The sequence below is a fragment of the Cajanus cajan genome, chromosome 4 (assembly GCF_000230855.2).
Source record: "Cajanus cajan strain Asha chromosome 4, NIPB_CcT2T_4, whole genome shotgun sequence".
Taxonomy (NCBI): domain Eukaryota; kingdom Viridiplantae; phylum Streptophyta; class Magnoliopsida; order Fabales; family Fabaceae; genus Cajanus; species Cajanus cajan.
This window is the reverse complement of record NC_138520.1, coordinates 62,449,149-62,521,237: the sequence shown is the minus strand read 5'-3', so window position 1 is coordinate 62,521,237 and position 72,089 is coordinate 62,449,149. Positions and strand designations below refer to the sequence as shown.

The 72,089-nt window shown below is 31.1% G+C and overlaps 1 protein-coding gene and 3 pseudogenes across 1 annotated transcript; 1 reads left to right on the top strand and 3 right to left on the bottom strand.

The window, feature by feature from the left end:
• Nucleotides 1-1,755: 1,755 nt before the first annotated feature.
• Nucleotides 1,756-5,147, bottom strand: LOC145957434 (uncharacterized; annotated as a pseudogene).
• Nucleotides 5,148-21,464: 16,317 nt separating this feature from the next.
• Nucleotides 21,465-23,123, top strand: LOC145957433 (uncharacterized; annotated as a pseudogene).
• A 3,293-nt stretch (nt 23,124-26,416) lies between these two features.
• On the bottom strand, nt 26,417-36,357 carry LOC109791473 (uncharacterized). Its single transcript, XM_020350771.3, has 4 exons — nt 36,020-36,357; nt 35,493-35,840; nt 27,503-27,832; nt 26,417-26,977 (listed from the first exon to the last, which is right to left on the bottom strand). The coding sequence occupies exons 1-4, from the start codon at nt 36,338-36,340 to the stop codon at nt 26,621-26,623; spliced, it is 1,356 nt and encodes a 451-aa protein (XP_020206360.2). The 5' UTR covers nt 36,341-36,357; the 3' UTR covers nt 26,417-26,620.
• Nucleotides 36,358-57,174: 20,817 nt separating this feature from the next.
• LOC109791470 (putative glutathione S-transferase) lies at nt 57,175-64,611 on the bottom strand (annotated as a pseudogene).
• Between the last annotated feature and the right edge of the window lie 7,478 nt (nt 64,612-72,089).

Sequence of the window (72,089 nt, the reverse complement as noted above, 5' to 3'; positions counted from 1 at the left end):
TAAAAAGTATGGGTAAGCTATAGTGACACGCAAAATATGTTGTTAAATTTTAATCAAAATCAATACTAAAATTGTATGTAGATATATGTCAAATAAATATATAACTACGTATATTATATTTATAGTGACACTTTTTAAATGTTACTATATGTAATATTTATTGTAATAAAATAAAAATTATCAATGTAATTTTTTTTTTAATTTCAACTAAATTGATTTCCAAATACACTAAAACGTTAGTTCCAAGGAATGATGGAAGCATTGATTTGCAATGGAATACGACTATGCATGTATGGCAAAAGGCTGGATTGCCTTAAACCGAAATACCAATTGCAATAGGCATACAAAATGGCATTTTGATTGTAATAGTAAAATAAGAGTTTAGACTTTAGAGTGTGATTATTTATGTATTTTCTTATTACTACATCACACGGTTTGTGGTGCAGTTTTGATTCGATTTTTAATTTAAAATTCATTTAACTTAAATAAAAAAAGATTAAGTACAATTTAGTTTAATTTATTTTATGAAATACATACTAAATTAAATTAATCTTGTATAATTTAATTTGATTTAGGAAATATTTTAGACTAGTTTAAAAAAATTGGACTTCAAGTTAAACCATGTTGGACGATGGACACTCTCATGGACAAAATTTTTAATCTTAAATGTAACATTGTCTTTTTTATTAATAATGGTTAATTTTATTAATTTATTTATTATTATAAATTATTATTTAATTGTTGAGAAGGAATTAAGGAATTATTGTGAACTTTAGTTATTTAGAAGTTGCTTTGAGTAGAGGTTAATTAAAATTGACTTGTTAAGAAAAAATATATAAAAGTCTTTTTTAAGAAGTGAACCTCACAAGTTCATTTTCTGAAGAAAGTTAGAAAGAATAGTTCTAGAGTCTAGATTCTTCCCTCTTCTTTTAAGCTTTCTGGAGAGTGACCTAGAGCCTTTCCAGAGTGAGGTTGTGTAGCTAGAATTGAGATTCGAAACTTTAGAGTCGTGAATCAGAATGGTAGTGGCGGTTCCATGCAGAGTTCTCAAGACAACCTATCTTTCTTCTTCTTCCTCTTTCTTAATGATTTAGAGGTAAGGGAAGTTAGGACATGCTACTACAGGATGCATATTCTACATCGGTTCTGCGAGGTCATCTACATCAGTTCTAAAATCGATGTAGAATAGAGCGACTTAAAAAATCTATACCCTTTTACATCGATTTTAGAACCGATGTAGATTATGCCTAAATCTACCTTAGTTTTCAAGAGAACCGATGTAGATTTATACATAAATTCACAAAAATTGATGTAAATTTACGCATAAATTTACATATGTTCTTTAGAAAATCGATGTAGATTTCATTTTTTTATAAAAAAAATATGCTTATTTTTAGATTATTTTTGATTACCTGTAATGAACATATATATAAATATTTCAAACAGATTTTTCAAATATAAATATAATGGATAAATATTGTGCATCAAGATTAACTTGCCTACCAAATTATAATAGCAAAAATCACACAAACAAATTATAATATACATGCTTATATAAATAGAAAACCATAAAAAATTATTAAGCAAAAATAATGTCAATAGTTGATTACAACATTAAGAGATAAGGAGAAATTATTTAGAACTATTGTCTAAGATAACAATGAAATACAAAAAATCACTTCTTTCTCTTTTCTTTTTTCAATAAAATATGATGGGTTAGAGTTGGTTGCCTCTTCTTTTTCTAACTTTTGGTGACTAATTGCCGGAATTGAGGCTCCTTCTGTTCAATTCAATTACAACATCTGATGCAGTAGAACACCTAATACCAAATAAAGGCAATAAAAACTATTAACAAAAAAAATGAACAAATAAATTTAATGTTAACCTCTTATATATGTTTTTTCTTTGGATAGAAATAAAAATATTAACATAACTTGAATTATAACATTTATATTTAAATTTGGTTACAATAATGTTTTTTTTTTTTTTTGCAAAATCATTGAAGATTGGTAATAACATTATAAGGGTAGAAAACCCAATTTAAATATCAACAATATTAAGAAAGATAATAAATTGATAAAATGTAAACTCATGATTCTTCTATTTTTCTCTCACCTAAAACTGTTAGATTTTTCTATTCTTCAACAAAATTAGTCAAGAACAAAAATCAACTAAACCACCCAAAATCTGCTAAAAATAATAGCTCATAAAAGCTGCAACAACTAAAAATCTACTAAAATTGCCAAACCAAGATCAACTAGGGTCCAAAGCAGAACAACCAAATATGTTTCTATTTCATTAATCCAATTAAAATGAGAGAGAAATTAAATTAAGAATTTTGTTAAGAACTTTAATATTGGAGTAAAATATGTTTTGATTTTTTAAAATCTATAGTGACATAATGGAGTTCACAAAAATGAGTTAAAAATCCATTTAAGAACTCAATGATTAGAGATGCTCTAATGCTATAAATTATAATCCTTGACAATTTAAAATCACTTATAGAAGTAGCGATACTTATGAGCTTCTGGTTTCACTGAGATTATGTAACTTATTGTGTAGACCAATTACTTGTGCTGAGAGAAATTCACTGTCATAGGGTCCAGATTCTCTATATATCTGCCTATTTTGCGTCTATGTAGCCCCAAAGTTAACTTAATGAGGTTGATATTTCTTATATAATAAAATAAGTACATAATTGTTATCTATAATTGAGAAAAAATATTATTATAAAAAAGAAAATTAGAACAATATTAACATATAGATAGATACTTCTATTTAAAATTGTTGTAATATAACTGTGAATAATCAATCGAAACTCTTATTTGTCCTCAAACATAAATAAAGAACCAAAACACATGTTTACTCCAAATGATTGGTGCCTGCATGAAATATGAGCATATATGTATAATAGTCCATTCAGATAATGTGATAGAACCAAAACACTAACCTTGGTAATTGGACAAATTAAAAACTACTAGGTCATGTGAAAGGTTCTTGCTGAGGCTTTCTTTCCCTTCAGTTGTGATCAAATAACAGTTGGCCAATATTATGATCTAACTTGTGATTTTTGCACTCATAATTAAAGTCTGGGTTACATACCTTTACTCATAATTACGCCACAAACAAGAAATACTAGAGTTTGGGTTAACTTCTTCAATATCAATGTGTTGAAAAAATCATACACTTTAATTTTACAAATCAGATTCTGACTAAATTTGTCTCCCTTGCCAGGATCAATCTCTTATCTATGTTACACCATTACCTACCTAACTTTTTGGGCCCCTTCTATTAAAAAAATTATTAACATCCACATAAATTATTTTTACAATTAGCAGCATGAATGATGAATAAATCAACCACATAAAATAATAATACTAACAGAAACAACAATATCTCTTAATAGAGTAAAATATACTTACAAACATCTTCAGGCCAATTGAGGTTATTTTAAGTTGCTGCCCAACTTTGAAGTTCAACTCAAGAACATCCTTAACTGACTTGGAGATATAATAAATTCTTTTCACATGATTTACATCACTATTTCTTGTAACAAGATAACCATTGAATGGAAAATACTCATTGATCCCATAAAAATCCCTTATATTATTAATAATTGCTTCATCTTTGAAAAAGACAGTAGGGTCAACACCCCTCCATTTGCCTTGAATTTGTAGCTTTCTTTTGCTTGGAACCCTCTTTGCCAAGTTTTGTACATTGTTGGGCTCTTGAGTTTCCTTGGAATTCTGCTCGTCACATGTAACAGGACTAACTTCCAAATCTTCGGTATTACATTTTCTTCTAAAACGGATTTTAAGACTTCTTCATGTGTGCTTTTTTTTCAGGTGAATTAATCTCCAGTACTTGTGCATTGTTAAGACTATGGTTTGTTGGTTCTACACATTTCTCATCGATTTCTATTTTAGTTTTTATTTTTCTGAAATTGTTGCAAGTAAACAATTACAAACCTATTATACCAAACAAAGGTTTGTGACAATGAACATAAACAAGGCATAAATGGTAACTTGGAATTATTTTCTTCGTTCAATAGAATTTCCTGACTATCATTTAATAAAATCATCAAGAGAAACGAATGTACTCATGAAAAACTACCTGGTAGAGGAGAAACTTTTTGCAGTACAACAATGAAGAAGGCTCTAGTGTTCTGATCATGAGGCACTATCCTCATGCACTGCTCTAGAGGGAAATCTGAAACTTCCACAGAAGACTCAAACATAGCAAGATTCTCTATGGCTAGAATACCCTCACCAGCATTTCCATTAACATTAGTAATGTCATCTACATCAACATTACAACTACTACCAACAAGATCCTAATGGCCTCTGCCAGAAGGAAACATACTTGGAAGAATTACACTTCTACGTAACTTAGAAACATCTTTGTAAGAGCATCTCTAATGCCCCTTATGCCACATCACTGCCACATCAACTCTAGCTCACTTTATGGGTTGCTTAAATTTTAGCAGAGTTGCTTGTAGAAGCAACTCTGCTAAAATTTAAGCAACCCATAGTGATGTGGCATATAAGTAACCCCTATTGGAGATGCTCTAAGAGACTAACCAAGTGCCCTTGTCATACACCTGTATCTCCAAAATTAAACACCTTTAAAAAAAATATTGAAGGCAAGCAACTACAAAACAAAATCCCTCCCACATTTGAAACCGCAAATGGAATCACATGTAGAACCAACAGCTTCTACTAGAATACATGCTCAAATTAAATAAACTTTCCTAGTTGGAAAGTTTAAAACTTATTTTATACTATCGACATAAATGTGAGTATATATTGATGGACATCCAACTAATCAGATAGCATAAATATGATTAGAAAGTATACACTCGCTACTAGTTACATTCCAAACAAAAACCAATTAGAAAAACAGTATTCCAAGTCCATCAAAAGTCAAATACCAGGGAATAAAATCTATAGGGCATAAATCTATAGCAATTAAAACTTGTAGGTTGGAAAGACCTTGTCCCATCCCTGTGTTCCTGCAAAAGGGTAAAATAAGTCTTAAAATATAATCTGGTGAATGAAAATTTTTTTTAAGTTTTAAAACCCTAAACTACCATTTCCTCCACATATCAAGTGCCTTAGGAAGGGTACCATCACCACTGCATGGGACATCACAAAGAAGACGATCAAATAACAATTGGCCAATATTGTGATCTAACTCCGTCCTTTAATAATTCCTGTCTAACCGGTTGCCTGTACACATTCTTTTTGTTTGGTGGATGAGAAGATTACATCTTTGGACATCAACATCATTTGCAATAACCTAATAAAAAAATTAATGAGGAATGTTGTATATGTAGCTTGCCCAATCATTACATGCCTAATTTAGATAGCTCTTCAATCCAGAAAATCAAAATGCACCTAGCTACCAATACAAGGTAAGAGCAACAAATACAGGGCAAAGATGTGACACCCTCTACCCCAAAATATATAATAATAATAATAATAATAATAATAATAATAAAAAGAAATATCTTATTGGATAAAAAAAAATAATTAAAAATGAAATGACAATTCCAATAATCATGTGAGTAGAGAATTCACATTCATGTACTTAATCCAAATAGCAAATAAAATTACAAAGAATAAAAATTTAATTTTTCAAAATATATACTTTAATAAAATATAAACAACATCATATTCTAATTCTATCTATGTCCCGATGTCACATGTCCTATTAGAGCAAAACCCAACATAGAAGCCTAAGCTCCATCGTCCACATCCTTAGCCTCATGTTGCTGATGGTCTCCTGTATATCAAACAAGGGAAACAACACAAAAGAAAGGAGTGAGAAACATCTCACTCTGGCTTAAGGTGTAGGAACGCACACCGGATAGCCAAACACAAACAATACAGTTACCTCATAGATCAATCAAAAACAATAGCTTATCCAAGTCATACAAATAGTAATTTATCATCATTTAATAATAAGAATGCACATGCATGGACACAGACTTCATTTTATCATGCATGTGGTGCCAGTAAAACATCACATGGCATATTGCCGCTAGCAATACATCAAGAGTAGTCTAGAAGTACATGCCGGGTCACATCCTCTGCGCACTCTCACTAGAAGGATATACTTCCAGAGTCTCGTCGGGATAGCTAAGCTGCGCAAGATACATCCCATGCACACAATGGGAGAGACTGGGACTTCCAAACCAAGTTATCCCCAAGGACTGATCCCCAAATCTTTTACATTAGGGGCCTTCTCTGGCGGTGTATTCCATATCGTACCCTTAAAACATTTATGCAAATGATGCATGTCCATCAAGACTCTATGCATTCTCATATCACATTATCATTTCCCATGGTCATATCGCATCATCATATTTCGTCATCACATTTCATCATCACATATCATTATCACATTTCATTCACAATCTTCACAGAGCACTTTATTTTGTATTAAAACTCATTTATTTGCATAATTAAATATACATTTATACATCTTATACAGCAAGGAGTACAACAGAACAATCAGAAGGTAAATAGAAATTATTGAAAATATGTCTATTTCTCATAGGGTTCTCTCAAGAACCCACAGAGCACTCTAATTCATATCAAAACTTGTTTATTTTCAAAATTAAACACATATTCACACATCTCTTTTAATAGGGAATATAACGGAATAGACAGAAGGCAAAACAAAAATATTCTTATTTTTCCTATTGCTCATAGGGTTCTCTCAAGAACCCATAGAGTGTTCCAATTTATGCAATAACATTTAAAATAAGACAATTCATGTATATAATTATTATCACAATTAATTTACTCATACAAATACCAATGCACTCCCTTAGGGTTTCCCGTAGGAACCCATAAAAGCACCAAATTCCACAATCATAGCCTAAACAAAGTCTCTATTCATACACGCATATTAATTAAGTAATTGGAACATACAAGAAAAATATGACATACAACAAACACAGGATTGGGGGCCAATCTCACTACCCAGCATACAATCTCACACCCAGAGCGAGATTTCTCACTCCCCCTTACCTCGATAAGCAGGAGCCGAATCTTATTGGTCGCCCCGTCTAGGTTCCCTTTCGTCTTTAGAGAGGAAGGAGGAAAAAGATTAGAAAATGAAAAAACTGAGTTTTAGAGAGTGCAAAACGCTCTATTTATAGGCATCAGGCCGAGGCCAGAACGACTTGTTCTGAATCTGGAACAGCTCATTCTGGGCACATAGAATATGTACAAAAGCCTCTCTTAGAACGGACCATTCCAAAAATAGAACGGCCTGTTCTGAGTCAATACCTTGTTCTTAAAAACCACATTCGGAACGGCCCGTTCCCAAAATGGAACAGCCCGTTCTGGGTTGAAATTTTACCCGTGCATGCTTGAGTTGGAACGGCCCGTTCCCAAAGTAGAATGGCCCATTCCGGGGCTATGAAAATCCAAAATTGCTAATTAATAAATAATTAGATAATATATATATATCAAATTAAAATAAAATATCAATACAATTTAAAACATGATTTTCTTCAAATAATAATTATAATAAAATATCATAATTAATAATATTATACAAAATAATTTTCATAAATGATTATTGTTAAAAATATTTAAAAATTCAATCAAACTCATTTAATTAATCAAAATAATTATAAGAAAATAATCTTCATAAATACAAAAATAAATAATAATTATTTATAGTATTAGTAGAAAAATTCGGGGTGTTACAATTCTCCCCTCCTTTTAAAAAATTTCGTCCTCGAAATTACCTGAAGCAAATAAAAAATGAATATGTCTCCTGCATTTGACTTTCTAATGTTCCACCTTAGACTTCTGGAATACTACACACGAGTCCACAACTTCCTCTACTCCTCTCTTCACCTTAGACCACCACGCTTCCGCTACGCCACTCTCATACATCCTCCTAAGGTTTTAATCCATCTTAATAGCTCCTAAGTGAATACTAAGAGTACTCTTATTGCCTTCTTCTAAGATCATCTTCCTTAATTCGGGATTATTAGGCGCATAGATTCTATCCAGAAACCACAAAACACAATCAACTTCCACTCGAAAAGGGCTATCTATACCCTTACCAATCCTCTCCACTTGGTTCACTAAGAAAGGATCTAACTCTTAGACTCCTCTAATCTCATCCATTAATTCACTAGTCACCTTTGACATACTCAATTCAATGCTTCTAAAGGTAAGCTCACAAATCAAGCTTAAATCTCTAAACTCTTCAATCAAATTTAACCTTTAAATCATCGATAGGTGAAAGATCATCCTACTCAAGGCATCTGTCACCACATTGCCTTTACCTAAATAGCAACTGAGATTAAAATCCTAGCCCTTAAGAAACTTCAACTATCTCTTTTAGTCAAAAGATATTTAAGACTCTAACAATCACTAAATACCTCAAGCTTAGAATCATATAGGTAGTGTCTCCAAATCTTAATGTAATATCATAACCACTAACTCATAGATAAGGTAGTTCCTCTCATGAATTTTCAATTGCCTAGAAACATAAGCTACTACCTTTCCTTCTTGCATCAACAATGCATCCAAATTCATCTTATAAGTACTACTATATACCACAAAAGGCTTACTAAAATCCAATAATATTAACACTAGTCAATCTTGCCTTAAGAGTTGGAACTACTCTCATACTTACTATCCCACATAAAGACAATACTCCTCCTAGTGAATGTAGTTAAGGGCAATGCTATGTTAGAAATTCCTTCAATAAATCTCTAATAATAATAAGCTAACCTCATAAAACTCTTATCCTCACTAACTGGCTTAGATATCTCCCCACTTAAACACAACTTCTACCTAAGACTGATCCATGTTTACCTCAACTGGAATTTATAGGAACTAGAAAACTTACCACATACAATCAAAAAAATAAATAAATAAAATAAGATAAAATAAAATAGTAATACTTAGATAACTTAACATACAACCGTCTTGGATATATCTCCTCCCTCAACTACAATATGATCATATCACACCCTAAGATCAATCTCACTAACCACACAACATTCACCAATTGATCCCTAAGGTCATCTATCCACATATCAACATACATACATATTAAATAATATTAGAATACCTACTTTAAACCTTCATATATGCCATCCATAAGCATGTACATGAACAACCTTTACCACATAACATCATACAACCTTAAACAACCTCTCAATCCACATGAAAACACCCCCAAACATCTTAACAAAATAAATTCTTATCCTTGCATTGCCTAATGATTCAAAAATGTCATGACACCATACATATCCCTTCAACAATGATCAAAGAAAATGATACCTAGAGATTTATACTCATCCAAATGATCTCAAACCTATCTCAAAAGAAAGCTAAAAGAATAAGTTACAACTCCTACGAAGACATAAGATTCTAAAAAGATCATCTTCTTAGCTAAAAATTTCAAAAATCGCAGCAGGTATATTTAACGCTTACAACTAGACCTTTGATCACCAAAGTAACTATAACTGGAGTGCAAACATCCCCTACACAATAACACAGCAACATCTAGGCCACAAAATACCTCAATCCTGCCAAACTTACTCCTTTCCACCTCAAATTCATATCAAATTTTTCCACTACAAATCTAAACCAATCAACTCACATATTTAGTACAAAAGGCTTAGAAAATAAAATTCACATGCTACTTAAAGCATAAAAGGTCAACATTCAACCATCAAACTCTAGAAATCATCAACACTTCAATCTCTCCCTAAGAATACCAAAACTCCAATTCTCAACATACATCATCCTTGGATTCAATCGCTACAACTAGAGCTTTCAAAAATTCCACCAATCGTAAACTCTTAATACACTAAAAAAAAAATCAATGTCTTACCCAAATCTAAGGCCTCAATAGTTCCTACAATATTAGCACAATATCTCGTCTACCACTACTCACACATATGCTTGCAACACAAGCGATATCACTGAACCACTACTTCTTACGTAAGCAAGAAGTATCAAACAAATAAGCAATCATAAGAATGAAGAAGAGCGGTCATAATGGTATTAGCTAACACTATCATGACTATCATTCCTCTAATTACAAAAAAATTAACAATATCAAACTCAACAATATCAACACAAGAAGAACATCATCATCATCAAAGCAAAACATCATCAAAGTACACATTAAACAAGACACAGCTAGAGTACACAACAGAGTGGTGATAAGTACATAACTCACGGCCGATTGGATCAACCTGCTCTGGTACCACTTAATGTGACACCCTCTACCCCAACACACACACACACACACACATATATATATATATATATATATATATATATATATAATAAAAATAAATATCTTATTGGATTAAAAAAAATTTAAAAATGAAACAGAAATTCCAATAATCATGTGAGTAGAGAATTCACATTCATGTACTTAATTCACATAGCAAATAAAATTACAAAGAATAAAAATTTAATTTTCCAAAATATATACTTTAATAAAACATAAACAACATCATATTCTAATTCTATCTATGTCCCGATGTCACATGTCCTATCAGAGCAAAACCCAACATAGAAGCCTAAGCTCCATCATCCACATCCTTAGCCTCATGCTATTGATGGTCTCCTGTATATCAAACAAGGGAAACAACATAAAAGAAGGGAGTGAGAAACATCTCACTCTGGCTCACTGTGTGGGAACGCACACCGGATAGCCAAACACAAACAATACAGTTACCTCATAGATCAATCAACAACAATAGCTTATCCAATCATCCAAGTCATACAAATAGTAATTTATCATCATTTAATAATAAGAATGCACATGCATGGACACAGACTTCATTTTATCATGCATGTGGCACCAGTAAAACATCACATAGCATATTGCCGCTAGCAATACACGAAGAGTAGTCTAGGAGTACATGCCGGGTCACACCCTCTGCGCACTCTCACTAGAAGGATATACTACCAGAGTCTCGTCGGGATAGCTAAGCCGCGCAAGATACATCCCATGCACACAATGGGAGAGACTAGGACTTCCAAGTTATCCCCAAAGACTAATCTCCAAAGCTTTTACATTAGGGGGCCTTCTCTAGCGGTGTATTCCATATCGTACCCTTAAAACATTTATAAAAATGATGCATGTCAATCAAGACTCTATGCATTCTCATATCACATTATCATTTCTCATGGTCATATCACATCATCACATTTCGTCATCACATTTCATCATCATATATCATTATCACATTTCATTCACAATCTTCACAGAGCACTTTATTTCATAGTAAAACTCATTTATTTGCATAATTAAATACACATTTATACATCTTATACAGCAAGAAGTACAACAGAACAATCAGAAGGTAAACAAATTATTGAAAATATGTTTATTTCTCATAGGGCTCTCTCAAGAACCTACAGAGCACTCTAATTCATATCAAAACTTGTTTATTTTCAAAATTAAACACATATTCACACATCTCTTTTAATAGGGAATATAATGGAATAGACAGAAGGCAAAACAGAAATATTCTTATTTTGCCTACTGCTCATAGGGTTCTCTCAAGAACCCATAGAGCGTTCCAATTTATGCAGTAACATCTAAAATAAGACAATTCACTTATATAATTATTATCACAATTAATTTACGCATACAAGTACCAATGCATTCCCTTAGGGTTTCCCGTAGGAACCCATAGAAGCACCAAATTCCACAATCATAGCCTAAACAAAGTTTCTATTCATACACGCATATTAATTAAGTAATTGGAACATACAAGAAAAATATGACATACAACAAAAATAGGATTGGGGGCCAATCCCACTACCCAGCATACAATCCCACACCCAGAGCGAGGTTTCTCACTCCCCCCTTACCTTTATAAGCAGGAGCCGAATTTGTTGGTCGCCCCCTCTAGGTTCCCTTTCGTCTTTAGAGAGGAAGGAGGAAAAAGATTAGAAAATGAAAAAAATGTGTTTTAGAGAGTGCAAAATGCTCTATTTATAGGCATCAGGCTGCGGCCAGAACGACCCGTTCCGAATCCAGAATGGCCCGTTCTGGACACATAGAACATGTACAAAAGCCTCTCCCAGAACGGCCCGTTCTGAGACAATACCTTGTTCTTAAAAACCACATCCAGAATGGCCCGTTTTGGGTTGAAATTTTACCCATGCATGCTTGAGTTGGAATAGCCCGTTCCCAAAGTGGAACGGCCCGTTTCGGGGCTATGAAATCCAAAATTGCTAATTAATAAATAATTAAATAATATATATATATATATATATATATATATATATCAAATTAAAATAAAATATCAATACAATTTAAAACATGATTTTCTTCAAATAATAATTATAACAAAATATCTTAATTAATAATATTATACAAAATAATTTTCATAAATGATTATTATTAAAAACATTTAAAAATTCAATCAAACTCATTTAATTAATCAAAATAATTATAAGAAAATAATCTTCATAAATACAAAAATAAATAATAATTATTCATAGTATTAGTAGAAAAATTCGGGGTGTTACAAAAGAAACAGAGAACAACATTTTTGTAATTAAAATGACACAAATCATCTTCTATAGGATAAAAACAAATTCACAAAAGATGGAATTTAGTCTTTGACAAACAATCTTTGTTATAAATATGCCAAGTGTACAATTCATATGTTGATGTTCAGTTCCTCCAACATATTATGCACATGATATATTTATTCAAGATATGAGTCATGATCAATTCATATATCCATTTGACAAAGGAAAAATGCTTATTGACAAACTCACAAAATAAATAAATATAGCAATTTCTGCTTTGAAGAATCGACTCATCACAACTATATAGCAACCTTTTGATTTTCGCTTCCCCCTATGACCTCTCTTGCTGCGAAAATCTTGGGGTTTAGGGTTTATTAGAAGAATGATTTGGGTTTCATCGTTGTAACGGTCAAAGAAAGGATTTAGGTTAGGTTTGGAGAACAAAAAAGTAAGCGACTGGGGAAAATTCGTTAACGACAACGTAGCTATGGTTGAGGTATTTGACGCTTCCGCGTGGTTGTGGAGTTCAAGTTTGGGATTGATGAGGGAACTCTCAGTTGAAGATGCTAAGTTTAGGAGACATATCTTGAGGTTATGGGGTTTTTAGTTTGAGTGTTGTCGAGGTTAGGTGTTGCAATGTACAAGTTCAATGTGAGGTTATGTATGGAATATGTTTCCAGGAGAGGGTCTGTTCTTTACAAGAGGATTCAATATTACATCGTTTATACCGTAAAACGATGTAAAACTCTTCCAATACTACATCAGTTAATTAGAAACCTGACGTAGAATATTGAACATTTACATCGGTCTCCTTTAAAACTGATGTAAATATCCCAACTTTCTACATTTAATTACAAAAATGCCACCATATTTATTTTTTACATCGTTTTTCATATAACCGATGTAGAATTGCCGTCGTAAAACAATAATTCTCTAATAGTGACATAACTCCTTGATGATTTATGATGTTGTATGTTTCTTGAATTTCACTGGATTTGTGGTCGTGATGATGTTTGAGATGGAAATTTGAAATTTGTGACTTTTGGTGTTCTTATGAGTGTTTAGGAGGAAATTGTGAATCTTGCTTTGAAATGGTTTCATGTTGATTTTGAGAATGGAAATGAGTTATTTTAAGAGTATAAATGTGTTGTTTGCATTACATGTTGAATTTCTTGAGTATAGGTGAGATTGATTCAAAACGTGAATTTCCAAAGTGCAAAATTCATCATTGTGCCAATTGCAACTTCAAGGCATCAAGCATGATGCAAGGTAGAGACTCTCTACCTTATTCTTGTTGGGCACAAGGTTGGTAGTGTTGAGCATGGGTTAAAGGGAAGCTATTTGACTTGGTGACATTGGATCCTAATTGAGTGACGTTAGGCATGATTAAGACAAAGACTCTCTACTTGAATGATATCAAATGCTAGTGTTGTGACATTGGACATTAGTTAGGTAGAGACTCTCTTTTTGAATAAGGTCAGACGTAGGTTTAACCACACCGGACGTGATTGTCACAGGGCTAAATGTGTTGTTTTAAGAGTATAAATGTGTTGTTTGCATTGCATGTTGAATTTTTTGAGCTTCAGGTACAAATTGAGTCAAACATGAATCTCTCAAGTGTAGAATTAATTCATCATTGTGCTAGTCGCAACTTCAAGGTGTCGAGTGTGATGCAAGGCATAGACTCTCTACTTTACTCTCTTTGGGCACAAGATTGGTAGCATCGTGCGTGGGTTAGAAGGAAATTCTTTGATTTGATGATGCCAAACCCTAGTTGAGTGGCGTTAGGCATGATCAAGATAGAGGCTCTCTACTTTAATGACATTGGATGCTAGTGTTGTGGCATCATATATGAGTCAGGTAAAGACTCTCTTCATGAATGAGGTCGGATATAGATTTAGCCACATTGGGTGTGATTGTCACAAGTAGGGGTTTTCAAAAAAACTATATTAAACTAAACTATTGTAAAAACTAAACTAAACTAAACTATAAAAAAACTAAACTAATTTTAATAAAAACTAAACTAAACTATATTTGAAGTTTAGTTTTAAAAACTAAACTATTATAAAAAGTAGTTTAGTGCACTTTAATTGTTAAAAAACTTATAATTAGGAAATGTTCTAAATAATTAATTAGAATTAAACTAATAAATAATTAAATTGGATTAAAATAAAAAAAACTAAATTATTTTTATAAAAATTGAACTAAAATGATTTTTATGTTCAGTTTTATAAATCTAAAACTATTTTTTAAAGAGTAGTTTGTTAGACCAAACTATTAATAAAACTGAATTCTTATTATTAATAGATTTTTCGTAACTTTTCAATTTTACCTATTGCCCACTTTTGAGTCAGTACTCAATATAATAGTGGTTTAGTGTTATTATTGTGCACAACTACAAATTTTTTTATATTAATTTACAGGATTAAAAGAAAAAATTAATCACTACAAGAAAAATGTAAATTTCTGACGGAAAATTTTCGACGGATTTATATTTTTGTCGGAAATTTCCGACAGAATTTTCTATCAGAAATTTTCTGTCAGAAATTTCTGACAGAAATATAAATCTGTCAGAAATTTCCGACAGAAAGTTTCCGACGAAAATCTTATTTTTAATTATTACTTTTAATTCTTATTGTTAATTTCTTATTTTTAATTTCTTATTTTTAATTTCTTATATATATTTGTAGTATTAGAAATTTTATATATCTTTTAAAGGTATAAATATATATTATAATTATTTATTACAAGTTTTTTATATCTACAATTAGTATTAAAGATGAAAATAAATTAGGTCATACTATATTTTATTATAATTTACTTGGTTTGGACCTAACTTTTTTTAAAAATATATATTTTAAGTATGACTTATTTATCTATCATAGACAATTTTTAAATGTTTGGGTAGAACTACAATAATAAAGACTTATTTTATAATAATTTTACACTATTAAAAATATAATAAATATGTTAAATTTATCAAAATAAAGTTTAATTTATTTATGATATAAATATGTTTTTAATATCTAATATATATTTTTAGATGATAATTTATTTTAAAATATATCTTATAATAACAATTCTAAATGGAACATAAATCTTATGATTTTTCATATTTTGATTTTTTTAATCAATGTATACAATTTTACTATTTTGATTTTTTCAATCAACGTATACAATAAATAAAAAACACAAAAGATAAACATGCATGCTAAAAATTTTATTTTATCAAAAAATTATTTATTTTAATATATTACATTATATATGTGAATATTAAGACATATATATATATATACATATATATATATTATAATTAGACTTTTTTTAAAAATTAATTCATTATTAAGAAATGTTTTTTATCACATGAGAATTAATTTCCTTCACAAATTTGATAGATATCAAATAAATAAACATTTTTTCTAAATCTATATATTTATTTTATTAGAATATAATTTTTATTTTTTAAAATATATTATTTTTTTAGATAAAAAATTATGTATATGTCAAATAGTAGTGAGGGCAAGTGCCTCACTATTCCAAATGTGCATCTGTCCCTATATATATAATGTATGTATATATATATATATATATATATATATATATATAATATAGGGGGTTATAATTATACCGGTGTAACTTTTACTAAGTATTATGCCGCTCTATAACTTTATATTAAATGTGAATTTTGTAAATTTAACCGTTAAATTGAAAGTTTATATCACTTTATACGTGTATATCAAATTTTGTTAAAATTGAACAACAACTGGAAGATAATCCAAATGTTCATATTTTAGTGTATTTTGAAATGAATATATTACATCAATTTTATTTTATAAAAATGAAGTATCAAATCATCTTGGATTAATATAAAGTTATTGAGCGGTATAATACTTTGTAAAAGTCACATTTAATATATATATATATATACACACACACACACACATATATATATATATATATAAATGAGGGGGGTTATAATTACAATGGTATAAATTTTACTAAGTGTTACACCGCTCAATAATTTTATATGAAATGTGAATTTTGTAAATTCAACCGTTAAATTGAAAATCTTTTACTCTTAAATCATATATACAAAATGTTATATTAATCGAAGATGATTTCTTATAAAACAAAATTAAATCTGTCGAAAAATTTATATTTTGATGAGAAAATTTTTATAGGAAAAATTATATTATTGATAGAATAGTTTAGACAAATTTATATTTGTCGAAAATGTAAGAACTAGTTTTAAATTTGATATGAAAATATTATGATATAATTAGAAAAGATTTTAAGTTAGTATTTTATTAATGGTTGATAATTAAAAAATAAAACATGGATAAATACATTTTTTGAATTTTATATGTTTGATTTAAGATAACTTATAAAATAACTCTTGGTAAAGTTATTCCACTCAATAACTCATGGTGTGCGTTGAATTTCATCGATCCAATTAATTGTTAATTTAAAAGTTATTAAATTTTACTAATAATTAATATAAAAAAAAATTAATTAGTTTTGAAATAAATTATTTGCTAATTAACAATATAATTGAAACATTAATTATTTTAAATTATTTAACTAAAATCTTATTGACAATTTACTATATGATCTTAATATTTTTGTATAACTAATATCTGTTTTTAAATTTGATATAAAAATATTATATATAATTAGATAATATTTTAAGTTAATATTTTATTAATAGTTGATAATTAAAAAAAAAAAGGATAAATACATTTTTTGAATTTTATATGTTTGATTTAAGGTAAATAAATATATTAAATTAATTAATAATTTATTTAAAATATTAAAATTTAATTTATAAGAATGTAATAAATAAATATTTATAATTTTATAAATTATATTATCATTATAAATTATAAAATTAAATTATTTAAATTATAATTTTAAATAAAAATAAGTAGATGTTAATTATAAAAGTAAGTACATATAAATAAAGAATAATTAAATATATTATTATTATTATTATTATTATTTGTAATATAAAATTATTATATATTATTATTATAGTACAAATATGAGATTGTATATTTGAGGATGACTTAAATGAATTAATTTGTACAAGTTATACTGACAACATACATAGACATTTTGGTAACTTACTCATCAAAACTTCACAGTTAAGCGTGCTTGACCTGGAGTAGAACTGGGATGGTTGACCTTCTGGAAAGTTTCCCAGAAATTGCACAAGTAAGGATAAAACAGGCCAAATATGAGAGTTGTTACATCAATAAATTTATTAAAATTATAAAAAAAAATTATTTCCGATGAATTATTCTGTCGAAAATTTTGACAGCAATTTTCGATGAATTTTTCCGTCAGAAATTTCCGACGGAGTTTTCCGTCGAAAATTTCTGTCAAAAAAATTATTTCTGACGGATTTTTTTTTCCGACGCCACTTTTTCTGACGGATTGAAATCCGTCGAAAATCCGTTGGAAAAAGAAAAATCCGTCAGCAATTTAGCTATTTTCGTCGAAAATTTCCGTCGAAAATCAGCATTTTTCTTGTAGTGAATTTTTATTTATTAATTGAATAAAAATTTATATACCTTTCGTAATTATTACTCTTTCAATATTTTTAATATAATTATTATAAAAATTTAAAAAAATGTATTATATATGTATGTACAAACTTCTCTCTTTATTATCCAAATATTTTTTTATGCTAAAAAAAATTATTATTTTAATTAAAAAAATTATAATATTAATTAATTGAGTTTAATTAACAATTGAGTTTACAACATTATAAAAGTAACGATATACATTTTTATAATATTTTATAAAAGTCATATTATTTTGTAAAGAACGTATTAACTTAAAAAAATAGTTTCATATAATATTTAGATATTATTTTTAAACTTTTTATTTAATAATTATTAAGATCAGTAAATTGATTGAAATTTAACACGATTTGATTGATTTTCAAAAATATGAATGAAAGATCTATCATGTGGACTTTTATCAATATTATACTTGTTTTACATTTCAAACTATTTTAAATTTAATTCATAATTAATATCAATGATTTGGTAGCTCAATTTAAAAATGTTAAGTTTAAATTTGTTTTTTTTGATGTAGTTCAATTTAGTTTATAGTTAATAATAGTTTAATTAGTTGATATTATAGTTTAGTTCAAACTCCTAGAACTATAGTGCACTAAACTAGATAATAGTTTAGTTTAGTTTAATCAATATTTATTTTAGTTCAATTCAGTTTGGTGAACTATTTATTATAGTTCAGTTTAGTTTTTTTATAGTTTAGTTCGATTTAGCAATTTGAACACCTCTAGTCACAAGGGCTAAATGTGTTATTTTAAGAGTATAAATGTGTTGTTTGCATTGCATGTTGGATTTCTTGAGTTTTATGTACAGATTGAGTCAAACGTGAATCTCCCAAGTGTAGAATTCATCATCGTGCCAATCACGACTTTAAGGCATCAAGCGTGACGTAGGACAGAGACTTTTTGCCTTACTCTTGTTGGGCGTGAGATTGGTAGCATTGAGCGTGGGTTAGAGAGAAGCTCTTTGACTTGGTGACATCGTGCCCTAGTTGAGTGGCATTAGACATGATCAAGATAGAGACTCTTTACCTAAATGACATTGGATGCTAGTGTTGTGGAGTTGGACATGAGTCAAGTAGAGACTCTCTCCTTGAATGAGGTTAGGTGTAGATTTAGCCACACTAGACGTGATTGTCGTAGAGACTCTGTCTCATTCACACTAGACGCAAGTTGAATGGTGTCAAGTGTGGGAAAGCTAGAGACTTTGTCCTTTAATAACATCAGGTGTGAGGTAAATGATGCTAGACGTGGGTTGCCTAATGAAAATTTGTTGATTCATTAACTAAGTGTTGAATATGTATGTGATAGTTGAATCCCTCACATGTTTTATGTTGATATATGATTTTAAATACCTTATATATTGATCTAGGATGATGTATGTGGATATTTAAGTTGTTAAAAGTTGAAAGTTGTAGAATGATGAGTGTAGAAATGTTGTGGAATGCTGTATGTGAGAATGCTAAGGCATGATGTTGGGAGTGTTTTGATAGGATGTGACATTGGGGTAGTAGACAGGAGTTTATATTTTTTTGTTGGTTATCTTATATTAGGATTTGTATTATGTTAGTTAAATTTGTTTTAGCATCAAACTCTTATTTCCTTGTCATTGCTTCCAAACTTAGTTTTGCTTATTGATGAGTTTTGATTTGTAATGTGATACTTCTACCTAAGTAATTTAATTTTTATTTAGTAAAATAATTTGAACAATCCTTTTTAAGAATTATTGACATAATAACATGTGGGTAGAAAGTGTCACAAGCAATATAAAAAATTAAATAACTTAAAGCAACTAAGCAATGTAAACAACTAATCAACTTAAAGTAGCGAAGCAACATAAACAACTAGCCAACTTAAAGCAATTGAGTAACTTCAAAAATTGATGTGTCGTCATGCATATCAACTTATGAAATCTTTTACAACTTAATAAATAGTCTAAATGTCTTGACCCTATTGAATCATAACGACTAGTATAAAAATAAGAAACAACAACTAACATGGTGACCTAAAATAATGAATGGTATGAAAACTAGAATCAGGGGTTGATATTAAAATCAAAACCAATGCCTGGTATAATAAATAGAAAAAATGGTTAACATGGTGACCAAAGTTGGCTCTTTAGGTTTTGCCACATACTTTAGAAAAGTTCAGTACTTGATTAGGGATTTAACCCTCGGCTTCGTACCGTATTCGTTGGTCACTTATGACAAGTATGGTTCAGCTTGCTACCATATTGTTTTCAACATAAAAACCTAGAGGAGACAATTTTAAAAATAACTTCCCAATTAAGATGCAACTTACTCATTGATAGGTTTCAACTTTGAACTCTTAGAGCATCATAATTTATATTCATATAATAAAATATTTTAATTTCTAAATCAATTTTTTATCTCCTCTAGTTTTTATGCAACTTTTAACTTAAATCATGCACTATATGCATATATCACAACTTAACATCATTCAACATATAACTTTCAACTTAAGCAACATGTACATCTTTAAATAACATGATACATTACCATATGTTATAAGAGAATTAACATGTGTCATTTACAACATGTACCAACAACATGATCCAAGATCATTATTATCAATTTCATCATATCACCACCTAAATTATCATCTTTAATATTATACTAGATATTATTATCCATTTTATATAGCAACATATAACCCCTCATAATCAACTTAAACAATTCATCAACTTAGCAACATAACAATATATTAGTATGACAACTTTCACATAAAACAATACATATAGAGGTATACTAATCCTATCAAACTCATATTTACCTCATATAAAGGCTAAAAAGATTATCTACAATTCTTATGTTGATATCCAATTTTAATTAAAACATCCTATACTGAAAAATACAACAAAAAAACACATCAATTTTGCCTAATACAAACAATTTAAGCTTTGTTTACTAAAAGGTCATGACATGATTTATAGACCTCTTTTTTGGGTTATTTCAAAGCCATTGGAAAACTATCATTCAATGTTACAACTTTCATGAAGACTTTAAGGCCTAATTCATCCATCTACCACTCATTGAGTGATCATTTTCTCATTGAGCAAGTTAAGCTCTCTAAAACTCTTTACTGAGCAATCGTTTTCTCGTTGAGCAAGTTGAGTTCTGTAGACAAGCTGAACTCTTTATAACTCCTAATTGAGCCATCAAAACTCATCATTGAGCAAAAATATAAAGATTGAGCTGTTTTTATTTATCTATACATGAATGTTGAGCAACCATACACTTGTAGTTGAGCGAGAATGCAATGTGTTTTTATGAAAATTATCTCCTCTCAACAAAATCCAATTAATCACATAAAAAACAACACATGTATTTCATAATTATTTCACTGGTGATATAACTCAAATATTGGATACCTTGTCATCCTTTTCAAGTCACCTAATTGGGAAATTGTCTCATTTTGTAGGAAAATTCAATAGCGTGTTCAAACTTGAGCTATCATTCAACTCACTCTCACTATTAGGTCCTATCCTAGTATCAACAGAAAATTATCAAATCTAGGTTGTCTGAACTTGCCAGGAAACATGATAAATGGGGAAATTCCATAAAGTATTGGTCAACTAATCCAATTGAGTTATCTTAATCTATCCCATAACAACTGAGAAGGCACAATGACAAATACTCATTTCCAAAATCTGACAAACCTAGCTATTTTCTCTTTATCATCCAAACCAAACTCATTTACCTTTAACGTGACGCAAGAATGGATTCCTCCTTTTAAGCATTTGAGTGATTTGAAAATTCGTGATTGTCAAGTTGGCCCTACATTTCCTAGCTGGCTCAGAAACCTGACACTCTTGGACGGTGTAGGTGTTTACCTAGAAAATGTTAGAATTTTTTAGAGATACCCCATTGGTTTTACTACATGTCCTCTCAAATTTGGGAGCTAAATCTTTATGAAAACAAACTAAATGGCTACCTTCCCAAAATATTAAACTTCCCAAATTCACCTAGTATTAACCTTGCTTTCAATCAGTTGAAGGGCTCAATCCTACTTTGGTCTGGTATCGAAGGTCTCGATTTAAGCAACAACTTACTGTCTGGAATAGTGCCAACCAATATTGGTAGAGAAATATCAAATTTGAAGTCCCTGGATCTCTCAAATAACCACCTGAATGGAATCATTCCACTATCCATAAATAGGAATCAAAAGTTGTCATATCTTGATTTATCCAACAATTATTTGACAGGAACTATGCCCATGTTTTGGATGGGTATGCAAGAATTAAGCGTCATTGATCTATCCGACAACAGTTTGTCAGGTGGAATTCCAACTTCAATATGCTCTCTACATTTTCTTCATATCCTTGAATTGAGCAATAATAATCTCTCAGCAGATTTGTCTTCGACCTTTCAAAGTTGTACTTATATGCATACTCTTTCTTTAGGAAACAACAGGTTTTTTGGGTCTATTCCAAAAGAAATCACCAAAAACCTTCCTTCACTAGATGAGTTACTGTTAAGAGGTAATACACTAACATGGGGCATTCCTGAAGATTTATGTTGTCTTTATTCTCTCCATTTACTAGATCTAGCAGAAAAAACCTATCAGGATCTATACCATCATGTTTGGGTGGTGTCCATGGTTTCAAATTACCACAAACTTACTTCATCAATTCAACGGAGTCATCAACTTATTGCTCTATATCGTACATAACGCATATAGAGTTGACTATGAAAGGAAAATTAATTGAATACATGGACGAAATGCCCGTGCATTCCACAAATGATCTTTCTAATAATGTTTTCGGGTACATTAAGAGCTTCTGGTTTGTCTGTGGCAGCTTGGTGTTGAAGAAGTCGTGGAGACATGCATATTTCAACTTTGTGTTTCACATGAGAGATAAGCTTTTGGTTTTGATCGTGCAAAATGAAAATTTGGTCTGGAAAGAAATTGAGACCACCGATGAAGATGAAGACTACAACAGTAGTCTTATCCTATTTCATTCAATAAGGTAGATTGTAACGACTCGTCAGGTCTCACATTATCTATAGCGTCCAAATACAAGTATAAAATAATGTCACTACTAAACAATTATATATATAATGAGAATACACAACTAGAAAGTCCCATAAAATATATAACTGAAAGTAGGAAATAATTCCCTATACAACAACTAGGTAGTCAAATGCTACCAATCAACTAAATACAACGTCATCCCTTTTCCTGAGTCCCAACCAAAAAGAAGCTCACCCAGTCCAGCAAAGCACCTAATCTTAATCTGCTCACATACTAAGGTATGGTCATCGCAGTCCCAACCACAAGGAAAAACATGCTAGGGTAAGCTCACAATAATAATCATAAAAAAATAGCATCAACATATAATAAACAGTGATAGAATTCTATTTTCAACTTGCAAATTAAAGCAACACAACACCTACAACAATAAATATACAACATCAACAACACTTTCAACACATCGCACTTTACTCAAATTTGGCCACTTGTAATAGGTATAGCTCGGCCTGGCCCCTATATCATGGTTTCATATACGTGTGTCTCAACCTTGCCCATACACGGGACCAACCAAGTCCTAGAGAAGAACAACAAATCATCCACTCCAAGGGACAACTTTCCAAGAAGGGTTTTTAAACAAATTGGGCTCTTAGAGCACCACAACTATCTCAATCCGCACAATGGGATGAACAACTTTGAAAACTTCTCTAGTCCTAATAATCAACAACTTATCACAACACAATCACATAATATTTATCACAATAGCTCAACTATCAACTCATTCATACAAAATTATATACAACTTGAATGCAACAACCCATGCAACATCAATTAATGCATCGTCACGCATATACAACTAGGAGATCTCCAACAATTGAGGTTGAGCAGTCTAGGTGGCATAAACCCCAATGTTTGACCTATCTCAACCAGGTCAAGTCTAGGACACCGTTAGGAACTCCGACGAGAACTAGGTATAGACAACAATAGGCGATTACTCAGGTGTGCCATTTAGACTCGGAGGTTCAATACTACTGTCAAGGCAGAAGGGTTTGGGTATGAACCTACCAGGGCCTTGGTCTGCATAACTAATCCACATATGGGGTTAGTCCACCCACTTCCCTCCAAGTACCAGGCACCCTCCAGTACCTAGTCAAAGACTATATCTCTAACTAGATACCTTACTCAATTTGGTCATTCAACCATGACATGAGCCGAATACTTCCATGTCATCCACACAGTACTAAGGGATTCAACTTTAAAACAACTTTTAACTTATCACATTAGTACTATGTATCTCAACATAGGACATATATCTTCACCATATGTCCCCAACTTTTCAACTTTACAACAATAGGAAATTTTACAACTTTACGACAATAGACAACTTTACGACAATAGACAACTTTACAACTTTACAACTATAGGCATCATAACAATTTTACAACAATAGGCATCGTAACAACTTTACAACTATAGGCATCATAACAACTTTACAACTATAGGCATCATAACAACTTTACAACAATAGGCATCATAACAACTTTAGAACAATAGACATCATAACAACTTTAAGGCAACATTCAACTTTACAACAATAGGCATCTTTATACTACTTAATTAAACAACTAGAGCAACTATAGTTTACAAAATATCAACTTTACAACAATGAACTACTTTAACTTTTACATCTCAACTTATTAATAATTCAACAATAAACAACATAAAAATAACTTAGTTTTACCAAATACACAACATATAACAACTTTAACACCATATCGCATATTATCAACACACAACATATAAACAACGTAAGTCAACAACTACTCAACTCATCTTCATCAGGCAACTTAGCAACTTAACCACGTTATAAACAACTTCTAAAACACAAGAACAACTACATGCAACTACTAATTTAAATCAATCATCTCTTTTTCTTTCAAACAACAAAACCCAACTTTTTACTCAATCCGCACCCAACAACTCGACCATTTCAAGGAAAATAATGTATGAAGTTTCCCTAACCTGAAGATTGGCTCAGCATTGCCAAGAGCTAAGAAGAAGCGGAATTTCCTTCCGAAGCTCAACCTGAGAACCTCAATCTTCCAAAAGCAAGCTTCCTGGCCTAGAGTCCTTCTCTCTAAAACCTCTCTCTAAGTTCCCTTTTCTCCCCCTCCTCAACGCCTATTTATAAAGGTCAGGAGTGACCAGAACGACCCATTTCGAATCCGGAACGGCCCGTTTTAGGCTCCTTCGTCATGTGTAAAATTCACATGCAGAACGGCCCGTTCTGAAACCAGAACGGCCCGTTCTGGCACGTTTAGAACGACCCTTTCTTAAAGCAAAACGGTCGTTTGGGAGTTGAATTTAACTCACAACAACCATGTTTGGAACGGCCCGTTCTCAACTAGGATTTACAAGCCTATTTAGTAGTTTAGAACGACCCGCTCTAGTTTAGAACGTCTCATTCCAGTCTACCAACTGCGTTACATAGAATAGATACAATTATCCCATTTGTTTCTTGTTTACATTGTTTCATGTTTAAGCTTCCAAGTCGATCGTGATTATAGTATTTTTCTAGTACATGTTTGAATTCATTCCAGTTTGTTCCTAGATAAATTGTTGGAAATGGAATCGTAGTGTTCCTATTCTTCAGGAGTTTTACTTAATGACAAGTTTATGTGATTAGAAATACTTCTTACCAAACTCATTTACACTAAAAATAAATATAATCGATATCAAGAGTTTCATATGCTTCAATCATTCTGTCAAGGAATTCTTTTATTATATAAAAGAGACAACAGAGTTAAAATCCAATGAGCATTTTATGCATATGACTTTAATAAATCCCCCACAAGTAAACGATAATGGTTTATATCAAGGATTGATCAAACAAGAACATGAACTTCCCCACGAAAAAGGCACTACTAATACACTGTTACACATCCTACACATTTTCGAATACATAATGCATTTTGCCACATTAAAACTCTTATGTTGTTCCATGGTCCTTAATCTTACCATGAGGTCGTAGTCATGGCTCTGGCTTTGCGATGCCAATTAACCTTACCATGTTTAGTGCACGCTAAAGAAGATACATATAACCGCTCTCCTAATCTGACATTGTGCAAATCTCGACCTAAAGCCATCCAGTTATTAATTCCATGCATGGCAAGAGTTACAAATGCAATTTCCATATTAGACGTGCATTTCATTCATAATCTGACAGAAATTTCAATCATTTTAAAATACCAGTTTGCTTCAAGTTTCTAAATAATCAAGAGTAAGAGCTTTCAAGAATAAAAAGGTGGTCTACAGTTTATAATTTATTAATTGAAATAGCAAAGTGTGAAACAACCTTGGGTTTCTTTGACATGGAGAAATCCAAGATTACAACTTACAAACATCCTTTTGAAACAAATCCTGACTAGTTAATGACAAACAAGTAGTCCACACAACACAACTTTCCTTAGAAATTTTCTGAGTCACACAATACATGAATCTATTTTGAAGCAGAAAGGCTTTCATAGCGTCCTTTGAAAAAGGCAGAAACAAGGTCTCTAGGGGGCAGACTTTCTTTGACAACAGGATGGTTCACTAATTCTTGGCTCCATTTGTAGAGTTTGGGAAATTTGTCACTTGTGAACAACTCCAACCCCCCTATTTCTTGAATCAAAGGAATCCAAAAGGCAATGAACACAGCAGCAATATCTACCAACCCAATTTCCTCTCCTCCAAAGAACTTTTTGTCATTTATCTCATCCTCAAGAAACTGCAGTGCCTCAAATGATTCTTTACTATTCTTCTCACGCTCTTTCTCATCAACCGTGAAAACAGCTTTCCATGCTGCACCCACAACCTGATTTCATATATCAGACTACTTATTAGTGATCATTTTCTAAAATAATTAGTTAGCATATAATCAATCTTACCATATCCAACAATAATATCCTAATACAAAATAAATTCAGACATGATTTAATCTTATTAAACCAACCAATTTTTAAAATGAAGATTGTTCTTATAAGATGAGAATTACTGTATACTATGTTTTGACCATTTTAAAAGTGGACATAAGATCTAGAACAAATTAAATTATACATAGAAGCAAAACAGCGCATAATCCCTTCCCCCAAATTAAAGATTCTCCAAAAATCCTTTATAAGATCACACCATAAAGATTACAAATCATAATAATTTGAGATAGTTCCTAAACGAACTTCACCAATCATAAATATGATTTTAGTCTAAGTGGATTCGAGAAATTAATGAAATTTATTCAAAGTAATTAATGGTTCTCTAACTTATTCAAAGATTTCACATTTGGATGTTATGAAAAGTGATAAAGGAGCACAAAGCAAGAAAAGAAGAAAAGATGGGTTACCTTGTCATCTATGAATTTGGACCAAAAACGAGCCAAGGCTCTTTGGTAAGGATCTGAAGGCAAGATGGGGTTTTGGTTCCATGTCTCATCAATGTATTCAACAATCACAAGAGACTCTGCGATGGGCTTCCCATTGTGAACAAACACAGGAACCTTCTTGTGAACTGGGTTGTATTTGAGGAGCAACTCACTCTTGTTGCCCAAATCTTCTTCCACGTATTTGTATTCAACTCCCTTCAACTTGAGAGCAATCTTAACTCTACACACAAACGGGCTTACAATAACTCCTAAAAGCGTCACCTCTTCCTGAGTTGAAGCCATTGCAGCACCTCAGTTCCAAGAACTTGCAACAATCAATTCCAATGATTTATTTTGGTCTCGGAGTTCTAATATATTCTGGCTTTATAGGGAACTAGGAAGATGAATATAATATTCAATCCACGCGTTGTTGACCATAAGTCTATAATGAGTAAATGAAAGTGGAAAAAAGAATCATGGAAAAAATAACAATTATTTTATTTTATTCTAAATCTTTTTATAACCCTTCTTTTGATATTATTCTTTTAATCTTTTTCGAACGCTCATCATCGTATCACATACTTTTATTTTTCATTTCTTTTGTGCAAAAATAATTTGTACAACAAAAGAATAAAATTTGTCGTAAATTAATTTGAAAAGATATTGCACATGAGAATAATCCAGAAGAAACAAGATAAAAAAAAGCAGGCTTCGGTGTCGAGAAGACTCCATCATTATTTAATGGCTTTGAAATGATGTAAGGGATTACATCAGCAATAGGAGAGTAAAATTGAGCCATACAAATTAAAATCGAATCACATAAGTACGTCGGAACACACAGCAAGTGCCACGTCACATCTGCAATTAGTAGAAGAAATAAGAGAAAGAAGAGAAATAAAGCGGATAAAATAAAATAAAAATAAGAAGGTTTAGTTTGAGAAAATAAAATAAAAATATTAGTGTTTAGTTTGATCAAAATAAAATAAAAATGGTTTGGTTGAAAAAAATATAAAAGATAAAATAGAAATAATTAAATGATCTTTTTCTTAAAAACTTAGGATGTATCTGTTTGAGCATTGTATTTTTTTACTCCTTAATAATGATAAGGATGAAATAGAGAGAAAAAATATTGGAAAAAGACTGTTAATATATCTCTCAATACTACGTTTAATGAGAATGAAATAGTGCAGAAATGGGATGAACGGAGAATATGAGTAAAAAAATTATTGTCCCTGTAAATGTGAGATATTCAACAAAATTTTTAAATTTAATGAGTCTCACTATAAAAAAAAATGATTTTTTTTTAAACAATTCCCCCTCCTTCATCTTAAAAATAATGTAACACAAACGATTATATATATATATATATATATATATATATATATATATATTCTTTTTCTTTTCTTAAAATTACATAAATTTAAAAAGTTATCTTTTATATTATTTTGATATATTTTTCTTCTCTTTTTTTTTTTCATTTCTTGTCTCTCTGCTTCCTCTTCCTCTGTTATTTTTTTTTTCTCTCTCAAACACAATATAAATGTTGCTCTTCTAATCCCCTATTTTTTTGGATAATAAAATTATAACACGTCAACCTCACCGTTTTCACTTTAGTCCTATTTCACCTCTCTTAAATAGAGATAATTTTTCGTGGTTCCATATATTTTTAATTTCTTTTTTATTCATTTGATTTCTATTTAACAACCCCAATTTTTAACATTTTATATTTTTTTCTTGTTTCCCTTCATTCTTATTATATTTCTTATTTTCCAAACAGAGTCAAAACCAAAAATCTATTAAAAGGGAAATTATTTTTTTTCTATTCATTTGGTTTTTATTAAACTCCGATTTTTAACATTTTATATTTTTTTTCCCTTCATTCTTATTATATTTCTTATTTTTCAAACAGAGTCAAAACAACAAGGATCCAAAAATCTATTAAAAGGGAAATTATTATTTTTTATTTTATAGTCATTTAAATATCTAATTTTTGGTAAATAATATTTAAAAAAAATGTTTACTAATTTTACTCAAGTGGTGGTACTCAAGGCTCCCCTAGTCATGTTGTCTATGGTGACCTTTTAAGAGATTAGAGTAGAGTTTCTTTTTTGGATGAATTTGTATCATAAATTAGTATTATGATCATTTTGCATGTTGAACTTATGTGCTATTGAACATGCACATGATGTTAGGTGGTACAAGTTTTGGTTAGAGTGTGATTCTAAATTTGTTCTAGACACTTTTGGAAATACCTAGAATGTTTCTTGGGACATCCATAATAGATGACGACATTGTTTATTACTTTGTTCGCAAATGCATTTTTTTCATTCTCATATTTATAGGGAAGGAAATCAATGAGCAAACAAATTAATTGATTTTAGTTTAAAACATAAGATTATTTATAAGTGGTGGATTGTTCTGCCTTCTTTTATTTGGAAGATTTTTTTTGTGATCATGTGGTTTACCTTCTTTTTGTTTTTTTTAATTCCTACATGTGTTTTGGTATAGTTCCCCATGTTATTGTTACAATTTTCCTCTTTTATATTTATATATATATATATATATATATATATATATATATATATATATGTGTGTGTGTGTGTGTGTGTCTATGTGTGTGTATACATATATTAGAAAAATTACATTACCCTTTCTTCTCCTTTTATATTAAAATATATAATTTAGTTCATTTAACTTAACGTCATTAATGTAAATTACATTCCCCTCTTCTAAGAGATCTAAGTATTACACTATCCACCCTGGATATGTTAAAATATAAAATAAATTATACTTTTATCCCTTATAATTTCAAGTATTATATTATCACTCTCTTATTATATCACTTTAATATTATTAAAGAATTATCATTATAAGATTTCAAAAAATACGTTTAATTTAATTATTCATAAAAATATAATTTTTATTAAAATATATTTCAAAATATTTTTAAATTCATGGTCATTCATGCACTAAATTAAAATTTATAAAATATTTAATTGAATTTAAAATTATTTATTAAAATAATAAATAAAATAAAAAATTATAAATTAAAATATAATTATACTTTTATATATATGTCAATATATAATATAAATTAATATATATATATATATATATATATTAAATTTTACAATAATTATATTTTATTTAATAATAGATTTTAATATAAATAAATAAAAATTATAAATTTAACACATATTTTAGCATTACATTAATTAAATATAATAAATAACACTTTATCATAAAGCACTAGTTATTTATATATTATTTAAATATTTTACTAGTGACATCAATTAAATAATATATTAATTTAATATATATAATTAATATATTATTTTATTTAAATATTTATAAAAATATTATATTAACTATATTAATTAAATAATATCTTAATACTTGCATTATACTTATATATATTTATATATATATTATTTTATTCTGATATATAACTTTAAAATATTTTGTAAAAATAATAATGAAAATATTTGTTTTAAAGATATATATAGTTAATCTAGTAAAAATTAAAATAATTTTTAAAACAATAATTAAATATGTAAATTAAAAGATATATCATTAAAGTGTAACATGTTTAAGTTTTTTAAGGGGATAAATATTTATAAGAAGAGAGGATAATGTAATATTTATATCTTTGAGAGGACGTTAGCGTAAAGGGTGTTTTGGTGATAATTTTTTTTATATCGTAAGTTAACGAAAATTTAACGAAAAATTTAGAAAATGGGTAAAATGTTATACATTAGAATCTATCAATGAAGGGAATTTTAATTTTTAACATAGGAGGGGAGGGTAGTGTAATATTTGTATCTATCGAGGAAGGAAAGTGTAATTTACTCATATTTTTTTAGTTTGTTGCATAATTGATAGACTTTTGGATGTCAACCTTATTAAGATGCCTTAGTTTTTATGGTGATGCTTAACACACAAATCTTAATCTTTTATTGAAAAAAAGATTTACACGTAAAATTAAAACATTTTTATATTTTAAACAATAAAACATAATAATCATTTCTTAAATTTATTTTTCTTGAGTAGTGTTAGGAAATTTTGGAAAATGTATCAAATTGTGTTAGAAGCAAAATGGAAAACGTTCAAATATCATATTCCAAGAGACTTAAACGTAATAGAAATTCAAAATTATATTATATCATACTTAGATTATAATGATGTATTTTGATTGTAGTGAAAATTTAATATTTCAACACCTTTTCACTTCACATTCAACATTGTAAACATATAGCATCACAACACAATCAACACATATCAACATGAATAACTTAGTCTTTTACGACAAAATATCCATTTCAACATCACTATATCAACAACTCGAATTTTTTATTTCAACAACATAGTATATACAACACAACAACTACATGCGTCGTCACACATTTCAATTGGAAGATCTTCTACAACATAGGATGAGTAGTTTAAGTAACTTGACCTTACCGAACTAACAACGTAGGGTAATCTTTTAAGACTTGCTAAATCAACAATAAATTGGATATCAATCCACAACACAGTAGCTTAGTTTCTCAGATATCATCACTTAAACAAGAAAGTCTAATACTATTGTTAAGATAGAACAACTAGATATAGGCCTACCACGACATTAGCTAATTTAACTAAGCCTCATATGAGATTGGTCCACCGATTATCCTCAAAATACTATGTCTTTCGATACTCAATTAGGAATTAATAGAACCTCCAAATACTATGCCTTTCGAGCAACTTGCATTTGGTGGCTAAGTTGGCCCAACGTTTCAAGTCTAGGTGCATCCTCCGTCACCAATAACATTCCTAGTGAAATACCATTTATTCCTTCATCCTCACCACCCATTATACCTCTCAATGTTCCCTTCACACAACCCTTTTTTTGACACACTCTCATCCATGCTTTTCCCCTTCTTCGTTCAATCACAATACTCTTTTTTATAACATTCACGTTCAAACCCCTTTACCATTGACTCAACAAAAGTCTCTATTTCTACCTCTTCAACTCATTTTTTTTAGGGTCCTAATCCCTTAGATTGGCTATTTCAAGCTAACCAAATTTTTTTCATTAGGTACCTTGGGAACACTGACTACATCTCATCTCCTTTTATGTGAAAGGTGTGACCCTTAGTTGGTTTAAGTTATTGTACCCCAACCACTGACTAACTGATTTCATACCTTTGCATGAGCTCTTGACTTGTGCTTTGGCCCCTCAACATATGAGAACCATTAAGCCACACATTTTAAATTACGACAAACAAGCTATGTCACATAGTTTCAAACACAATTTGAACATCTTTGTAATCATACTACTAGTTTGACCCTTGAGAATTTTTTGAATTTTTATTATAGATTTAAAACCAGAAATATAAAATGAACTCATGCTTTTGAAACAATCTCCATTTCCAAAGCCATTAGGTTAACCAAGCTCATTGAAGACAAACTCAAGGACTCAAGCTTAAATATACATAGAGCTAACCTTCTTCCTCATAATGGATCTCACCAAACTCATCCTAGAGTGCAACAACTTTGCTTGTTACTTCCATTCCACCTTCGTCTCATCCTTCTTCCCCTAACCCCAAAACCAACCATTCTTCCACAAACCTTCCCATTAAAAGATTTTCTCCTAGCCAACTATAAGAAAGACATGTTGTTGGACTTTATTACTATTGTGATGACAAATATTTTCAAGGCCACAAGTGCACTTCACCCAAATTCCTTATAATCCTTTTTAAGATGACCCTTCCTTTGATCCTAACCCACAACCAACCAAAACTAGCACACTTGATGAAGTCATTCATTTTTAGCTTTCTAGTTAAGCCTTGATAGGATACCCCTATCCCCAAACCCTAAAATTTCAAGGACTTATTATGAGTCTCTTTGTGATGATTTTGGTGGATACTGGCAGTTTTCACAATATATTATAGTACTATATTGCACAAAATTTAAATTTGTTCACTCAAGGTACTAATTTTTTTTTGTCATGGTAGGTAATGGAGAAAACATTACCTATTAAGGTGCACATGCCTTGAAGTCCCTATAACATTTCAACAAGATATGTTCACCATTTCATGCTACCTACTATCCATCCAAGGTGTTGATGTCATCCTCGGGATTGAATGGTTATAATCTATTGGGCTTATTGAGGCTGATTTCTCCGATGCTCAACTTTCATTCACTTAGGCCACCAAATTTATCCTCATTAAAGGAGTAGTTTTAGCTCAACCCACATTTGCTACATTCCACCAAATGTGACATTCCATTCATACATACTCCATCGCTTCATTCCACCTTCTATCCTTTAACCTTCCAGATACAACACTCATTTCCCCAACTTCTTCCCACATAATTCCATTTGAGTTATCCAATGTCATTCACCAATTCAATCGTATTTTTGATAAACCTCATGGCCTACCCGCTCCTATATCTCATGACCACCACATCACTTTTATTCCTAACTCTACTCTTGTCAACATTAAGCCATACAAATACCCTCACTCTCAAAAAGAAATAATGTCAAAATTAATCTCAACATTAAAATTGTTGCTTTTGAATTCAAGCCAAGTTGTAATGTAAGGATAGGAATGAAATCTTTGATGTTGCTCAATAGACTTCTAGATGTTATTTTTCTAATTAATGTTAGATATTGCTAACATTTTTTTGTCACAAACTAGATATCAAATTCTTATTGATCATAGGGAATGTTTTTTATTCTGAATTATTTTGATCTCTAAACAGGTTTCTAAATTATTATCTATAGTGATGAAATATTTGTGGTCTCTAAATCAGTCTCAATTTGATAGGTTTCTTATAGTATGAGATTTTTAACACATCTCTCATATTGAGAAATGAACATCTTGAGCTTGAAGGCTTTACCTTAGACTAATCTAGCTTGACTGATGGGTAAATAAAGTTTGACCACGGATTATTTTTGTCAAGAATCAAACTCAAACACTCTCCAAACAATTCAACCTTAGATTCAACACATTAATCACATGTATCTAACCCCTTAATTAATTTATATAATTATATAAAATCTTATCACTAATTGATATAAAATCTCTGACATTTTAAAAAGATGCTTTCATTCATTGTCATGAAATTTTATAATTTTTAATAAATTTTAACAACAACAAATATGTTAAAAATAAACATTATTATTTAGGTCAAATGAAAAAAAAAAACTTTTACTTTAAATTCTTAAAAACAATTATTTTATGTTAATATTTATATTTTTTTATGATTAAATTCTTAAAAATCCATTCTAAAATGATCATCACTAAAAAAATATAAATATAATTATTTTTTAAAAATTATCACTATAATATTTTATTTTTATTTAAAGATATTAATTTTTTTAAAAAAAAAATCTCCCATTTAAGATATGTTTAGCAAAGTCTTAGCCAACTATCTCCCTTTTAAAAATATTGTCTTGTGTATGCAGTCGCGTTAAATTTTAGGGTTAACTATCTTACCTTTTAAAATACCTCTAATATAACAAGGTAATTAGTCACTGTTATCGACAGTAAATATTCCAGAAATGAATTAAAAAAAAATAAAAAGTCTTAGCCAACCCTAAGAAACCAATATCACGCCTCGTAAGAAACCAAGAACAATTATAGCACCGTATCAAATCCTTATCTCATCCGACATCAATATCCGTGAAAAGGACATCCACCTGAAGATTTATATGAAGGGGATTTAAATAATTAAAAATTCCATAAAACATATTAAATATACCTTACTAAGCAGTTCAATAACTAGTTCAGTAGTTACCACAACTCATTCTTTTATTTTATTAATTCAAATAGCGAACATGTCAACATGATTTCTGACAAAGACAAATCTTACATCACACATTTCATTTTAAAATGAAAATCTAACAACAATAACTTAAGACAGACAAGTAATACCTTCCACACAAACTTGAACCCTCATCGGAAATTCCGAGTCTCATTCTATATTAATTCTTCTTTTTAGCAGCAAGGCTTTGAGCCCTAGCCTTAAAATAGACAAAAAGTTGGTCTTTAGAAGGCATAATTTCTTTGACAACTGGATGGTTGTAAAAGTCCTTGCTCCATTTAAAAAGCTTTGGAAATTTCTCACTTGTGAACAATTGTATCTGTGCTACCTCTTGAAGCAAAGGTATGAACACAGCAGCAATATCCACAAAGCCAATGATCTCCTCTCCTGCAAAAAACTTGTCCTTCAGCTCATTCTCAAGAAACTTCAGAGCCTCATACAACTCTTCAGTAGCCTTCTCTTTCTCTTTCTCATCAACCTTTAAAACAAATTTCGCTGCTGCAACCACACACTGCTTTCACAAAATAAAATTACTCATTAGTATTTGGAAAATAATTAGTATATATAAAAATTCTTTTATATTAATTGATCCACGAGTTCTTTTATTCACTGTCAAACTTATTGTATCAGATTTTACCCTTAGATGTCATGAAATGAAAGAATGAAAAGGGATCTAAGAGTTATTATTACCTTGTCATCCATGAACTGGGCCCAGAAACGAGCCAAGGCTCTTTGATAAGGATCAGAAGGCAAGATAGGGTTTTGTTTCCATGTATCATCGATGTACTCAACAATCACAAGGGACTCTGAAATGGGTTTCTCATTGTGAACAAGCACAGGAATCATTTTGTGAACTGGGTTATACTTGAGGAGAAGATCACTCTTGTTGTTCAAATCATCTTCCAAATATTTGTATTCAATTCCCTTCAACTTGAGAGCAATCTGAACCCTGTGCAAAAATGGGCTTCCCACAACTCCCAAAAGCGTCACCTCTTCCTGACTTGAAGCCATCACAGCAGCAATTCACTTCTTCTCTTCACTAGCCTGCAATTAATTATTATTTATAGATACATAGGATGACAAAACTATTTAACAAGCCTTCCTACAGGTATAGAATAAAAATTGAACTTCACTAAAAAAAAAAATTAAATACCGGGGAAAATTTAGAATTTTTTTTTTTTTTTTACAATATCACATATAATATGCCTGATTAATTCAAATAAAATTAAAATAATATAAAGATAAATTAAGTTTACTTTATATAAAATGATAGTTTGACTTAATATAATTGTGATATTTTTTTATATATCTTGTAATTTTTTAAAGGTCTTGTCCACACTTTGATATGTATTTAGACATGGATGTTATTGGCATTCTTGGTAACCTTTTATTTTGGACCTTTCTTATAATAGGATATTGGTGTAAGGTCACTTAATTTTTTATAAACTTTTTTACTTATTAATTAGTTATGATTTTATTTTAGTGTGTTATTTAATTAATTAAACTAAAGTTTAGTTAAAATTATTGATCTCATTATATCCATTTCATAAAAATAGAATATCTATAATTGTTATAATATATCAAAAATGGATGGGTTCTCTAAATGATTAATACAAATCATATGTTTATTTTGTGATTGAATTGTGACAATTCAATTCATGAACTTTTAAATAACTAGTGTAATAATTACTTACCATTTTTTAAATGAATAGATCATGCATATCTCACATTAATTAACTCAAGAATAAAAGTAGCATATTTAACATATATCCATGTATTTAATCATCAGTTCTCACATTTATGAAAATCATGTATTATTATTTAAGCTTAACATACATGTATTTCCATACTTAAAAAATGTATCAAATCGTATGTGTTTCACAATTCAGAAGCAATCAAGTTTTGTGGTTGAATTAACATTGTAATGAACATGCTAATTCAATAATACTATCATTGTATATATACATTTATTAGTATTTTAACGGACAATTGACAGAAAAACACAAATCAAAATCTAAAAGTTTGATGACATAAATCACAAAAAAAAAATTTATTAGGGACAAAATTTGCCAAAAAGTGAAAGTTTAGGAACAAAAACTATAATTAAGCTTGTGTTAGACATTTCACATCATTAAGTTTATCCATGACAAACATGTCATGTTATAGTATATTTTTATAGACAATTGATATGAGAACATAAGTCACAAAATCTAAAAGTTTGAGACATAATTAATGAGAAAAAATTTGGAGATATAATTTGTGCCTAAAAGGTTAAATTTTAGGGTTTAAAGTGTAATTTAGTTTTTTTTTTTTAATTTTTAGAAATAATTATCATATTATTTTTATTTTTAGTGTTTTTAAATAAGCATACGTGAATTCATTATCTTTTTAACAAGTCTTTAAAATTATAAAAATAGTCAAATTGGTGTGATGCTTTTGTAATTATTAATAAAGAACAAATTAAAGGCTTTAAAGCACGTAACAAAAAAAATGTGTTCTCGATTAAGTAAACTTTAAAAAAGAAATAAAAACTTAAATATGTTTACAAGTTTAGTTCCTAGATTTTTTTTTCTTTTGAAATTGTCATTGAATTTTATTTTATTAATATAATATACCAAATTTCGGCTTTTATTATTGTAATATGTAAATACTTTATTTTTAAGTCTCAGTTAACTTGTTTTCTTTCAAGAACTAATTTAAAATGAATCTACTATTATAAGAATAGAATGAAAAACTAGATATACTACAAGAACTTAAAAAAAAAAAAAAAAAAAAAAAAAAAAAAAAAAAACCTTACAAAGAACTATTTCATTAAAAAAAAAGCAAAAAGTGCATATTATTTTTATTTTTAGTGAATGAGACACAAAACCAGTTGACGCAAACCTTTTTTTTTTTAAATTGATGTTTAATCTTTAAAATTTATAATTTATTGTATTCGAAAATAAATTAAATTTTTTATTTTATTTTAATAGCAGTTAATTATCATAAATCTTTTTGGCGTGATCTTTATTTATATAAATACTTTTATCTAAACAAAATAATACTAAATAGACAAGTTTAAAAATTATATATTATTAAATGGAATTCAAATAAATACAAAAAGAGCACCGTTATAGAAGCCAAAATGTATTCCGTTACATTGTCTGAATTATTAAAATATTATTATTTTTTAATAAATTTATTATAAAATAATTATTTATTTTATTATTTTATTATTTAAATTAATTTTTTAATAATTCGGAAGAAATTTCGGCGTCTCCTTTCGAAGAATGCAGCATTTTCCATACAAAAATTCAAAATAAGAGAAAACAAAAGTTTTACATGAAACTTGCTCAAAATTTATATTAAAAAAATCGAAAATGCTTTACTTTACCAATTCGTGCAACACGAAATCCGTACGTGCGATATTGCTGTCAACTGATGTGTAATACCATGTACGTGCGTGATTTCTGTAAACTCATGTGCTAATAATATTTTGGTTAAAAATTTAATTTGGTTCTTATAATATTATTTTATTTTAATTTAGTTTTATTTTAAATTTTTTTTACTTTTGTCTTTAATAATTTAAATTAGTATAATGTCGGACTTCCGTCCAAATATTTAAATGAAGTTAATTGTTAGGCACGTGGATGCCACGTAGATGTATAGGTGGATGCCAAATTTCTTTAGTGTATCTCAAACCAAAACGGCCCGTTCTGGTTGTACTTTTGGTGTGTTAATTTTGTACTTGGAACGGGCCGTTCTAGATGTAAAATTTACACACCAAGAGTACAACCAGAACGAGTCGTTTTGGTTCTAGAATGTCAAACACAAATGGTTGATGGTTATAGTTCACGCCCGTGATTCCAAATCACGGTTGTGAATCGTGCAAGGAAAAAGACCCAAGGTACAAAGCGTTTCCAACATTGAATTTGGTAATATTGTCAATGGGAATTGATAACTTCAATTGCTAAACATTTGGGCTATACAGTGTATCATTAAGGATAATGCAGTGTATCACTAAGGACAATAGTGACAGGTTTTATTTCATTGTTAGTCAAACTGGAGTGAACCACTTACTATCAAATCGACACTATACAGTCAAGAATGAAACGACACAGTATTTTTCCTTGAAGTCATTGACCGATGTACCCCAAGAGCAACAACTTGTTCTTAAGGAGGTACAACCTGAAGTAGAGGAAGAGGACACACAGGACTAACATTTCACCACACAACCACATGTACAGGTAGATAATGTTGATATCCTGTCAACCATTTTGTAACGTTTTAAAAAAAACATTTTTGGTTGATTTAGTAGCCTAGAACGGACTGTTCCCAATCTGGAACGAGCCGTTCCAAGCTATTAAATTAGCCTAAATTTCTAGGTTGGGAACGGTCCTAGAACGGGCTATTCCAAATTCCGGAACGGGCCGTTCTGGAAGGAGAACGGGCCGTTCCGGAGGGAGTACGGGCCGTTCCAGAGGGAGAACGGGTCATTCCGGATGAGTCCCGGAATGGGCCGTTCTGATTTCAGAACGTGCCGTTCTGGGTGTGGGTTTTGTGCGTGATTTGGGAGTTCGGAACGGGCCGTTCCGACTCGGTACGGGCCGTTCTGGGCAGTCCAGAAAATCCATAAATAGGGTTTAGGGGCCTTCAGAAGAACGTGAGTTTTAGAGAGAAGTTTTAGAGAGAAGGTCTCTGGGTCAGTGAGCTCCTTTCTCTCCCAAATTTCTCTGTATGAATCTTTTTCTTCTCTAGACCACTAATGCCTTCTGTCATTTCTTGAAATTCAGATTAGAAAGCTTGATTTGGGTTGATTGAAGTTTCGAGTTGAGCCTAGAAGGGAAATTCCACTTTTGTTCAGTTTTTTTTGCTATCTGAGCCAATCTTCAGGTGAGGGAAGTTAGAATGTAGATTGTTTAATTTTAGGAGAGTTAGGGAAGCTTCATGCATTGTTTTATTTGAAAATGGTTAAGATGTTATTTGTGGATTAAGTAGCTGTTAGCTTAAGTTGTTCATATGTTGAGTGTTTATAATATAGCACTACAAGAAAATTCGGTATTTCAGACGGCAAAAATCCGTGGGAAATGCCCAAAATTCGTGGGTAATGAGGCATTTCCGACGGATTACCGATGGACACTAATCCGTCGGTAAATTGGTCGTCTGAAATTTACCCACGGATTTTTATCCGTGGGTAACTTTCCCACGGATTTTCCCACGGATTTATCCGTGGGTAATTTCCCACGGATTTATTCGTGGGTAACTTTCTCACGGATTTATCCGTGGGTAAATCCGTGGGAAATTACCCAAAAATTATAATTTTTTTAATTTTAATAAATTTATTAATGTAACAACCCTCATATTTGGTCTTTCAAGGGTTCTATTTCACGATATTTCATTGTTTAGTGTGTTTTATCCTTACTTGTGCAATTTCTGGGATACTTCCCAAAAGGTCACCCATCCCTGTACTACTCCAGGTCAAGCACGCTTAACTGTGAAGTTCTTATGAGTTAGCTACCGAAATGTATATGTATGTTGTCAGTATAACTTGTACAAATTAATTCTTTTAAGTCATCCTCAAATATACAATCTCATATTTGTACTATAATAATAATATATAATAATTTTATATTACAAATAATAATAATTAATAATAATAATAATATATTTAATTATTATTTATTTATATGTACTTACTTTTATAAATAACGTCTACTTATTTTTATTTAAAATTATAATTTAAATTATTTAATTTTATAATTTATAATGATAATATAATTTAAAAAATTATAAATATTTATTTAATACATACTTATAAATTAAATTTTAATATTTTAAATAAATTATTAATTAATTTAATATATTTATTTACCTTAAATCAAACATATAAAATTCAAAAAATGTATTTATCCTTGTTGTTTTTTTTTTTAATTATCAACTATTAATAAAATACTAACTTAAAATCTTATCTAATTATATATAATATTCTCATATCAAATTTAAAATCAGATATTAGTTATACAAAAATATTAAGATCATATAGTAAAACCATATATTAATTATACAAAAATATTAAGATCATATAGTAAATTGTCAATAAGATTTTAGTTAAATAATTTAAAATAATTAATGTTTCAATTATATTGTTAATTCACAGATAATTTATTCCAAAACTAATTAATTTTTTATATTAATTATTAGTAAAATTTAGTAACTTTTAATTTAACAATTAATTAGATCGATAAAATTTAACACACGCCATGAGTTACTGAGCGGAATAACTTTACCAAAGAGTTATTTTATAAGTTAGCTTAAATCAAACATATAAAATTCAAAAAATGTATTTATCCTTGTTTTATTTTTTAATTATCAACTATTAATAAAATACTAACTTAAAATCTTATCTAATAATATCATAATATTTTCATATCAAATTTAAAATCAGTTCTTACATTTTCGACAAATATAAATTTATTTGAAATATTTCATCAATAATATAGCTTTTCCTACAAAACTTTTCTCATCGAAAATATAAATTTTTCAACAAATTTAATTTTGTTTTATAAGAAATCATCTTCGATTAATATAACATTTTATATATATGATTTAAGAGTAAAATATTTTTAATTTAACGGTTGAATTTACAAAATTCACATTTAATATAAAGTTATACGTCATCTTGTAACTGATTTTTGTCTAAAAAATAATAGATAATCATACCCTTAACTAATTTTTATTTTATATATTCTAATTTTATTTGTAATAATATGATTATATATTTAAATAATTTAATTTTAATAATTTTTTAAGTATATTTTTGTCTTTTCACTTAAAATATTTGAATTTCCATATTTTAATTTGAATTATTTTTTAAGTATATTTTTGTCTTTTTGTCTTAAATTTTTGAATTTCTATATTGTAATTTAAATAATTTTTTATTTTTATTATTTATTAATTCTTTTCTTTTTTTAATGTTTTATAACATTATTAAAATTTTATAATTTTAATCTCTCTAATTTTATCTTACTTTTTATTTTATAAATATAATTTGGATTATTCATTTTATAATTAAATTAATTTTTTTAAATTTTTTATGAGTTTACATTCTAAGAATGTATTGAAACTGCTCAATTTTGAATTTAAAAAAAAATAATTTTTCATAGAATTTCCCATGGATTTATCCGTGGGTAATTTCTCACGGACTAATCCGTGGGTAATTTCCCACGGATTTGTCAGTGGGTAATTTCCCACGGATAAATCCGTGGGAAATTACCCACGGATTTGTCCGTGGGAAATTACCCACGGATAAATCCGTGGGAAATCCGTGGGAAATTCTGTGAAAAATTATTTTTTTTAAATTCAAAATTTTATTAAATAATTATCCTATTTAAAGATATTAAATCAATCATAATTATGTAAATCAAAACAAGTTCATTCATACAAAATAAAATGTCATACATAACAAATAAAGTTTAGGAGTTCAAATTTAAAAATAACATATAGTACGATCAGTAGTAGAATTATAACATAATGTCTAATAATCAGAATATCCATGTTGTTACTATCTAATAATCAAATATTAAGGAATTTCAATACATTCTTAGAATGTAAACTCATAAAAAATTTAAATAATTTAATTTAATTATAAAATGAATAATCCAAATTATATTTATAAAATAAAAAGTAAGGTAAAATTAGAGAGATTAAAATTATAAAATTTTATTAATGTTATAAAATATTTAAAATGAAAAGAATTAATAAATAATAGAAATAAAAATTATTAAAATTAAAATTTAGAAATTCAAAAATTTAAGACAAAAAGACAAAAATATACTTAAAAAATAATTCAAATTCAAATATAGAAATTCAAATATTTTAAGTGAAAAGACAAAAATATACTTAAAAATTATTAAAATTAAACTATTTAAATATATAATCATATTATTTCAAATAAAATTAGAATATATAAAATAAAAATTAGTTAAGGGTATGATTATCTATTATTTTTTAGTCAAAATCAGTTACAAGATGACGTATATTTCCCTTTATCTATTACTATAGATAATCAAACAACTATATATTTAACTATTTTTCTTCTATTCATTTTCTCTGTCTTTATCTCTACTTTCTATATATAGATTCATTGAAGTTTTAAATACTCATATTTATACTCGTTACTTTGTATTTTACTGATTTACTTAAATATAAAATTCAGAAATCAATAAAATGTAAATTTAAGAAATTACTACAACTTAAAGAGAGATTTTTAAATCAATCAGTTATTAGGAACAAAAATAATTATTTAGTATAATTATTTTAACTTTAATGTTTTAAGTTTTAAATAAAGAAGATTTAATCTAGAAAAAAATTCATTAACCCCTACTTGAAGTTTTTCTCAATAACGTCATACATATATCTCTTCTCAAATTTTTAAGTGAGTATTAATTTTCTTATTTATTTATTTAAGTGGCACATACAACTACTTATATAAGATAATACTGTTTATATACTATTAAGAGAAAATAATTTATTAATACAAATATCAATAATTAAATGAGATTTGATCTCTTATTTCATTATTTCAACTTTTTTGAAATTTATTTTAAATATCATGCACACTGTGATTTAAAAATATATATTAAATTTAAGTAATAATTTTAAAAATGAATTGAAAAAAATCTTATTTTCAAAATTGAAGATCAATGAAAGTTTTCATCAAAATGACATAGTATTGGATGTAATTTAGAAATAAATGATAGATACATATATATGATTTGCAGAACATAATTTAACTTTTTTCCCCCTTATTTAATTAATAACGTTATTTTCAAAGAGATGAGTGATTTTTAAAAATTAAAGAAAAGATGTGTTATTGTTAAATTTGAACGTCATGTGTTGGTATTTTTCAAGATAAGTAACAAAAAACACATTTACGCTAATTAGTTTATAATTTATAATAACCTAAACATATAATTATATATAGGTAATATAAGTCATACCTCACACACTTTGATTTATATTTATCTTATTTATATTTTGAAAACACCCATATAATAATGAAAATATTATATAGTGCATTGTTGTGTGTATTGATGCGATTAGGATTGGTTGCATTTGAAAAATAATTGGCTTAAATTTTATTTAATAATTTGAGACGTGGGAAACTCCGTCAGAAATTTCAGACGGATTTTAATTGTGGGAAACTTCGTCAAAAATTTTAGACGGATTTAAATCCGTGGGAAATTCCGTGGGAAATTTTCGACGGATTTTGGTCCGTGGGAAATAATCCGTGGGAAATTTGACTTTTTCTTGTAGTGTAGGATGTTGTTAAAGTTGTTATACATTGGGAAACTAAGTTGTTTTATGTTGTTTATTGTTGAATTATTAATGGGTTGATATGCATAAGTTGAAGTAGTATATTGTTGTAAAAGTTGTTTAAATTATATGAGTTGCCTATTGTGGTTGCTTAAAGTTGTAAGTTGTCTATTGTTGTGAAGTTGTTAATATGCCATTTATTGTAAAGTTGAAAAGTTGGGGACATATGGTGAAGATATATGTCCTATGTTGAGATACATAGTACTAAGGTGATAAGTGGAAAGTTATTTTAAAGTTGAAAGTTATTTTAAAGTTGAAAGTTATTTTAAAGTTGAATCCCTTAGTACTGTGTGGCGACATGGAAATAGTCGATCCATGTCATGGTTGAATGACCAATTTGAGTAAGGTATCTAGTTAGAGATGTAGTCTTTGACTAGATACTGGAGGGAGCGTGGTACTTGGAGGACAGTGGGTGGGCTAACTCCACATGAGGATTGGTGAAGCTAGCCAAGACCGTGGTAGGCTCATACCCAAACCCTTCTGTCCTGACAGTAGTACTGGACCTCCGAGTCTAAGTGGCACACCTGAGAAATCAACTATTGTTGTCTATACCTGGTTCTCTTCGGAGTTCCTAAAGCTTTTCTATACCTGACCTAGTTGAGATAGGTCAAACGCTGGATTCGGTAGGGTTTATGCCATCTAGACTGCTCAACCTCAGTTGTTGGAGATCTCCCCGTTGTATATGCATGACAATGTGTTTAAATATTAGGTTGTATATTGTTGTTGTTGTATTAAAGTTGCTTCTAAGTTGTATGAATGAGTTGTGTTTTTATGTTGAATAGCATGGTTATTTGTGATGATGATTGGATGAATGATTAGTATAGTGTTTCCTATACTTGTATGGTTGTTTATAGAATTCTAGCTTACCCTTCTGTTTCCATGTGGATGGACTGCTATGATCATACGGTGTATGGGAGCAGATCAGGACTAGGTTGGAGCTGTTCCCTGAGTTTGCTACTAGAAGTGGATTTTTTTGGTACCTAGTGTCAGAGTTACCACCTTGGGTAACAATTTTGTGCTTGACCGACACTAGAAGATAGTAGTTTTGGATAACTGTATAAATACTAATACTTAAAATCTTTATTGTTCATATAGATATATATATATATATATATATATATATTTCTTCATGTTTTGTATTTATGAGTTATCCAATTTTATTATTTATCTTAATTTACAAAATTTTAGTGCGAATTCTATTAAGTGTAGAGACCATGTCGGGTCGTTACACTTTTATGGTATCAGAGTCGGTCGAGTCTTTTAGGATACTCTATGGGGAGTGATCCTTCTGGGTTTCCGTTGTGTCATATCTCTGATATATGCTAGCCTTTGGTGATTTGTGGGGGTATTATGTTACTAATAGGATGTTTGAATTCTTGTAGTATGGCAAGACCCCAGTATGACCAGATTGCTAGGGCTATGGGGATGATAGCCATGGCGATGCAGTAGCAGAGTGCTCACTTTGCTCAGATGGAGGCAAGTAAAGCTGCAGCTGAGGCAGCTAGACTGGTGGTCTCTCAGGATGGAAGAGATTTAGCAGAGTTCAGGAGATGTCAGCCTCCTCAGTCCAAGGGGGATTCAGATCCTGATGTGGCAGATCAGTGGTTGAGGGAGATAGAGAAGATCTTCAGTGTTTTGGGATCTTCTGATGAGAGAAAATTGGCTTATGCAGTTTACATGCTAGTGGGTGAGGCTGAGTACTGGTGGAGAGGCACCAGGCAGATGTTAGAGAGCAGAGGTGTGCTTGTTGATTGGGATTGTTTCAGGAGGGTCTTTTTGGAAAAGTATTTCCGGGACAACGTTAGATACGCTAAGGAGTCATAGTTTATGAGACTACATCAGGGGAGCTTGTCTGTTTCTGAGTATGCTATGAGGTTTGAGCATTTAGCTCGTTTCTACTCTCAGGCCATATCTGAGGCTTGGAGATGTAGAAAGTTTGCAGAGGGATTGAGGCATGAGCTGAAGAGGGTCATAGTCCCTATGTCCATAGTGGAGTTTCCTACCTTGGTTGAGAAGGCAAAGACTGTTGAGAGATCAGAGGGTGGAGGTAGCAGTGGTAAGGCTGCTAGAGTTCAGGAGGGATCATCTGGGTCGAGGAAGGGAGGCCAGTAGAGGGGACCCTATGATAGACCTGTACAGTCTCAGAGAGGAGCTGTTAGTAGGGGACCTCGTCCTACTACTCCTCAGGGTGGAGTTCATGCCATTCGATGTTATCGGTGTGGTGGACCACATATTATCAGAGACTACCCTTCTACACAACCCAGGTGTTTTAGATGCAGTAAGTTTGGCCATCTGGCCAAGGATTGTGAAGTCCCACATCGGCTAGTAAGGTGAACGAAGCATGCCATATATATGGGTGTGGATACCTTACTCTTGAGGACGCGTTTTGGGGTGGTGTTGGCCATTCCCGAGAACAAAGCCGTGAGGCCGTGGGCCAAAGCGGACAATATCCTCATGCGGGTTGCTGGGCTGTTACATTTGGTATCAGAGCCTGGTTTCGGGCCGGTGTGCCAGCGAGGGCGCTGGACTCCCTTGAGGGGGGGTGGATTGTGAAGTCCCACATCGGCTAGTAAGGTGAACGAAGCATGCCATATATATGGGTGTGGATACCTTACTCTTGAGGACGCGTTTTGGGGTGGTGTTGGCCATTCCCGAGAACAAAGCCGTGAGGCCGTGGGCCAAAGCGGACAATATCCTCATGCGGGTTGCTGGGCTGTTACATTTGGTATCAGAGCCTGGACCCGGGCCGGTGTGCCAGCGAGGGCGCTGGACTCCCTTGAGGGGGGGTGGATTGTGAAGTCCCACATCGGCTAGTAAGGTGAACGAAGCATGCCATATATATGGGTGTGGATACCTTACTCTTGAGGACGCGTTTTGGGGTGGTGTTGGCCATTCCCGAGAACAAAGCCGTGAGGCCGTGGGCCAAAGCGGACAATATCCTCATGCGGGTTGCTGGGCTGTTACATTTAATGTAACAGCCCAGCAACCCGCATGAGGATATTGTCCGCTTTGGCCCACGGCCTCACGGCTTTGTTCTCGGGAATGGCCAACACCACCCCAAAACGCGTCCTCTACAGTCGCAGATGAAGCTCCCCCTAGAGGAACACATCAGACAGTTAATCACGCTCTGATACCAAATGTAACAGCCCAGCAACCCGCATGAGGATATTGTCCGCTTTGGCCCACGGCCTCACGGCTTTGTTCTCGGGAATGGCCAACACCACCCCAAAACGCGTCCTCAAGAGTAAGGTATCCACACCCATATATATGGCATGCTTCGTTCACCTTACTAGCCGATGTGGGACTTCACAATCCACCCCCCCTCAAGGGAGTCCAGCGCCCTCGCTGGCACACCGGCCCGGGTCCCGGCTCTGATACCAAATGTAACAGCCCAGCAACCCGCATGAGGATATTGTCCGCTTTGGCCCACGGCCTCACGGCTTTGTTCTCGGGAATGGCCAACACCACCCCAAAACGCGTCCTCTACAGTCGCAGATGAAGCTCCCCCTAGAGGAACACATCAGACAGTTAATCACGCTCTGATACCAAATGTAACAGCCCAGCAACCCGCATGAGGATATTGTCCGCTTTGGCCCACGGCCTCACGGCTTTGTTCTCGGGAATGGCCAACACCACCCCAAAACGCGTCCTCAAGAGTAAGGTATCCACACCCATATATATGGCATGCTTCGTTCACCTTACTAGCCGATGTGGGACTTCACAATAATGTAACAGCCCAGCAACCCGCATGAGGATATTGTCCGCTTTGGCCCACGGCCTCACGGCTTTGTTCTCGGGAATGGCCAACACCACCCCAAAACGCGTCCTCTACAGTCGCAGATGAAGCTCCCCCTAGAGGAACACATCAGACAGTTAATCACGCTCTGATCACACGGTCGTGGTTCATCAACCAGACGTAGGTTCCTGTCTCCTTAGATCTCAAGGATACAGAGGTACGACCTTACTTGAACAGGGGGGGTGGATTGTGAAGTCCCACATCGGCTAGTAAGGTGAACGAAGCATGCCATATATATGGGTGTGGATACCTTACTCTTGAGGACGCGTTTTGGGGTGGTGTTGGCCATTCCCGAGAACAAAGCCGTGAGGCCGTGGGCCAAAGCGGACAATATCCTCATGCGGGTTGCTGGGCTGTTACAAGGATTGCCCAGTTGGGGCAAGTCAGTCTGTAGATTCTCAGAGGGTGGAGTGACCTAGAGCAGCAGGGCGAGTTTTTGCTTTGTCAGGAGCAGAGGCTTCCACCTCACCAGCCTTGGTGAAGGGGAAGGGTAGAGCTGCAGGTACAGAGGTTTATATCTTGTTTGATTCTGGTGGTACACACTCATTTATATCTGCTGATTGTGTGGGGAGATTGGGTTTATCAATGTCTGCATTGCATGTTGATTTGTCTGTGTCTACTCCGGCTTCAGTTTCTGTAGTTACGTCAAAGGTGTGTGTGGGTTGCCCGATAGAGGTGTTTGGTAGGAGGTTCCGAGTGAACCTGATTGTGTTGCCCATGGTGGATATCGACATAATCTTAGGGATGGATTGGTTATCTGCCCATCACATCCTTATAGATTGTGCTCGGAGAGAGTTGGTATTTCCTTAGTTGGAGGATGAGGTCTTAGTATCAGCGGGTCAGGCTGAGCAGTTGATGAGAGATGGAGCTGAGTGCTTCATGTTGTTTGCAACTTTGAGCATTGAGACAGAGAGAGCTATCACTGGGATTGAGATTGTCAGTGAATTTCCTGAGGTGTTTCCAGATGATGTGCCAGGATTGCCACCTATGCGTGATGTTGAGTTTAGCATTGATCTAGTACCTGGTGCAGGACCGGTATCAGTGGCTCCTTATAGGATGGCTCCAGCTGAGTTGGTACAGCTGAAGAAACAAGTTGAGTATTTGTTGGAGAAACAGATGGTGAGGCCCAATGTTTCTCCTTGGGGTGCTCCGGTACTATTAGTGAACAAGAAGGATGGTGGGGCCCGTTTGTGTGTTGATTATCGGTAGCTGAATAAATTAATGATAAAGAATAACTATCCACTTCCGATGATTGATGATTTGATGGATCAGCTGAGGGAAGCTTCAATATTTTCAAAGATTGATTTGAGATCTGGATACCACCAGATCAGGGTGAAGGAGAGTGACATGCCAAAGACTGCTTTCAGGACTAGGTATGGTCACTATGAGTATGTGGTGATGCCTTTTGGTGTCACTAATGCCCCAGCAGTGTTCATGGATTACATGCACAGGATTTTCAGACCGTTTTTAGACAGATTTGTGGTGGTCTTCATTGATGATATTTTGGTGTATTCTAAATCATTGGAGGATCATCATGAGCATTTGAGGTCGGTTTTGGAGGTGTTGAGGGAGAAACAGTTATATGCCAAACTGTCCAAGTGTGAGTTTTGGTTGTCTGAGGTGAAATTTTGGGGGCATGTGATATCGGCAGAGGGGATTGCAGTGGACCCAGCCAAGGTGGAGGCTGTGATTCAGTGGGAGCGTCCGAGGACTGCTACAGAGATTAGGAGTTTTGTTTGGTTGGTGGGTTACTATCGGAGATTCATTGAGGGTTTTTCTCGAATAGTAATGCCTTTGACTCAATTGACTCGAAAAGATCAACCTTTTGTTTGGACGGACGCTTGTGAGCAGAGTTTTCAAGAGTTAAAGAGACGGTTGACTACTTTTCCAGTTTTGGTGTTACCTGACACTGATGAGCCTTTTGATGTGTTCTATGATACTTCTCACCAGGGGTTAGGTTGTGTGTTGATGCAGGGAGGGAGAGTAGTGGCATACGCTTCGAGGCAACTTAAGAACCATGAAAGGAATTATCCTACTCATGATTTGGAGCTTGCAGCTGTGGTTTTTGCCTTGAAGTTGTGGAGACACTATCTGTATGGTGCGAGATTCAGTGTATTCAGTGACCACAAGAGTTTGACATATTTGTTTGATCAGAAGGAGCTGAATATGAGACAGAGGAGGTGGATGGAATTTATAAAGGACTTCGATTTTCAGTTGATGTATCATCTTGGAAAGGCAAATGTGGTAGCAGATGCATTGAGTAGGAAATCCCTTCACATGTCGGCTATGATGATTAGGGAGTTGGAGCTGATTGAGCAGTTCAGAGATTTGAGATTAGAGGTGGAGGTTGTTCAGGATCACATTAGTTGTGGTATGATCACCATAACTAATGAGTTCTTGAAACAGGTGGGAACTAAACAGTTACAGGACCTAGATTTGTTGAGGATTTTGGGATTGCTTGGTACTGAGAGGGCAGCTGGTTTTGAGCTTGGTACTGATGGGATTCTGAGATTCAGAGGTCGGATTTGTCTGCCTTGTGATTCAGAGTTGAGGAGAGCTGTTCTAGAGGAGGGACACATGAGTTGTCTTAGCATACATCCTGGTATGACTAAGATGTATCAAGACATCAAGAAAAATTTCTGGTGGCCTGGTATGAAGAAGGAGATAACAGAGTTTGTAGCCGCTTGTCTGACTTGTCAGAAGGCGAAGATTAAGCATCAGAGGCCCGGAGGGGTTTTATAGTTGATGGAGATTCTTGAGTGGAAGTGGGATAGTGTCACTATGGACTTTGTGGTTGGATTGCCTAAGATAGCTAGGAACAAGGAACAGTGACTCTATCTGGGTGATTGTTGATAGGTTGACAAAGTGTGCGCACTTTCTTCTTGTCAACAAGAGGTGGTCCTTGGAGAGGCTTGCACAGTTGTATATTCGAGAGATAGTACGGTTGCATGGAGTGCCTTCCAGTATTATTTCTGACAGAGATCCAAGGTTTACTTCAAGGTTTTGGCAGACTCTACATCAGGCGTTGGGAATGAGGTTGAGGTTGAGTTCCGCCTATCATCCACATACAGATAGTCAGTCGGAGAGAATAATTCAGTCACTAGAGGATCTTCTGAGAGCTTGTGTGTTGGATCATCTGGGTAGCTGGGAGGAGGTGTTGCCATTAGTAGAGTTTACCTACAATAACAATTATCATGCGAGTATTGGCATGACACCTTTTGAGGCTTTATATGGTAGGAGGTGTAGGACTCCTTTATGTTGGTATCAGGAGGGTGAGTCAGTAGTGGTTGGTCCAGAGTTAGTTCTTCAGACTACTGAGATGGTGAGACAGATTCAGGAGAGGTTGAGAGCTACTCAGAGTCGACAAAAGTCTTATGTTGATAAGAGGAGGAGACCTCTAGAGTTTGAAGAGGGAGAGCACGTGTTTCTTAGGGTGACACCCAGTACTGGAGTGGCAAGGGCTATAAGGGCCAAGAAACTTACACCGAAATTCATTGGTCCTTATCAGATCCTTCGTCGTGTAGGTCCGGTAGCTTATCAGTTGGCGTTACCTCCGGTTTTGTCCAACCTGCATGATGTGTTTCATGTTTCACAGTTGAGGAAGTACATCAGAGACCCGAGTCACGTGATAGAGTTGGATGAGGTGCAAGTTAGAGAGAACTTAACTTACGAAAAGAGACTGGTAGCTGTAATTGATCACAAGTTGAAAGAGCTTCGTGGCAAGTCCATTAGCTTGGTGAAGATTCTTTGGGATGCAGCTACTGGTGAGGCAACTTGGAAAGTAGGGAGTCAGTTCAAGGCACAATATTCATTTCTCTTTTCAGGTAAGCCTATTTTCGGGGACGAAAATTCCTAATTGTTGGGGAGTATTGTAACGTTTGAAAAAAATATTTTTGGCTGATTTAGTAGCCCAGAACGGGCCGTTCCCAATCTGGAACGGGCCGTTCCAAGCTATTAAATTAGCCTAAATTTCTAGGTTGGGAACGGTCCTAGAACGGGCTGTTCCAAATTCCGAAACGGGCCATTTTGGAAGGAGAACGGGCCATTCCAGAAGGAGAACGAGTCGTTCCGGAGGAAGTACGGGCCGTTTCGGAAGGAGAACGGGCCGTTCTGGATGAGTCCCAGAACGGGTCGTTCTGATTTTAGAACGGACCGTTCTGGGTGTGGGTTTTGTGCATGATTTGGGAGTTCAGAACGGGCCGTTCCGAGCCAAAAAATCTATAAATAGGGTTTAGGGGCCTTCAGGAGAACGTGAGTTTTAGATAGAAGTTTTAGAGAGAAGGTCTCTGGGTCAGTGAGCTCTTTTCTCTCCCAAATTTCTCTGTATGAATCCTTTTCTTCTCTAGACCACTAATGCCTTCTGTCATTTCTTGAAATTCATATTAGAAAGCTTGATTTGGGTGGATTGAAGTTTCGAGTTGAGCCTAGAAGGGAAATTCCACTTTTGTTCAGTTTTTTTTGGCTATCTGAGCCAATCTTCAGGTGAGGAAAGCTAGAATATAGATTGTTTAATTTTAGGAGAGTTAGGGAAGCTTCATGCATTGTTTTATTTGAAAATGGTTAAGATGTTATTTGTGGATCCAGTAGCTGTTAGCTTAAGTTGTTCATATGTTGAGTGTTTATAATATATGATGTTGTTAAAGTTGTTATACATTGTGAAACTAAGTTGTTTTATGTTGTTTATTGTTGAATTATTAATGGGTTGATATGCATAAGTTGAAGTAGTATATTGTTGTAAAAGTTGTTTAAATTGTATGAGTTGCCTATTATTGTAAGTTGCTTAAAGTTGTAAGTTGTCTATTGCTGTGAAGTTGTTAATATGCCATTTGTTGTAAAGTTGAAAAGTTGGGGACATATGGTGAAGATATATGTCTTATGTTGAGATACATAGTACTAAGGTGATAAGTGGAAAGTTATTTTAAAGTTGAAAGTTGTTTTAAAGTTGAATCCCTTAGTACTGTGTGGCGAAATGGAAATAGTCGATCCATGTCATGGTTGAATGACCAATTTGAGTAAGGTATCTAGTTAGAGATGTAGTCTTTGACTAGATACTGGAGGGTGCGTGGTACATGGAGGACAGTGGGTGGGCTAACTCCACATGAGGATTGGTGAAGCTAGCCAAGGCCGTGGTAGGCTCATACCCAAACTCTTCTGTCCTGACAGTAGTACTGGACCTCCGAGTCTAAGTGGCACACCTGAGAAATCAACTATTGTTGCCTATACCTGGTTCTCTTGAGAGTTCCTAAAGCTGTTCTATACCTGACCTAGTTAAGATAGGTCAAACGCTGGATTCGGTAGGGTTTATGCCACCTAGACTGCTCAATCTCAGTTGTTGGAGATCTCCCCATTGTATATGCGTGACAATGTGTTTAAATATTAGGTTGTATATTGTTGTTGTTGTATTAAAGTTGCTTCTAAGTTGTATGAATGAGTTGTGTTTTTATGTTGAATAGTATGGTTATTTGTGATGATGATTGGATGAATGATTAGTATAGTGTTTCCTATACTTGTATGGTTGTTTATAGAATTCTAGCTTACCCTTCTGTTTCCATGTGGATGGACTGCTATGATCATACGGTGTATGGGAGCAGATCAGGACTAGGTTGGAGCTGTTCCCTGAGGTTGCTGCTAGAAGTGGATTTTTTTGGTACCTAGTGTCAGAGTTACCACCTTGGGTAACAATTTTGTGCTTGACCGGCACTAGGAGATAGTAGTTTTGGATAACTGTATAAATACTAATACTTAAAAACTTTATTTTTCATATAGATATATATATATATATATATATATATATATATATATTTCTTCATGTTTTGTATTTATGAGTTATCCAATTTTATTATTTATCTTAATTTACAAAATTTTAGTGCGAATTCCATTAAGTGTAGAGACCATGTCGAGTCGTTACACATTTAGTGTTATATGGTGGATAAGATGTATTATTGGCACGTTCAACGTTATCTAGATGATTTCCTTTCTCAGTAATTTCTTTGAACTTTCTTAGTATATGTTATGTTATGAATTTTTGTTTTCAGTCTTTAAACCATATTTCTATCTTTGAATTTATGTTATATTATGATTTTTTTTTTCAATTTTTGAACTACATTGCGGCATTTTGTTGAATGTACGTATGTGGTTGGCGTTCTGGAATAGCCTGTTTTGAACCAGATGTAAATTAACACACCACATGTGCAACCAGAACAGGCTGTTCTGAATCCAAAATGGCCCATTCTAAAACCAGAACGACCCATTCTGCTACACTCGTGGCGTGTTAATTTTGCATTTGGAAATGGCCTTTCCAGATGCAAAATTAACACACAACATGTGCAACCAGAACGGGCCGCTCTGGTTCCAGTTGCATTAAAGAAATTTGGCATCCATCTATGCATCTATGTGACATCCACTTGACATCCACGTGACCAACAGTAAACTCTGTTTAAATAATTTGGACGGAAGTCCGATATTGCAGTAATTTAAATTATTAGGGACCAAATTGAAATCAAAAATTAAAGTAGGACTAAATTGAAACAAAAAAATATTATAAGGGACTAAATTAGTATTTTAACCTAACATTTTAAAAGAAAAATGCTAGATTTTTCTAATATAATCATCTGAAAAATTAATCGACACATAATGAATATTATATATTAAATTTTTTAATAAATATTAATTTATTATTTATTTAGAGGATGATTCGTCCGTTTTTTCAGAATACATAGCATCCTTCTTTTAAAATGTCAGTTTTGTGAGTTTAATCATTTGAGTTAAATAATTAGAGATTCTTTAGTATCATTTTTACGGAGGTTACTATTGAGTCAACAAAATAAAAAATGCGTGATAGTTAATTTATTATTAAGTGAAAGTATTAAAAAAAAATACTTTTTTGTTACATGTTTTTGTAATTTTTTTTGGGTACTTAATACTTTGCATTATTAGTACATATTATATTTTCTCAAAAACTTTTATAATATTAATCAATTAAACATTATTATTATTATTATTATCATTAAATTAATTATTGTAAATATTAATATATACAATAGTTTTGGTTGTAATTTACAGCATTAGCATATAGTGTATTTTCTATTTTTATTTGATTTTTAATCAAATATAAATAGTTTGTGTGAGAATTCTTTCGTAATGAATGGTATAAATTAATTATTATTCTCTTTATTTTAAGATAAGTAATATTTCAATATTATTTATTTTATATTAAATGATATATCTAATTTTTTCATAAAGTAATAATTTTCTATTCTAATGTTACTCTAAATAAATAATTAATGTAAATTTTAAAAAATTATCTTATATTTACATACATTATAATGACACAATATTTGTGACTAAAACTACTTTTATTTGTATTATATATATATATATATATAAAATATAATATGTATTGATATATTATTAAAATATATATGTATATACTATAATAACACATAATATATGTTGTTAAATCATATATTAAAATTGTGTGTATGTATATGTTGAATATATTTATATTTACAAATATTATATATATAGTAACATTTTTTATATATTATTATATAAAAAATTAAATTAATTAACACTAAAAAAGTATAATATTAATGATATTTTAATAAAATTATTCAAATCAAACTTAACTATTTATCATTTTACTTAATATTTTATAAAAACCCTAAAACGTGATTTATCAAGAAATGGAAGGAGTATCATCTCTCCGTTTGGCTAGAAAATAACTTTATCTCACTTTATTTTATTTTTTTTAACAAGGAGTTTAGGTTAAAATAAGATTAAAGGGAACTATGATTTTTTTTCTCTCTCAAGATTTTCATACCATCCTATCTCTAAGGAATTAAGTTCACACAAAAGGAATCAAAATCTTAACACATAAATTGTGGATTTAATGTAAGTCTTAATTAATAGAGTAAAGAAACTTATCCAACTATATGATACTTATGCTCACTTTTTTCGATTCCATCTTTTTCTTTTTCTTTTTCTTTTCCATTTCTGTCTTTTCTTTTCTGTTTTCTTCTCTTTCATTTTCTAGCTTGTCTTCTTCATCCTCTATTTTTCTGTCTATTCGTCTTCATAGCATCCACTTTTTCTCCTTAGTTTTACGCCACACCTTCCCACTCAATAATTATAAGCTCAATTGTAATCAATTTCGGTGCACGTTACTGTTTCTCTACACATTTTAGATAATTAATTTAAGAAAATGAAGTCAAGCTCTTTTTTGAAAATTTAATTTTAATAAAATCGTTCAGTTATTTATAAGTATTTAGAATTTAATGATCATGTCCTCATTTTAATGTTAAGATCTTATTATTTAAAAAATATATTTAACTGAATTTCATTTTTAAATAAATTTAAAAAATTATCCTTTAGTGGATTGAACTTATTTATAATCAAACGAAATTGATATATCACCAATTTACACCTTGAAGAAATAGAAGGTAAAATATTTATATTTATATTATAAATACGAGAAATTATGTGTAAATTTATAAAGAGAGTTTTACATAAGCGTAAAATATAAGAGAAATACAAAAACAATTGTTTTCTGTTATTAATAAAGTCGCGAAAATGAAGAAAATTAAGATCATGAGATTTTTTATTATTTTATTTTGAAATATCCCAGGTTACATTGCATATATATAAGTATCAATTTGACAAGTAGTTTCAAACAATTATCCATAAATTAATCTATTTAGATTTTGAAGCATGAAGTTTCTTTGATAACTGGGTGGTTAACTTCTTGGCTCCATTCATATATAGAGTTTGGGAAATTTGTCACTTGTGAACATTTTCAGCCCTGCCACTTCTTCAACAATTGGGATCCAATAAGCAATGAACACAGCAGCTATGTCCACAAACCCTAACTCTTCTCCAAAGAACTTCTTCTCCTTCAGTTCATTCTCCAGAATCTCAAAAGCCCCCAATGATATTCCTCCACACTCTTTTCACGCTCTTTCCCATTAACCCTGACACTGATTTTGCAAATTAAAGTAATTATTAGGTTAGACGTCACAAAATTTCAACCGAGACAATAAGACTGAGTTACATACACATTCATCTGGGTTTCGTGAAATTACGCACCCTCCTATTTTTTCTTATCATTGCACTATTTTTTAATTATTTTAAAAAATTGGATACATTTAGGTATATGTAAACGCTATAAAAAAAAATGATGCGTGTACGATCTCAGAAGCATAAGAAATTTTAGTGTAATTTACTAAAATGGCAAAAATACTAATTTGATTCCTTATAATATTTTAATTTTTAATTTAGTCCTATCTTAATTTTTTGTTTCAATTTGGTCCCCAATAAGTTAAATCACTGTAATGTCGGACCTTCCGTCTAAATTTCTTAAACGGAGTTAACTGTTGGTCATGTGGATGCCACGTAGATGCATAGCTGGCAAGGTCTCATGTCCTCCTTCTCCTCCTTCTTTAATGCATCTGGAACGGTCCGTTCTGAAACCAGAACAGCCCGTTCTGGTTGCACTATTTGTCTATTAATTTTGCATCTGGAATGGACCGTTCCAGATGCAGTATTTAACACACAACGAGTGCAAGCAGAATGGTTCGTTCTGAAACCAGAACGAGCCGTTCTAGAAAGCCAGCGTATGTTCAACAAAATACAGCAATGTGGTTCAGAGATTGAAAACAAAAATTCATAATATAACATAAATTCAAAGAGTGAAATATGGTTCAGAGACTACAAACAAAAATTTATAACATAACATATAATAAGAAAGTTCAAATAAATTACTGAGGAGGGAAATAAAACCATGTCGTTTCATCCTTGACTGTATAGTTTCGATTTGGTAGTAAGTGATTCACTCCAGTTTGACTAACAATGAAATAAAACATGCCACCATTGTCCTTAGTGTCCTTAGTGATACACTGCATTACATAACAAGTATTATAATTAATACTTCCAGGAGTTTCTATATCCTGCAATTGGTCCAGAAATAGTGTATAGCCCAAATGTTTAGCAATTGAAGTTATCAATTCCCAATTGACAATATTACCAAATTCAGTGTTTGAAATGTTTTGTACCTTGGACTTTTTTTGCCTTGAACAATTTACATTCGTGATTTAGAATCACGGGCATGAACTATAAGCATTGCTCGTCCATGGTTGGCGTATTCTGGGACCAGAACGACCCGTTCTGGTTACATTATTTGTATATTAATTTTGCATCTAGAACGGGCCGTTCCAGATGCATTAAAGGAGGAGGAGGAGGAAGACATGAGACATTGCCACCTATGCATCTACGTGACATTCACGTGACCAACAATTAACTCCGTTTAAGAAATTTGGACAGAAGGTCCGACATTGCAGTGATTTAACTTATTGGGGACCAAATTGAAACAAAAAATTAAGATGAGACTAAATTAAAAATTTAAAATATTATAAGGGACCAAATTAGTATTTTTGCCTACTAAAACTAAACAACAAAAGGCTTTGACCTAATCTATCCAAATCAATTCGGTACATGAATTACACGTTGTTCTAATGCTCAAACAATGACCAAATTTGAACAAAAAGATTTACCCTTCTATTCAATGAAGTGAGTTACATGAATTATATGAAACCCAAATTTTCAAAATTATTATTTCCCCTAAGATTTTCAAATAAAACTATATTAACCTTAATATATGTTTAATGGAAGCTTTCATTGTAACTTTATAAACTCCTAGATCCAAATTACAAAAGCCAAAAAACTATGAATTGTAGGGTTACCTTGTCATCAATAAATTTGTACCAAAAACAAGTTAGTAGGTGTTAAATCATCAAAATGTTGCATAATAATCTTATATTTATTGTTATTTTGTTTCAATTTAATGTTAAATCTTTAATAATATTTCACTTCTTTTATTAAGTGCGTAGCAAATAGGACAAATACAAAAAGAATGAAATTATTGCAATTAAAGGAAAAAATCGACTAAATGTGAGGGTTGAAGACATGTACAACCTGCTTGATTGATGCACGACCATGCTAAATAAAAGTATGACTAGATACATGACCATGTTATTAAGCACGATGGTGCTATAATATGCATGGTCGTGCTTCCTTTAGAGTATCCCTTCACTTTAAAGCATGTTTTCACCAATTGATGAAGCACGTTGTGCTTACCCATAAACACACGTGTTTCTTACCTTAATGAAGCACACCAAGTTATTAAGCATGGTTGTGTTTGCTGAGATGCATGGTCATGCTTGCTGGGATGTATGGTCGTGCTGAAAAATTTGTCCTGATTTTTTACTATAAATAAGTACGTCGAGAACATATTATAACCATCTAGTCTTTATCTCTATTTTCTTTTTTTTTTCTTATTCATTATTGAGGTTCTATAAGAGGCTAAAGGCCAAACTATTGGAGAAGGATTCTTCCTTTCATGGTTAATTATTTTTCTTTGTTTAATGGATTCCAGCAATATGTGTGGCTAGTTCTTATACTTTAATTAGGATTGTGATGTAATTGTTTCTAGTGAACCCTTAATGATAAATTCATGAATTATTTTCGTTAATTGTAAAACTATTCAGTGTTTTAAATTCTTATTCCAGTTGATTGAAAGTGCATGATCAAACATTTTTAATTGATAGAATCTTAAAATAATTGAATTATGAAAATTTACATATAATCAAACTATATATTTTCTTAATTTTCAATTGAATTAAATTATTAATTTGCTTATGCTTGTTTATACTTTAGTTTTAAAATATCTCTTATAGTCAATTTGGAGTTTTCTTAAAATAAAGGTTGTTAAATTCTTGAAATCATATGATTGTCAACAATTTTAAAAGTAAAATTGACGACATTACTAATTAATTTATAAATTTTATCTTTGGGGGGATAAGGAACAATAACAACTCTAAGGTTTTTACTCTAAATTATAATAGCAAATTTTTAATATTTTGTTTCAATTTTGAAATTAATCTTCTCTCAATCAAATTTTGTTTCTTCAAACTGTCAAAAATAACAATTAAGTTGGTTATTGCTCCTGAGTTTGATATCTAAACTTTAACTATTGCTACTATTGCAATAAGATACATTTGTCCTTAAACGCATTTTAGACACAACAATAGAGTTGAACATGGGTCAAGTCCATCCTTGTCCAAACTTATTCCAACCTAATCAAGGCTCAAAAATATATGAGACAAGGTCGAGTCAACCAAACTTTAATACACTATATTAATTTTAACATTATATATAACTTACTTTTAAATTAAAAGAAGTGAAAAACTTAATTTTATTATATCATGTTATTAAAAATATAAATAACTAAATAAATTTAATTATTAATACACAATAATTCAATAAAGCATATTCTTTATAAGAGAAAATTATATATTAAACTAAGTTGGAAAACCCCAAAATGTAGCCTAGACCCATCCTATAAATGAAACTCAATTTTAAAGTCTAAGCTCATTCAAATCAACATCTTTGAGACAAATTAGCGAGGGGTTGGGTCATGCTCACCCCTTTGAGCTAAGGCTCTTTGGTAAGATATGAAGGCAAGATGGATGGTAATTGTCAAATATGTATACAATTTTATTTAATTTAGGTAATTATTAAATATATCTTATATATGCTTCAAAATCTTAGTCAAGACTTAATTTTATTTTAGGATATAATTATTTAATATTATATATTTTTAATATTTTTCTTTGTTTAAATATGATATAAGGAGAATATAATTTAGAAGTTACAAATCTCAAATGGAAACCACCGTTCAATTGGATGCGCTCTTAGTGAGACAAATTCACTTTAAGCACCCAACATCTTGCTTTGAGCGAGTTAAGTTAGAGACTACACTTGGAAGATCAAGGTAGCTCACTTAAGTGAGTAGAGTATTCGCTTTGAGTGAGTGAAATTCACTCAAAGCGACCAAAACCTAGCTTGAAGTGAGCCAAGTTAGAGAGCATCCCCTAAAGATGGCACTATCATTCTAAGCGAGTAAAATTCTCTTAGAACGATCATATGGGCGCTTTGAGTGACTCAAGTCAAAGAATACCTCTATAAGGATCAAACCAGCTCGCTTAAGCAAACCCCGTGGGTGCCTTACGTGAGTGTACATGAACAAAAAACCTATTCAAAATGTTTTCAAATAAGGTCTTAGGAGGTCTTTGTACTTGACTTTTTACGAGCATAATTTTAAAGAGATTAGAGAGGATTTCATGTGGAAGCATTTTTGTAGTTACGAATCACTCAAAGCTCTTTTCTTTATTGTAACTCTTAGCCATGAGTGACTAAGTTTCTACTGTTGGAGATTGAGGTAGCTACTATACTTATGTAGTTTCTTTGTGTTTTTATTTAATAAAAGTCTTTATTCAGTTAATTGTTTTATTTTATACTTAATGTTTGTTGTGGCCTAATCAAACTATGCATGATTTTATATCATTTTTAAGGTTGGAAAACCCTTTTAAATTACTACCTTGGTAAAACACTAATAACACTTATTTCTAATAATAGGATAAGCGTTATCAATCAATTTTTGGTCCATGACCTTAATGCAAGTTGTTTAACAAATTAAAATTATCAAAGAATTGAGATTTTCCTTAAACAATTTAAAATTTCTTGCCTAAGAAATTAAAGTTTAAATATATTTATGGGTTATTGAATTAACTATATAATTTCTAATATTGAATAAAAATTTAAGAGGATTTTACATAGGGAAAATTAGTGAATCAATTTCTCTTTTTCTCATATTATAAATTCAAATTATTCTTAGTTTATATTGCATACTTCTTATATCCATCAATTTACAAATTGCTTGTATTTCATGTTAAACATTTCTTAATTTTCTTTAGCTCATTTGTTTAGTACCAAACTTTAATTAGACAATTATAACTTAAGTCCATGTGGATTTGATATGTTAGACTTTTGTTCAATTTACTACCTACAAAAATTGGTATACTTGTCAAATGCATAACAAGTAAATGGTGTTGTTGTCGGGGACTTGCGTCCTATAATTGTTTAATTATAATATGATAAATTTGATTTTTAGTTTTTTTTCTTAATTTTGGTAATTTTTAAATTAAGTCAATTTTATTTTAATTTTGATTAGATATAACTTTTTTTTTAGCCTGAATTTTGTTTACGTGAAATGAAACTACAGTTGTAGACCTATACTATGATCTAGAGATTATTAAAAGAACTTGCAAAAGAAACAACCCTCTATGAAAGAGACAACAACAAACAAGTCTAGATACCTTAGCATCTGAACTAATGGTAGGAGAAGGAGCACAATGTCCTCTTCCTCCTCCTCTACCACCAAAGAGGGGGACAATAGCTGACCACATGGCACATTGTGGTCTTCAAAAGTTCTACAACATTGCGAGACCTATGGCTACAACAATTTGGTTTAAGATTAAGCTGGCATTGCTTAACTTGATAAGGGGGAACCAATTCTCTAGAGCCAACAACGAAGACCCTCGTACACATCTATTGAGTTTATCATGATTTATAACACTATGTAATATCAGGGTGTTCTAGATGGCACCATCCTACTAACAATGTTTCCCTTTTCATTCTCTAGGAGAGTGAGTTATTGGCTGCAACCTTTTCTACTTAACAATTTCACTTCATGAGAGGATCTAGCCTAGGGATGACAATAGGGTCCCATAGGGGCGGGTAATAGTAAACATGTCCCCGCCTTGCTAGATGAAAATTGGTCCTATACCCACCCCATATCCGTGCGGGTATCCATTAAGCGGATATCCATGAATTTATTGAATACCCACAGATATCCATGGATATTTATAAATTTTTTAAGAAATTAAAAAAATTATATTACAAATGATTTTAAGTTTATATTTAATGTCATTGAAATATTAAAAAAAAATCAATGTTAATTTTGAACTTATATTTAATGTTAATTTTGTTAAAATAATAATAAAAATGTAAAATAATCAATAACTTAAAATACATCAATCTCATAAGTAAGTGAAAGTCTCATGTTACAATTATTCAATCTCATAATTCCAAACGAAAGTAAACAACTTAAAATACATAAATCTTATTGGTCTAATCAAAGATAGAAAATTAATCAAATTACATCCAACATAATTTTATAACATGCTTAACACATGTTGGTAACTTCATCAACCTCACTTTTGTAAGAAAATAAGATGATAGAGTGTAGTTTTAGAGTTATGTGGTACAAGAATAATTAGGATATTTAAGAAATATTATTAAACGGGTATCTGCGAGTATGGATATCATCACACCCGCCCCCACCCCGTTTATAAACGGGTAAAAAATTATCCGTCCCCATTATCTGCAGGTACCCAATTAGCCTATCTATTTATTATCTGTAGCAGGTTTTACCCGTAGATACCCGCCGGTACAGGTATTTTTGCCATCCCTAATCTAGCCAATAAATTTCTAGAGAAATACTTTCCTCCCGAGAAAGTCAAGCAATATAAGATGATTATCAACAAATTTCAATAAGAGGCAAATGAGTCACTATTAAAGGCATGAGATAGATACAAAAATTTGTTAAGGAAGTGCCCAAGTCAATAGGGTTGTTTTTCCACGTGTCATCGATATATTCAAAAATGACAGGGGACTTTGTTATGGGCTTCTCATTGTAAACAAACACTAGAACGTTCTTGTGAACTGAGTTGTATTTTAAGAGCTAGCAACTCATTCTTGTTTCCCAAATTTTCTTCCATATATTTGTATTTGACTCCCTTCAACTTAAAGGCAATCCTAACTCTACACACAAATGGGTTTCCAACAAATCCCAAAAGTATCACCCCTTCCTGATTTTCGGCCACTATTTGTAGCACTTCATATCTTCACTCTAATTAGGTCTTCTTCTTTTATAGAGCTAGAACTAGTAAAAAAATTAACTTATCTAAAAAATTAGGTTTTTAACTTATTTATAAATTAATTTCTATTTATAAAAAATATTTTTTTCTTAATTTGTTCTCACTTATGTATAAAAGGAGATTGAGATAGTACACACAAAATTTTAGGTTCAAACTTTGTTGTCATCCATGTAATTTCTATGGATAAAAACAACTAAAAACAGAAGGCACCACCATAAGAGGAATATTCTACATTAGCTCATTTGGATAATTTACATCAATTCTACAACCAATGTAGATTCAGGCAACATAGAATGCATAGCACATTCTACATTAGTTCCAAAACCTATAAATTTTAAAAATCATACCAGTGATCAAATTAATCAAGGTATTGAATTAGTGAGTTAGGAGTTGAATCAATGACTCACTATTTAAATTGTATGACCGGTCACTATTAATTTTTTTAAAAAAATTATTCATTACACATATATTTCATAATTATAATTTTTAATAAAATTCATACAATGTCTTAAATAAGTCCCAAAAAATTTTTAGTCAATATAATATTGATAGAGCAACCATATAAACTATTTAAATCACATTAACTTATATATAATTAATATATAATTTTAAATTAAAAATATATTATATAAATTATTTAAATCAATTAACAAAACATATTAATTTAGTAATTATTAAGATGTTAAATATATAATCACATTCACTTGAATTTAAAATTATCTTTATTTTTATATTATACCAATAAATACATGAAAAGTAGCATATATATATATACATATATATATATATATATATATATATATATATATATGAGGGGGTTATAATTACACCGGTGTAACTTTTACTAAGTATTACACTGCTCAATAACTTTATATTAAATGTGAATTTAGTAAATAACAACTTGAAGGTAATCAAAGTGTTTAGATTTTAGTGTATTTTGAAATGAATATATTACGTCAATTTTGTTTTATAAAAATGAAGTATCAAATCATCTTGGATTAATATAAAATTTTGTATATATAATCTAAGAGATATAAACTTTTAATCTAACGGTTGAATTTACAAAATTCACATTTAATATAAAGTTATTAAGCGGTGTAATACTTAGTAAAAGTTATACCGGTATATATATATATATATATCAGCCATAATTGTTAAAACACAATTTTAGAATTAGAGATACTATAAAATGATTTTAGATCATATAAGTAACAAGTATTAAAGAATGGATCAATGGTAAACAAGCCTTTAGAATTTTTTGAAGCTATCACACTTGTCGTAGCCTGTGCTTGTTAGGTGTCGTGTTTGCAGACATAGGGTAGCATGAAGAAGCAGCATTGCAGGGCACTTGGAAAAAGAAATTAAAAAATTATGAACTGGTGTTTGAACCAACCCGGAATTCAGTGGTTTAATAATAAAAAAAGAAAAATAGCCTGATAATATTGGTTTATAACAGTTTGCTAACATATATAACCGATCTAATAAGAGGCTCGAATCAATCATATGCCCAGTTCCCAATTTAACCGATTAGTCTGAACTAATTTTTAAAATATCGGTAGAAATTACATAAACTACATTGGTTTTTGTACAAATTGGTGTAATATGTTGAACACTTTTTTATATCAATTTATGTTGAATAAATACAGTATTAATTTTGAATAAAATTTAAAAATATATTATGTGATATTATAATTTATATTTATATTTTTTTAATAATATATTAATTCATATTATATTTATAATATAAGTAAAAATAATTTTTAATAATAAATATTATATTTCTATATATGTGTTATGTGTTGACAATTTTTTTTTTTAGTAGCGAACACTCACTCTCTTTCACGTAGATTCGTCATTGGCATCAATGAAGAAGTAAAATAACAAAGATTCTTAAGATTGAATGAAGATTTTTCCAATAAGGTAGACAAACTTCCTCTTCAATACTGGAACAACTACATTTTTGTAGAGCTATGGAAATTTTCTTGTGGTTAACAATTTCAACTTGGTGGCTTGTTCGAGGGTAGTTGGCGTGGGCATTGGGCAACAGTTGGCTGATTTCATTGACTCGATTTAACTCAAAATTGACTTAGATGTATTTAAGTTTTGAAATTAAACTTAAGATTAAAATATTTTTTTAATTATTATAATTTTACTTTCTTTATTTTTTTTAATTTTTATAATTTAAAATATACATTTTTTAGTTTTGTAACGCATGCATCATTTCTCTTATACATGTTAATGTTGTAGAAGTTTTTAATTTTGTGAGATAAAAAAAATGTGTTTGAGCATCATAAGTAAGGATAAAAAAAAATATGAAATTTCGAAAAACTTAACTTAGGATAAATTCAATATCAATAACACAAAATTGAATATCTATACTATTTCAAAAATAATTATTATTTTTATATGGCAAACACATATATGCGTAATCTAAAATTCTAAAGCACCTAAAATAAATTATCTCTAAAAAATGTTATGACATTGACCTTAAGGACTTATCCACATTACAAACCCAAAAGAGAAAGCTAAAATATTTTGGATGTGTAAAACAATTAAGCGGAGACCTCTATTTATAGAGTTACAAAGAGCTTACGTGGAACTTGTAAACAATCCAAAAATTAAGGAGATTAAGCTTATCCAAAAACGATTGTTAGAAAATAAAATATTTGATTCGGATAAAGTTAGATAAAATTTTGAAGACCGGATCAACTTTTAAAACGAAATAGTATTTCCATATAAGGTTTGCCTCAATTAAATAAAAAAAATTTAAAGTAATCAAAAATAAAAATATTTTTGGATCCCATTTTTTGCACATGCAATGGAGGACAAATTAGTAGATTTGCACTACTTATGAGACTCATTCTCATTTACACGAGTCTAACACTCATTGCTTGTTTCTTTAATAGTATAAGGAACACATTAATATATAAAAGACTTAAGTCTTAAAAGGATCAAGTAATATGAAACTTCTTTTGAAATAAAAACACATGTTATCACATATGCAATAAAAATTAATGACAGAGTAAAATAATTTAAAAAATTGTAAATATAAAGACGGAAAAAAAATATATTAAAATTATAGAGATTAAAAAAATTTAAAAAATAAATATAAGAACTATAAATGTCTATTTTTAAATTATATAAATTAAAAGATAAAGTAAATAAAATTATAGAAAAAAATAATTTAACCCAAATTTAATATATCTTTTTTTACTGGTTTAATTTATAATCCAAGTCGTTCTAATTTAGTATAGTGTTGTATATTTTCTTAAAAGTATGAATTTTTAAAGTAATTGAGTTTTAATAATAAAAATAATATGATAATAATTAATATACTTATGATAATATTTTTATTTTAAAAATATATCATAAAATATATTTAATTTAAAGCGTATTACTACGGTACCTTCATAAATTAAGGTATTTGGATACAAGTCTTTTTATCATTAGGTTATATGTTTCACTTTTATATAACTTTTCTCTTCACATTTCAATCACTTTCTTGTACATATTATTTATTTAATAAAAGTGTGAAAATACAATTTTATAATTATAAAATGTCGAATGATTTGTAATACTAATTCGATTCAACAAAAGGTAAAAATTTTAATTTCTATTTTATTTGTTCACTAATTTTGAATGTTCAGAATGCTTCTAGTCAACTATTTAACACAAGCGTAAAATTATAACATCACAAAAAATTAAATAAAAATTATTTTTAATTTAAAAATTAACAATTTCAAAATTCATCAAATTTGTGCCGTACGATAAAATTTATCTAATTAAAATTATATAATTATACAATTTAATTATATAATACTAATATTAATATATTATATTAAAACGTTGGGTCATTCTGGTCTAATCTAATATATTTGGGTTTTGATATGGTCAAATTTAGGTTCAAGTACACAACAATTAAGCTAAAATTTCTAACCAAATAAAGATTTAGTCATCTTTTGCATAGATGATACGGAGCGCCACAATGTAACGTGAGAATTGAGAAGTCAATCCATTAAGTATATATTGACTAGGCATGACAACTAGGCCGGACGCGATGGAGCGGGTTTTATATTTTGGGAGTTGTTACTGTACCCCTGATAAATAAGGGGTTTTGGTACTGTAGCTGATGTGTATATGTACACATCATCTAAATGCCATGTCAAATGCCATGTCAGCCTATAAAAATTATTTTATATTTAAATTTTTACATTATTTATTTTTATAATTATAGATCTCCTCTTTCTTCCCTCCGTCTCTCACCTCTCCCCTTCGTCCGTCTCCCACCTCTCTCTCTCCCCTCCGTCTCCCACCTCTTCCTCGCCCCTCTGTCTCCCACTCTCTTCCCCTCCGCTTCAACCCCTCCCCCTACTTCTTCAACTCCCTCGCCACAGCCATTTGCCACTCCTCCCTCCCCTCCTCCTCCGCCCCTGCCCTCCACTACTCCCTCCTCTCCACCCTCGACCATGACCCCTCCAAGGTTGCCTTTGTCTCCGAGGACATCTCCCTCGACCCCACTGTCCGCTTCTGTTTTCATTTTTTATTTTTTATTTATTTAAAATTTACGTAAATAAAAACTTTGACGGTTTTATTTTTTTTCGTATGTTTCTGCAAGTTTCTCGGTTCGTGAAGATATAGGGGAAAATGGAAACAGAATTTGTAGACGTACCCTTCGCGAACGAGTGAGAACAAGAACGTGACCGGATTTCTGAGTTCTGGGTTCAGGCAAGGCCGTCCTGGTTTTTCCCCTCTGCTTCCTAGTTTTTCCCTTCTTCTTCTTCTTATTTTTTTTTTCGTTATCTCACTCACGTTGGATTCAATTCCGGGAGTATTCATAGATATCATTGCATGCTTTTATACTTGTCTATTTATACTATGGAGTAGTTAAATTGCTTCTCCGCTATCAAAGTATCATAGCAAAAAGAAGAAACATATGAACAATGCATGAAGTGAATTAATGATTGTTTACAAAATTCTTTTGTCGTGCTCTATCCGTTTAAATGTTCTAACTTTTGTGAGCATTTTGAATCGAAAATGATTGCTACTTGCTTCGATTAAGGGAGTACTACAATTATAATGTATGTAGAAACTGCAACTACCTCATTTTTATTATTCTCTCCGTTTTTTGTTACCTTTTTCTGCGACAGACTATAACAACATAATTTTCATGTTATAGAAAGAAAATAGATATGTTTACATTAAGAACTTTGTTTTGGATTAGAAAATAAATTTCATTGATTCGAAGCTTTACCAAGTGAACCAATGTATGTATATATGGAGGCTGTTATTAAATGCCAAAAAAACAAAGCTATTACACATGCATATAAGATTTTAATGTAGTCACCGAAAGGAAATACTGAAGTTATTATAGCACAATGGGGTCCTCAACATTAAAATTTGTTATTCATGTAAAATTCTGGCTGACTTTAGCCTAGTTAGTACAATAAAGTTTTCCTGATATGACTTGCCACCCTCAGTCATTCTTTCGCATAGCTTTATGCATTATGTTCTTTTTTATGCATCCCAGGTTTAGCAAAAATAGTGCAATAAATATATCAATTTTTTTATTTTGCAGTTTTTTATTTTAAACGGTGAGCTAGATTTAGTGACTTGCAGTCCTGGAAATAAAGTTACCTGTAACATCATTTAGCAGGTTTAAAAGTGGTAGAAACTTTTTCTCAAGTCATTTAGTTAGGGGCTCTTTGTACCTTAATATCCTTCATGTACAACGAGAAAATGTATGATTGCTATGAGAACTAGAGTACATTGAATGGAAATTTGAAAGTGTATATATATCATCTACCCTGGCCGAATAACTATTTTTATTTGCATTGCCTAGAAAAGTTATATTGGTTTGCTATTATGGAAGTAAGGGGTTACATAGCTGTATTCAGGATTGTGAAATATTATGTTAAACTATTTTTATGGGAACTGGGGACATCTTGTAATTTTCATGCTAAACATGAGTATTGAATTCCTTTATCCTTTAAGTATTTGCACTGGAAGTTTGGAATGCAATTATGGACAAATAAAAATCTCATCTAAATTTTCCCTTAAGGAGGTGATTTATTGTACTAATTCCATCATTGATTTCTTGTTATCTCTTCCTATGAAACACTGAAACCTCTCTAATTCAAAGCGTCAAACATGTTTCCAACACCCACGCTTCCCAACACCCCAAATCAGGTTCCCAATTAAAAGAGTATTTGTTGTTGGCTTGGACACCTGAATCGATAGTAGACACTTGAGAGAACTCCATATGGATGGACACACACAAATATTACTAAATATATATATATATATATATATATATATATATATATTTAACTTTTAGATAAGTCAACTTAAAATATAATATAAAGTTTTAAAAAATCATTTTTCTTGCTTTTTTTGAGGTCTGTTATCATATAAAAAATATAGAAGGTTGTTTTAAAAGAGTGAATATACCAGCAATTTAGATATTGTGTTATGTTACTTGTTTCATTTCATCAGAGTCTTTTTGTGTGTATGCATTGTCCCAACGTCCTATATTTTAGGCATTAACCGTGACAGGGTGTTCATATCCGTGTTGTGTCCAATGTTAATGTCAGAGTCCACACTTCATAAATGTCTTCTCTTAACATAATCTATATAGCCTAACACAAGGCAACCCTCTTCCATGGGTACCACCAGTAAATTTTTCTAGTGAGGATTAAATATGTTTAGTCTCTAAACTTTTGTCCATTTTTTTTTTAGTCCTGAAACAATTTTTTTTTATTAATTTTAGTCTCTGAACTTTTTCCAAATTTCACTTTTAGTCCTTGAACTTTTTCCAAATTTTTTTTAGGAACTAAAACCAAATAAAATTTGTTGAAGGGCTAAAAACAAATATTGACAAAAGTTCAGGGGCTAAAAAACATATTTAATCCTTCTAGTTTCATGTTTTAAGCTACTTGTTGTACTCTGTTTTGCATGTTATTAGACTATTAGGTTCCTATTTACATTCAGAAACTGCTTTTGCATCTTCAGCCCTTTCCTTGCATCCCCTCAAGATTTTTTCTTTGGGCATTACTACTAAACCCTCTATAAAAGAAGGGTTTTGACATGCAGATCGAATTTAATAACAATGGTTTCATCTTACTCACTGAAAATACCCTGGTTTTGCCTACATATTACAGATTGATTCACACTATGCTACCTTCACTACAAAAGACCCTACTTCAACCGTACATTGGAAACTCTCATACATTAGCAAAGCTCTCATTTCTCGAGTTTCTTCAATTCATTACCAATAGTTTTAGCAAAAACCAATTAAGGCAGGTGCAATTCACAATATCAAGGCAGTAGTTGTTGATCTCTGATTAAGTAGATTTGTGGCCTAAAACCATGGTTCCGGGTAGCTGCTAGAGTAGAAGTCTGAAAATAACGTCTTTTTAGCATCTACTTTAGAAAGTAAAGTAGTAGCAACAAGAAGAAACAAGAGGAAGTAGTTAGAAGCCATCTATGCTTTCATAAAGTACACAAAACTTCTCTTCTATATAAAACAATGTAGGCTAAATTTGGTCAATTAAGTTATTCAATGTCGTTGGAGTTGCTTTTACGTAAAAGTAAAAATAATGCTAGTTTTGTGATGTTAAAGTTGATGGTATTGGTATGCCATGTAAGCCATTTTTCTTTTCTATTTGGCCATGATTAAAAGAATAGGATTCTTGACGGTAAAAGAATAAACATGTGCTAGGTAGGGGTGTGCAAAAAATCCGAACCAAACCGAACCATTTAAAACTGAACCGAACTGATC

Excerpts from the sequence above, each read along its gene's own strand:
- LOC109791473 (XM_020350771.3), bottom strand. The coding sequence starts at position 36,340 with ATGGCTTCAAGTCAGGAAGAGGTGACGCTTTTGGGAGTTGTGGGAAGC. Across the intron at positions 35,841-36,019 it reads CCCAGTTCATGGATGACAAG|TGTGTGGTTGCAGCAGCGAA; the intron begins GTAATAATAACT and ends TTGTGAAAGCAG. Across the intron at positions 26,978-27,502 it reads CCAAATTCATAGATGACAAG|GTTGTGGGTGCAGCATGGAA; the intron begins GTAACCCATCTT and ends ATATGAAATCAG.